Genomic DNA, 60,918 nt, shown 5'->3' with positions numbered 1-60,918 from the left:
TTTGCTTGAAAGGTAAGTCTAGGCAGTAGTGACCTTCTGTAATTTTTATTGAGTGATTCACAATATCCAAGAATTTTATCTCTTCTCTGGACATTTCCTCTGTTTCCTTACTGGTTACTTCATTGAAATCATGATTGTATTGTTTAACCAGTAGCTCCTCTAGATTCACAATAGACATTCGATTGACAGCAGCAACAGGGCAGCCATTCTCATCCCTGACGTCGTTGTGTCCTCTCAAGGGACCATAGATGACCCACCCCAGTAGGGTCCTCACAGAGTGTGGTCCATTCCCTTGGCTATTGACCACCTCCCAAGGTTCCAATACCTTAGAAGCATTTGTGCCGATGAGCAGGTCAATACCGGCGTCTATTTCATGAATCTTGACGTCCTTCAAGTAAGGCCATTGAGTCAGGTCTTCCTTTCTTGGAATGTTGAGCTTGGAAACAGGCATGGTCTTATGTGTAAATACATTGGACAGTTGTATGAAATCATTTTTGTCCAGACTTGATATCTCTAAACCTGAGATATGATGACAGGTCACAGGTTTCTCTTGGTTCATTGTACGCAGAAGAATACTAGCCTTTTGTCCTGTAACATTCAGTCTTCTCATCAAGCTTTCTGTGCAGAAGGTAGATGAGCTTCCATGATCCAAAAATGCATAAGTTTGCAACACTGTGTCTCCCTTGGGGGTCTTTACTTGTACTGGAACAATAGAGAAGAGACAGGCTTCTTCACCGGCCCCAATATGCCCACATGTATGAGGTGAGAGAACGACATTGCTCCCAATTGATTTTCTCATTCAGTTCTGTATTCTTTCCCATGTCCTTTTGTTCAATGTGAAGTATTTCAGGATGATTTTTATTGCACACGTCACAAGTCAAACGACTATTGCAGTCTTTGCTCATGTGTCCTACCTTCAAACATCCAAAACAGACTCCCCTTTTCTTTAGGAAGTCTATTTTTTCCCTGTGCATCCTTTTCCTGATTTGTGGACACCGCACCAATGTGTGACCACCTCTATCACAGAACAAACAGCAATTTTGAGAATTAGTGGCAGATACATTTTTCGTTCCATTTGTTGTAATTTTTCTTGTTTTTCTGTTTCTACAGGTGTTACAGTAGTTGCAAAACTGCTTCTCTCTTGCTTTGACAAAGGTGGAGCTTTTGACGGATGTAATTGTCTTAGCATCCTGGATGTTTCCAAAAAGTGGATCTGACAATATCTTCACTTGTCTCTCCATGAAGTCTACCAAGTCAGAGAAACTAGCTCGACGTACATGTTGTTCTTGGAGCTGACATGCCCTATTCCTCCACTTGTCTCTAAGCTTGTAAGGCAGTTTCAGAAGAATGGTCTTCATACTGGAAGCAACATTCAACTCCTCCATATAGGTGAGCTGTCGCATTGCATTTCAACAACCTCTCGGGAATTATGAAAACGCTTGCAATGCTTTCACATCCTCTGGCTTGATCGCTGGCCAGGCAAATGCTTTGTCCATGTATGCTGTGGCAATCTTATGTTCATTACCAAAATGTTCTTTAAGCAGATCTTTTGCTCTTTTATAGCCCTCAGCTGAAGGCAAGTGTTGGCAGCTGTGGACTAAATCTTTTGGATGCCCTCTGGTGTATTGCTCTAGGAAATGCAGACAGTCACTGTAGTCATCGGTCTTTCTTTCCACTCCTCTCTCAAATACCCTGATGAAAACTCCATATTGCAATGGATCACCATCATAAACAGGAATGTCTCTTGGTGGTAAAGTAGAAGAGAGATTTTGTTGAGTGAGAAGAGCTGTGATGTCACTTTGCCTTTGAATTATGTGATAGACATCACCTTGATTATCATCATTAAATACAGGTTGTTGTGTTAGATGAGTCATATCCTGAGCTCTAGCAGAGATGGTTCATCAGCTCTTTCCTTTGGTCGAACAACCTGTTGCTGGGAAGAAGATTCAGTTCCCATCCGCACATTCTGTCTTTGTTGCACTTGATCAGGTAAATAGGTCTTTGCATGTGGATTTAATTTGACTGACGTTTTCTTTTGAGCAGTTCCTTTTCTCAAATACGAGTTCATCCCATCAGATACTCTTGAGCTGTTTCTTGATCCCATTGATTCAAGTACATTCATTTTTTGCATTGGTTGCTGCCAGTTCAGTCTCTAATTCCAGTTGTTCTTTCTTCTTTTTCAGTTGTTCTTCCTGTGCCTCAAGGTCATGCCTTTTCTACAGAGCGGCAACCCGTTCCATGAGAGCAGCCTTTTCTGCCTGAGCTTTAATGCAAGCAGAGGATGTTGAAGATGCACGTGATGAAGACATCCGGTCCAATGTCATCTGTGATTACACTTTCAGCAATGGTGTGTTTTTTGTGCCATCCAACCTCTGAAAACCACACATTTACATCCTGTATAAAACCATCAAAAGTTTCCATTTTTTGTTGAAACCAGTGATTTTGCCTTTCAAGTTCATTTTCAGGTAGTGGTAACTTCACCAATGACTCATGATTTATTTTGGCTTCTTCACAGATGTTGATTAATTTAACCAAGTTAAATTGCACTTCATTTGCATTCTCCTTTGATTTCATGAGCTCTTTCAGCAATTCCATTAACTTTTTAGCTTGTTTACATTTCAAGTTTCTTATTGAACAGTTTTCAATGAACATTTCCAAACCTTTAGCAGTGTGTTTAATAACCCTTTTTTCTTTTTCAGAATCCAGTGCAACATCGCCATCTTGTGACCGAACGTCAGACATGACAATAGACATATTTGTTTAACTTTTAGCGTGATCCAGTAAACCACACGGCTATGACAGAATGTTTCAGACAGCTGATATTGTGGTGATAGTATATGCTTCAGTCAACGAAATCCATTAATGTAACTGTTTCTGGATTTTCCAATAAAGCTTAATGTTGAAACATACCCCTCTGCCTGCGCGTTGTCGTTCGGAGTTTCCAATCTCCGTCAATCAGCACCGCACAGGTGCACGTGGACATTGACCATTGTCCTGTATTATGTGTCCTTGTATATAGACCTCCTATAATGCAGATTTCTGCTAAACTTAAACCATTAACCCCCTGAGGTCGGCTATCACACCGGCGCGATAGGCTCGCTTTTTTTCTTATCAGTGCAAGAGAGACTCAAAATACTCTGTTGACTTTGATCTTACAAAGTTTCATACATCAATCGATCCTGTTAAGTGTGTATTATTTTTGTGTATACTCACAATAAAAACAAAGTGTTGTGCTTTTTGCCAAATAAATAAAAATAAACATGATGCGAGTTCTGCTTTCTCTCTGTCAGTGTAGTCCATTCTGAAACGCGTCCGAAAATGAACTGTAACTCAGCGAATACTCAGTCAAACAGGCATACAGACACACGGGCATGAAGCTTGAATTATCTTTTTTTAAATGAAGTAATTTTTATAAAAAAACAAATATTCTCAGTTTATGTAATATGTATGAAAAGAGAGAGATGTCAGTAGTTCAGATTATAAAGTTTTTACTGTAAAATACTGCCACATCAAATAAGCTTATAATGTTGCCAATTTCTGCTCACGTTAATGTATGTATATGTGAACTGTGAACCAATTATATATATATATATATATATATTTATTTATTTTGTCCTTGCATTATTTCTTGTGGCTCAGTGACACACCTGAATGAAAGGCTAATTATGGGTGTGAACTTCTCAGGTGTGAATCACTCAATATTCATGATGGTGTTGAATCGTTTACGCCCACCCGCATATTGCCTTTCCAAACAAAAAGTGTCTTACAAAATTTAAATCAATGTATTGTTTTATGTGAATGATTAGGCAGGATGATTTTCACATCATTTTGAAGAAAAAACTCTAGGCGACAAAATGCATTATTCAGAAGTATTGTGGACACATATTGTGTTTTGTGGCCTTATTTCAGAAACTTTAATTTTTATTTTTTTCAATAACCATGCATAAACATTATTCTCTCAAAAATACAAACATGTACATACATGTTGCTCACATATTATGGCAGCCATGTTTGTGCTAAATAGAGTGTAATTACACCTTTTCCATTAATATGTTTATAAGTAACTGAAAAAAGCTCAAATGTAAGGGCATGTCAGAACATCTCAAGGACCCCAAAAACACCTTAGACCTATTTATGGGAATGCTCGGGAGTCAAATCGGTTTGTGTGTGATGTGTTGATTTTGCCGTGTGGCTGCGCCACCACACACTGTATGACCACACTGTACGATTAAAAGATCACGGGTCTAACAGTTTTGGTCGTACAGTGTGTGGTGCGCAGCCACACGGCAAAATCAACACATCACACACGAACCGATTTGACTCCCGAGCATTCCCAGGTCAGACGGGAAATCTCGCAAAATCCCTCGAGATCAAACGTGACTTCAGAGTAAACAATCATTCTGATTGGCTACACGCCACAGTCCACAGGCTGCGTGCTCGTTTGTCCCCGGGGGACACCACACACGAGAAATCGGGCCAAAAAATCCAACATGTTGGATATCCCCGATTTGAGATCGGAGCGGTCCCGACGTCCTTCCGAGCAGACGAGAGCAGTCTTAACACACCACACACGGCAGGAATATCTGATCAGTTTATTTTACGATAATCGGAGCATCCTTAAGATTGTCGGAAGGGGTGAATCGGGGCTAAAATCGGAACCAGATGTCATACTCTCCAACCATTTTTCTGATCATTGCAAGATTTTTCCCTGAAATCATAACCGCACCCCCATTGGTCCTTATTGGTGGAGTGAATAGAATCTATTATAGATATACATTATCTATAATAGAATAGTTTCTTTCAAATGCGAAATATTGCTAAAATTAAATGTCTTGTCTTTCAGTGATCTGGAGAAAGTAATCCATGCTTTTATTTCTTCTTGATTACTGCAATGCTTTGTACCTGGGTGTAAGTCAGTCCTCAAGGGATAGTTAACCCAAAAATGAAAATTAGCCCATGATTTACTCACCCTCAAGCCATCCTAGGTCTATATGACATTCTTCGTTCAGACGAATACAATCAGAGTTATATTAAAAAAAGTCAAACAGCCCTTCACTCTCATTATTAAGCTTGGAAGAGCCAGGACATTTTTGTATTTGTCTGAAAGAAGAATGTCATATACAGCTAGGATCAGGCACGTGCACACATAGACATCAAAGGGAGCTTGAGCACCTGCCCTTTTTATTCCTGGAAAGAAAGTGCCCTTTTTTCTGGGGTGCTTTTTAAAAAAAATTTTTTTTAAATAATATATATTCCTGTTTGCGCACAGCTTCCCTGTCAAACAAATATATTTATTGAAGAATAGTATATCTAAATGTCAGGAGTTCTGAAGCGCTCTCTCTCTCTCTCTCGGCACTGGTCGAGGCTCGAATTTACTGCTGATTAGCCAAAGACAAATATAGTTAACCTGTGTTTTGCTAGCATGCATGCCTCATGAGCTACTAGACTAGCTAATGTGTAAGGGATAATCGCAATACATTATCCCGCTTATTACATGGCTACCTACCAAATAAATAATTAATTTGACACAAAATATTGATTTAAAAGGGAGTTTATTGATTTAAACCCGATTGTATTGCTTCCGCTAAAGAAAATAGTACGCTCCGTCTCTACGGTTAGAATCCTGTTCCAACCCTGTAAGACTTTCGTTCATCTTCGGAACACAAATTAAGATATTTTTGATGAAATCTGAGTGCTGGATCACTGCTCCATAGGCTTATGGACACTATAACTTGCTGGCCCAGAAAATGTATTAAAGACATTGTTAATATAGTCCAAGTGATTCCAGTGGCTCAATCTTAAGTTTATAAAGTGACGAGAATAGTTTTTGTGCGCAAAAACAAACAAAAATAACGACTTTATTCCACTTTTCATTTCCTTCTCTCTGGGCCTCGAGTCTTTTCACGTAGTTTAATAGCGTAGCGTGTCTGTGTTGCACGCCACTACGTATCACACACATGACTAGCGTCGCCCAATAGTGAGCCTACGTGGTGACGTGCAACACAATCACTTGGACTATATTAACAATGTCTTTAATACATTTTCTGGGCCAGCAAGTTATAGTGTCCATAAGCCTGTGGAGGAGTGAGACAGCTCTCAGATTTCATCAAAAATATCTTAATTTGTGTTCCGAAGATGAACGAAAGTCTTACGGGGTTGGAACAACATGAGGGTGAGTAATTTCTGACATCATTTTCATTTTTGGGTGAACTAACCCTTTAATTAGAAGCATCACAATTTTAAATTTGTGTTTTCGGTTAGTTACATAGTGACTACTGAACAGTAGGGATGGCTGACGCGAAACAGTCGTTCCGAAGCTTTGCGAGATCCCGAAGCGCAGATGTTTCGAAACACTGATCCGAAGCGTGATTCAAAACACCCATGTCACGTGACTATGGCCAAACGAAGCCTCGAAGTGTTTCAGTAAGTGTTTCATCAGGTGTGGTCCGCCGAATCAGCGTTTGATTGACACGGTCGGGAACAGACCACACAATCGCACATCTGTATAAAAGTGAAATCAGCGCATATTGACCTTGTGGGTTTTTGTGAGAGGAGTTTGATTTTGAGATAGCGGATTTTTGGTGATATAGTGACATAGTGCGATTTGATTAGTTATAGGCTATTTAGGCTTACATTTAAATTTACACAACACATTGACTGATAGGCTAGAGACAGTACAGAGTATACATATCGTGACACATTAATAGATACAAAGTAGAGGTCGACCGATATGGGTTTTTTCAGGCCGATGCCGATCTTTTGATTAATGCTGCCGATTTATTTTGGCCGATATTTGGCCGATTATGTGCTTGTTTTTAACCTCTATTTGAAAGATAAAATATAACACAAATAAAAGACAAGATTTCTCAACAAAAACATTTATTGAACACTTGACCAATCTGCACTTGTTGTGACCGTGAGATATGTTTGGTAATTGTACCTGAATGAATTGAAAATTAATTTGCTACATTTCAGATTAATATATTTGTTTTCCTTAAAATTTTAATTAACAGTAACTTAAACACTTTGCAGTTTGAATGATGTCTTGTAAACAAAATGACGGAGTATGTTTTTATGTTTCCACTGTTCGATCGCATCCGCGCCTCACACACACACACTCACACACACACAAATATAAGTAAACACTTTGCGACTTTAAACACACGCGACTTTTCGATCGCGCCCGCGCCCCTCTCCCTCTCCCGAGTCTCCCTCTCCCTCTCCCACACACACACACCATATTCCAGCATTGCAATCTTTACATCGCAGCCTGCTTCAGAGCTAAGGCGGGGCTACAGATTAGGTGTCCCCAAAGAACCCGCGTATCTAACAGTAGTTCCGCATTACATGAATTAATTTGCACGCAAGTTTTATTTATTATTATACCATGTATTCTCCGTGTAAATTTATACACCGAACCGTGACGCCCCGTTTCGGTTCAATACGAATACATGTTCCACCCCTAGTCTACAGTGAAATACAGTCACACATTACACTGTTTGGCCAGCATTTTAACCGTGTTTAATCCAGCTACTAGCTAACAGTATGCTAAAGTTAACTGCTGACTAGCGTCACGTTTCTAACGTCCGTTTTCAGAGCATCCAAGAGAAGCACAGGCATAACAGTAGCACCGAAATGAAGCACAGAAATCCGCATTGATATTCGGTCCGGTAAATAACGGTCGTTAAGGCACCAGTGCCGTATTAGCACCGGGTCTGTCTGTAGCTACCCAACCCTAGCGACGACGCTAGCAAAGCAAAGCCAGTCCTTCACTAACCTATGGCCACTTTTTTTATTACTTATTTCTCTGCATTGAGTGACAACCCTCTCAAATATAAGACACAAAACAGAACAAATAAAAGTATCAGATTCTCTGTCTGTAATTGCTAAATTCTTGCTTACTTATTGTGACATGATAGCAACCCTTCTGCTGTGCTAATGCAACCTCAACTACTCCAAAGTAGCCGAACGTCATGTCGCCTATTCATATTTTTTCTCGAAGTTGGCAGTAACATATCAAAAGGTTTTAATTAAATATAAAGGAGTTTTCTGCAAGGAACTTAGCTCCTTCCTTAGGCACTGGATGAGGTCTGCTCACTCTGCTGGAGAATGACTCTAGGCGCAGCGTGCGTCGAACTCGTGTTCCACAACAACAACAACACTAGGCTGCCCACAGATGCGCCCGCCTAATAATCGGCTTGATATACTGGATATTGGCCGATGCCGATTATGTTAAAAAATGCAAAAAATCGTCCGATTAATCGTCCGACTGATTAATCGGTCGACCCCTAATACAAAGATATAAATATATATAGACAGCTAGATTAATAGATAGATACATATAGATAGATTATAGATACATATAGATAGATTATAGATACATGTATAAATACATAGATAGATTATAGATAGATACATATATAGATACATAGATAGATTATATCTAGATATATAGATTATAGATATATATCTAGATACATAGATAGATTCATATAGATAGATACATAGATAGATTTGGATAGATAGATAAAATGGAGGCTCCCCAGAAGAGATGCCGTACATCTGTGGTGTTCAAGGTTCAAGGTAACTTTATTATCCCCGAGGGGCAATTTAGATTGCAGCCAGCAGTCACAGTAAAACAATCAAACAACAACAAAGAAACAACAACAATAAACATAACCACCAAAGACATACTTTAAATTTGAATTTACAGAGTATTGTTAACAATGGTGATGACAGTATTGGTGTGGGAGTATTTCCGTTTAGAAACCCCAAATAAAGTGAGATGTGTGTATTGTGAACGGCAGCTAGCCTACTGCAACAATACATCATCCATGATGCACCATTTGAGGAGAATTAGAAATTTGCGTATTTGCCCAGAACTCATGATCCACTAACTTACTGGAAAGAGAGAGCAGTAATCTTTCCTCATTTGTATGTCCTTGCTAAAAAATATCTTTGCATGCCAGCAACAAGTGTCCCTTGTGAGAGGATTTTTTCAAAGGCTGGAGAAATTATCTGTAAAAAAAGAAGTAGGCTAAGTCCTTCCACAGCAGAGAAATTACATTTACATTTACATTTATTCATTTAGCTGACGCTTTTATCCAAAGCGACTTACAATTGCTATATATGTCAGAGGTCACACGCCTCTGGAGCAACTAGGGGTTAAGTGTCTTGCTCAGGGACACATTGGTGTCTCACAGTGGATTCGAACCCGGGTCTCTCACACCAAAGGCATGTGTCTTATCCATTGTGCCACCACCACCAAATTAATATTTTTTAATAAAAATCTCAAAAAAAGTGAGACATTGTGGCTTGATTTCTTTTATTAATATTCATTTTGCAGGACCAAAATAACATTATGCACAGTGAGGAGCCTACAGGTTACAAGCTTCACATATTAGAAAAATACAATAATAAAAAAATATATAATAATTTTTAATGGCTTGTCAAGGTTGTTTCAGATCAACACCTGCAAGTGACCACTAGGTGTCACCGTTGAGACAGGTGTCGGATTGATTCGAAGCCTCGAAACAATATGGCCCATTTGGTTCAACTGTTTCATTGCTTCACGAAGCCTCGATCTGCCCACCACTACTGAACAGGGTTAGGTTTAGATTTTTTTTTTTTAAATGTAAAGCATTGAAAATAAGAAATAAAAGCTCTGTAAACACTTGCATTTTTTGCAAGATTATAAGTGTGTCCAATCGAGTAATCAAAAGTTCTACACTTGCAGTCTTTACGCCTACTTGAACACTTGGGCCAAATAGAAGAAATACGTCATGCAAGTAGACAAGTGGGTATTTGGCAAGTGTGGGTATTTGGACAAGGCATTGGTCATAATACTAATTACGGTTATTATTACGACATCTGGCGTGAACGCAGCGCTCCGTTCCTCCAAACCTAATCAAACACACCTGAACAAGCTAATCAAGGTCTTCAAGATGAGGCTACTAGAAAGCTACAGGCAGGTGTGTTTGATCAGGGTTGGAGTTACCCAGACCTCCTTGGATCTTTAAAAACGCGTTTTCAGAAACTTTTATACAGCGATTTATATTGCAGGATTCAGCAGCACATGTTTCCAGTGTAGTTCTGTGTGCCTTACTGTTCCTCCTGACTGACTAATTCAGCGTGTTTTGCAGCAGAGCTCGTTGTGAGATCACAGGTCGAGAGGATGACAGCTCGAGTGTACTGCTCGTTGAGAGTTGTTTTATTGTGCCTGTCTGCATGGTTGTGCACAACACTCGCTGGAGTCGCAGGTGAGAAGATCTTTTAGCTTCATTACACAGTCTGAAGAAATGCATAAATAAGTGCCTTACAAAATATTACTTCTTTTGAACGTGTAGCTACAGTACATTTAGTTGCAATAGTCAATCGATTGGAATACACATTAACTGTCTATAGCCCCGTTTACATGCGCACTTTTTTGCTATTCTGATTAAGATCGTTCTGATTGACGGATTCCGGTTGACTGTTTACATGGGATGTTATCTAAACCGATCTGGTGTTTACATGTGCAGACGCTTTCAATCGAAATCATTTTGTGACATGCGCACACTTGTCTGCCGGATCTGGAAGCTCATTATTTTCCACGTTTTCAATCCTGTCCAGATGGTGCATCACTTAATCGTTGCGTTAGTTTTAGGCATTAGCCGCGTTTCCACTGTCGGGCCAGTGCGAGCCAGGGCTTTAAACGGCCGTGCCAGGCTAATAGCCTCGGGCCAGTAGCACCGTGCCCAAAATCTGCTGCGTTTCCACTGTCAGGCAAAAGCTCCACAGCGCTTCACTTAAAACACGCCCGAAACACGCCTCTCTGGAACAACGTCACACTAACCCATCATTTCACCAACAAAATGGAAGTTTTATCAGAAAACTAATCAGAAAGAAATCACTGGAAACAGCGTGATCGCAAAACAAGAGCGACCGTTTGCTGGCATTTTTGTTGTTTAATTGAATATTTAAAACCCAAGCATCGATGTTTTACCACAGGTTTACAATAAAAAGCGACACATTGATCATAATGTAATTTGTGTCAAAATTGCACATAAGCACATTAGTCACACAGAAATAAAGTGGTTTACCGTTTATGACGTTTGTGAACGTCTATTTCACAAAAGAAAGAGGACACTTAACTTATTCAGTCGCTTCTGTTTATTTGGTAGCCTAGTTACAGCACATATTTACATCACATTTAGAAAGAATGATAATTTCTACAAATATGCCACCAAAAACATTACCTGAGGAGCTTTAGCACTCTCTCCCAGAAGGATACAGTTATATTTTCAGTCAGAAAGAGGATAGTCCGGTATAAAGAGACGAGACGTAGGCTACTGACAGATAAAATAAATCAGGATTATGATAACTATATGAGTTGTCTAATTTCTTGATTTGTCTGATTTCGCTGATTTCTAAGCGTTCATATTTACCATGTTTACTATGGTAATGGTTAGCGTGCATCGGGTCACAAACAGAAGGCATTATGTTAGCTGACAGAATTATCTGGCGCAAAACCAGGCATGCGCAGAAAGACGTACACTCAAAGTAATCGGATCAGATCGTTTACATGGTGTAATCTTTAATTTGATCGGTTCATGAAAAGGTTTATTCCACCCCCTTCAATCCGACTGAAATTTCAATCGGTTTGAGCATTTTTATTCCGATTGAGGTGTTGACATGGAGCATTTTAATTCTGATTGGACTTTTAAACTGGTTATAATCGGAATACAATGCTACATGTAAACGGGGCTTATGTCTATCTGCATTGTGCTTAGGCTTTATTACACACCCCGCTACTCTGTCTTTAAAACTGATTGACAGTTTATTGATGAATGGAATTTATTCTAGACTTTAAGCAGATAAATATGCATATTTTCAAGTTTTGAGACCTATATTTCAAAAGCCCTGACTTCTAAATACTGAAACCGTTACAACACTCCCTGGTCCCTTTTAACAATCCTCTTCTGTAGAGTCCGGTCAGTGTCCGGTGACGCTGACGGTCGTGCCGTCTAAACGAGGATGTACTTCTGATAGAGACTGCTCTGGAGGACATAAATGCTGTCAATTTCCCTGTGGGCCCGCGTGTGTGCCGCCTGTTTTCAGTGAGTTTCAATTAATGATGGATGCTAGAGGTCTCCCAAAAGAAACGCTGAGAATTTTCACTCAGACGTTGCTAGTAAACTTCACAAATAATTGCAAAGAAACTGCAAGTAACACATTGAACTAAACATGAAACTTTGAAGTAGAACGACTGAACTAAATATAATTATTTATATTCAAACAGTAAATGAGACCTTCAGCATTCAGTGATGTTTTCTGTCATGTGTCTTCATAACATAACAAGCCAGGAGAGTGTCCAAGCACCAAAACAGGAGGAGGAAATTGTGCTCCCCTTCCCAGTGTATCTTTTATAATTCTGTTGTCATATCCTGCTCCATGACAAAAGTACCTGAAATTTAGTACATATAGCACAGTTTCACAGAATAGCTCTACAAAATTAATAAAGATGATTATTTAAAATGCAATTCACTCTGTAACACTTGTTATTCATGATTTGATTTTTGTGCTGAATGCCACTGAAAGGACTAAAGACTAAAGATGATCTGTATCCCTGCAGTGAAGCCTGTGGCCAAACCGCCGAAGCCTGTAGTGAAGCCTGCGGCCGAACCGCCAAGTGGGCCAGAGTGGGCTGTACACCTTGGCCATGGCGGTCACGATCGCCGCGGTGGCCACGACGACCACGACAGCGGCCACGGCAGCAACGGCGGTCACGATCGCCAATACGGCCATGGTCGCCGCGATGGTCATGGCGGTCGCGACAACGACGGCGGCCACGGTCGCCACAACGGTCACTATCGCCAATACGGCCATGGTCGCCACGATGGTCATGGCAGTCGCGGCGGCGATCACGGTCGCCACGACGGTCACTATCGCCAATACGGCCATGGTCGCCACGATGGTCATGGCGGTCGCGGCCACGGTCGCCACAACGGCCACGATGGCCACGATGGCCACGGCGGTCACGGTCGCCGATGTGAATCGTGACATTGATTTTGCCGAACTCATGCTCAAGTTCTTTTGAAGATTATTTCAGTGCTTTATTCGTATTGAATGTTCCCTGTTTATCACCAAATAAATCTTGTTTAATGAAATGTTTTTGCTTGATTGGAGTTTTTGGTACAACAAAAATACTTCTCCATTTCTGTGGATACATGTGGTTATCCTCTGTGTCAACAGAAGTTTCATCCTCTGTGTTTTGGCAATCCTTATCTTTTTTTTTTAACCATATCTTTGCCATCATGCACAGGTAGGGGTGAAGTTTTTACGCAGACACACAGATTATTGCAGTTGAGGTTTGTGGTTTATTGTAATAAATTGTACAAACAGATGAACATGCCAGTTGATTTCATATATTGTTTGCGTGTAATCTGTGGTCTGGTGAGAACTGTGTGTGCTCCCCCTACCTGTGGCTATCACTTCCTGTCACCTATGCCCCATTATATACAACCATGTGCATCTAATCACTGTCACCCAGTGTCCCAAATACTAATATAAATCTATCCAAACAAAAAAATATTATGCAAACATAAATGGTTCCTACACACTGGCCCCTAATTGTCTTATGTAACAAATAACAATTACCAAATTTTTTTTTTTAAATAATGAAAGGAGCTATATACATTACACCCTTTTTTTTTTTTGTTTGGGCCAAAGGTGTCCAGAACATGGCACATGGTGGGATCTGGTCTTTACCATCAGTCCTTCTCAATCTCAGTCTCTTTAATCAGACATATCTTTGTTATTGGTCTTTCCAATATATTGTTTTTTGTCTGAAGCCGAACGGTACGCACAAGGCCTTGTGCATCTGCTCTCGTCTCCAGTATTCTGCCCATTAACCAGGAGCCTCGTGGTGCAGTGGAGCCAACCACCACAACTATGTCACCTGGAGCAAAGTTCCTTTTTACCTTTGACCACCGCTGACGTTCTTGGATTAAAGGTAAGTACTCCTGTGTCCACCTTTTCCAGAAGAGATCTGCCATGTATTGCACTTGTCTCCATCTGCGCCTTTGGTATAGGTCCTCTTTTACGAAGAGTCCAGCCGGTAGTATTGGCTTGGTTTTCAACAGAAGAAGGTGGTTTGGGGTGAGTGCTTCCAGGTCCATTGGGTCCTCAGAAAGCTTTGTAATGGGTCGATCATTTAAAATTGCTTCAACTTCACAAATTAAAGTTTGCAATCCTTCATCATCCAGAACTTGTTGGCTAAGAACAGAGTGCAGCACATTTCGAACCATGCGGATCAAACGCTCCCATACACCACCGTGATGCGATCCTGTTGGGGGGTTAAAGTACCATTCTATTCCCTTCTGAAGTATAGCAGTCTGGATTTTGTCCTGATTCAAGGCATTGAGTGCTTCTCTCAGTTCTCTTTCAGCTCCAATAAAATTTGTGCCATTGTCTGATCTTAAAGACAATACTTGACCTCGTCGACAAATAAATCTTCGCAATGCATGGATGCAGGAGTCTGTGTCAAGAGTATATGCAACTTCAAGATGTACTGCCCTGCTTGCCATGCAGGTGAAGATTACGCCATATCTTTTAACAAGACTTCGTCCTCTCTTGATCTCTATAGGACCGAAGTAGTCTACTCCAACATTTGTAAATGGAGGCTTGTCTGGTACAATCCTTTCCAGGGGTAAGTCTGACATTTTCTGTTCTCCAACTCGTCCCCGCTGTCGTTTGCACACAACACAGTCTGTTATGATCCTTCTTGCTGCCGAGTTAGCTTTGATTATCCAGTATTTTTTACGGAGTCGAGATAGCATGTGATTTCTTCCTCCGTGGCCAAGTTGTTCATGGATATGCCGTAGCAATAGTGTGGATATGTGCAGGTCTTTCGAGAGAATAACTGGATGCTTGGCCTCTTCAGGCATCGCTAGTCTACTCAGGCGACCACCTACTTTCAGAAGTCCATCATCCAACACCGGATCTTTAAAGTTACTCGCAGCAGTCTGAATCTCCTTTCTTTTTCTAGTCAGCAGTAAGATAGTTGTTTTTACTTTAAGTAGCCAAGCTACAGCTGTCATCAGACTTCTCCATGAAGATAAATAACTTATCAGAGAGCTGGTGGGGTTCAATGGACCTTTAACAATGAGGTTGCTTGTGATGTCTTGCTTGACTTCCGGATCATTGGCAGAGATTGCAGTTTCCAAATGAGGTTTCTGCCATTCTCTGTCTGGTTGACAGAGAAACTCTGGTCCCTTGATCCATCTTTTGCAGCTTAAGAAGCGATTTGCTGTTAGCCCCCTAGAGGCTTCATCTGCCGGATTTTCCTTTGTGCTAACATATCTCCATTGTGACACATCAGTAGTATCCCTTACAAAGGAGATCCTGTTTGCTACAAATGTTCGGAAACGTTTGGTTTCGTTGTTGATATATTTCAGCACTGTTGTGCTATCAGTCCAGAAGATGGATTTGTTCAGCAGAAGATGGATTTGTTCAGCTGAAGATGTAATTCCTTCCGAAGCATTCTGTCAACCTTGACAGCTAGAACTGCAGCTGTGAGCTCCAATCTGGGAATCGTTACTTGCTTTAATGGTGATACTCTTGCTTTCCCTATCATGAAAGCAACATGTACCTCCTTGTCGTTGTTTTCCAGTCTAAGATATGAAACCGTACCGTATCCACTCTCGCTTGCATCTGAAAAGTGGTGCAACTCTGCATTTCTGATTTGACCAAAGCTTGTGGGCTTCATGCAACGGTCCACTCTAAACTCTGTCATCTTGTTCAGATCTGCCAACCATCCTGTCCACTGCTGAGAAACAGTTTGGGGTATGTTTTCATCCCATCCGAGTTTTTTTTTTACAGAGTTCCTGCATAATCAGTTTGGCTGGCAGAATAAATGGTGCTAGGAATCCTAAAGGGTCGTATACAGAGCCAACCACGGACAAAATGCCGCGTCTGGTGTATGCTCGTGGCTGTGCAGTAATTCTGAACATGAACACATCTGTTTCAACGCACCAGTGCAATCCTAGTGCTCTTTCAATCGGCAGGTTGTCCCTGTCCAAGTCCAACTCTTTTGTCTCTTTGGTTCTGTTTTCTTGTGGAATGGATGCCTATACTTTATGGCTGTTGCTGATCCACTTTGACAGTACGAAACCTCCCTTCTGGCAGAGAGCAGTCAGGTCTTTCACCATAAGAACAGCGTCCTGTTCTGTGGACATGGATTTCAAGCAATCATGTACGTAAAAGTTGTTCTTTACGGTGTCTGTAACTTCTGCTGGAAAGTGAGCTTTGTTATCTTCAGCGGTCTTTCTTAGTGCAAAGTTTGCACAACTCGGTGATGTCACTGCTCCAAAGAGGTGTACTTTCATCCGGTATTCGACAATATCCTGCTGCACATCACCATCAGGCCACCATAGGAATCGCAGATAGTCAATATGTTTTTCTGACACTTTGACCTGGTGAAACATTGCTTTGATGTCAGCCATCAGGGCAACCGGCTCTTGTCTGAATCTGATGAGTACTCCGATGAGTGAGTTGGTAAGATCTGGACCCTGTAGCAATTGTTCATTGAGCGATGTTCCCTTAAAGCCAGCACCGCAGTCGAAGACCACTCTTAAGGTTCCTTTTCTTGAGTGATACACCCCGTGATGTGGGATATACCAGAGTTTCCCATCATTACGATTCAGTTGATCTACTGGTATCATTTCAGCATAGCCGTTGTCAATCATTTCTTTGAGAAAAGTTGTATATTCATTGTGAAACATCTCATTTTTACCAAACTTGCGTTTCAGGCTTTGGATGCGCTGCTCTGCTCTGCAACGGTTATTTGGCATGCGGGGATTTTTTTTGCTTGAAAGGTAAGTCTAGACAGTAGTGACCTTCTGTAATTTTTATTGAGTGATTCACAATATCCAAGAATTTTATCTCTTCTCTGGACATTTCCTCTGTTTCCTTACTGGTTACTTCATTGAAATCATGATTGTATTGTTTAACCAGTAGCTCCTCTAGATTCACAATAGACATTCGATTGACAGCAGCAACAGGGCAGCCATTCTCATCCCTGACGTCGTTGTGTCCTCTCAAGGGACCATAGATGACCCACCCCAGTAGGGTCCTCACAGCGTGTGGTCCATTCCCTTGGCTATTGACCACCTCCCAAGGTTCCAATACCTTAGAAGCATTTGTGCCGATGAGCAGGTCAATACCGGCGTCTATTTCATGAATCTTGACGTCCTTCAAGTAAGGCCATTGAGTCAGGTCTTCCTTTCTTGGAATGTTGAGCTTGGAAACAGGCATGGTCTTATGTGTAAATACATTGGACAGTTGTATGAAATCATTTTTGTCCAGACTTGATATCTCTAAACCTGAGATATGATGACAGGTCACAGGTTTCTCTTGGTTCATTGTACGCAGAAGAATACTAGCCTTTTGTCCTGTAACATTCAGTCTTCTCATCAAGCTTTCTGTGCAGAAGGTAGATGAGCTTCCATGATCCAAAAATGCATAAGTTTGCAACACTGTGTCTCCCTTGGGGGTCTTTACTTGTACTGGAACAATAGAGAAGAGACAGGCTTCTTCACCGGCCCCAATATGCCCACATGTATGAGGTGAGAGAACGACATTGCTCCCAATTGATTTTCTCATTCAGTTCTGTATTCTTTCCCATGTCCTTTTGTTCAATGTGAAGTATTTCAGGATGATTTTTATTGCACATGTCACAAGTCAAACGACTATTGCAGTCTTTGCTCATGTGTCCTACCTTCAAACATCCAAAACAGACTCCCCTTTTCTTTAGGAAGTCTATTTTTTCCCTGTGCATCCTTTTCCTGATTTGTGGACACCGCACCAATGTGTGACCACCTCTATCACAGAACAAACAGCAATTTTGAGAATTAGTGGCAGATACATTTTTCGTTCCATTTGTTGTATTTTTTCTTGTTTTTCTGTTTCTACAGGTGTTACAGTAGTTGCAAAACTGCTTCCTCTTGGTCTCGGCTTTTCTCTTGCTTTGACAAAGGTGGAGCTTTTGACGGATGTAATTGTCTTAGCATCCTGGATGTTTCCAAAAAGTGGATCTGACAATATCTTCACTTGTCTCTCCATGAAGTCTACCAAGTCAGAGAAACTAGCTCGACGTACATGTTGTTCTTGGAGCTGACATGCCCTATTCCTCCACTTGTCTCTAAGCTTGTAAGGCAGTTTCAGAAGAATGGTCTTCATACTGGAAGCAACATTCAACTCCTCCATATAGGTGAGCTGTCGCATTGCATTTCAACAACCTCTCGGGAATTATGAAAACGCTTGCAATGCTTTCACATCCTCTGGCTTGATCGCTGGCCAGGCAAATGCTTTGTCCATGTATGCTGTGGCAATCTTATGTTCATTACCAAAATGTTCTTTAAGCAGATCTTTTGCTCTTTTATAGCCCTCAGCTGAAGGCAAGTGTTGGCAGCTGTGGACTAAATCTTTTGGATGCCCTCTGGTGTATTGCTCTAGGAAATGCAGACAGTCACTGTAGTCATCGGTCTTTCTTTCCACTCCTCTCTCAAATGCCCTGATGAAAACTCCATATTGCAATGGATCACCATCATAAACAGGAATGTCTCTTGGTGGTAAAGTAGAAGAGAGATTTTGTTGAGTGAGAAGAGCTGTGATGTCACTTTGCCTTTGAATTATGTGATAGACATCACCTTGATTATCATCATTAAATACAGGTTGTTGTGTTAGATGAGTCATATCCTGAGCTCTAGCAGAGATGGTTCATCAGCTCTTTCCTTTGGTCGAACAACCTGTTGCTGGGAAGAAGATTCAGTTCCCATCCGCACATTCTGTCTTTGTTGCACTTGATCAGGTAAATAGGTCTTTGCATGTGGATTTAATTTGACTGACGTTTTCTTTTGAGCAGTTCCTTTTCTCAAATACGAGTTCATCCCATCAGATACTCTTGAGCTGTTTCTTGATCCCATTGATTCAAGTACATTCATTTTTTGCATTGGTTGCTGCCAGTTCAGTCTCCAATTCCAGTTGTTCTTTCTTCTTTTTCAGTTGTTCTTCCTGTGCCTCAAGGTCATGCCTTTTCTGCAGAGCGGCAACCCGTTCCATGAGAGCAGCCTTTTCTGCCTGAGCTTTAATGCGAGCAGAGGATGTTGAAGATGCACGTGATGAAGAACTTGATTTGTGGTTTGATTTATGTTTTGACACATTAGAAACACTGTCATCCGGTCCAATGTCATCTGTGATTACACTTTCAGCAATGGTGTGTTTTTTGTGCCATCCAACCTCTGAAAACCACACATTTACATCCTGTATAAAACCATCAAAAGTTTCCATTTTTTGTTGAAACCAGTGATTTTGCCTTTCAAGTTCATTTTCAGGTAGTGGTAACTTCACCAATGACTCATGATTTATTTTGGCTTCATCACAGATGTTGATTAATTTAACCAAGTTAAATTGCACTTCATTTGCATTCTCCTTTGATTTCATGAGCTCTTTCAGCAATTCCATTAACTTTTTAGCTTGTTTACATTTCAAGTTTCTTATTTTCTGACAGTTTTCAATGAACATTTCCAAACCTTTAGCAGTGTGTTTAATAACCCTTTTTTCTTTTTCAGAATCCAGTGCAACATCGCCATCTTGTGACCGAACGTCAGACATGACAATAGACATATTTGTTTAACTTTTAGCGTGATCCAGTAAACCACACGGCTATGACAGAATGTTTCAGACAGCTGATATTGTGGTGATAGTATATGCTTCTGTCAACGAAATCCATTAATGTAACTGTTTCTGGATTTTCCAATAAAGCTTAATGTTGAACATACCCCTCTGCCTGCGCGTTGTCGTTCGGAGTTTCCAATCTCCGTCAATCAGCACCGCACAGGTGCACGTGGACATTGACCATTGTCCTGTATTATGTGTCCTTGTATATAGACCTCCTATAATGCAGATTTCTGCTAAACTTAAACCATTAACCCCCTGAGGTCGGCTATCACGCCGGCGCGATAGGCTCGCTTTTTTTCTTATCAGTGCAAGAGAGACTCAAAATACTCTGTTGACTTTGATCTTACAAAGTTTCATACATCAATCGATCCTGTTAAGTGTGTATTATTTTTGTGTATACTCACAATAAAAACAAAGTGTTGTGCTTTTTGCCAAATAAATAAAAATAAACATGATGCGAGTTCTGCTTTCTCTCTGTCAGTGTAGTCCATTCTGAAACTCAGCGAATACTCAGTCAAACAGGCATACAGACACACGGGCATGAAGCTTGAATTATCTTCTTTTAAATGAAGTAATTTTTATAATTTTTGTAAAATACTGCCACATCAAATAAGCTTATAATGTTGCCAATTTCTGCTCACGTTAAATATGTATATATATATATATATATATATATATATATATATATATATATATATATATATATATATTATGTATATGTGAACTGTGAACCAATTATATATATATATTTATTTATTTATTTTGTCCTTGCATTATTTCTTGTGGCTCAGTGACACACCTGAATGAAAGGCTAATTATGGGTGTGAACTTCTCAGGTGTGAATCACTCAATATTCATGATGGTGTTGAATCGTTTACGCCCACCCGCATATTGCCTTTCCAAACAAAAAGTGTCTTACAAAATTTAAATCAATGTATTGTTTTATGTGAATGATTAGGCAGGATGATTTTCACATCATTTTGAAGAAAAAACTCTAGGCGACAAAATGCATTATTCAGAAGTATTGTGGACACATATTGTGTTTTGTGGCCTTATTTCAGAAACTTAAATTTTTAGTTTTTTCAATAACCATGCATAAACATTATTCTCTCAAAAATACAAACATGTACATACATGTTGCTCACATATTATGGCAGCCATGTTTGTGCTAAATAGAGTGTAATTACTCCTTTGCCATTAATATGTTTATAAGTAACTGAAAAAAGCTCAAATGTAAGGGCATGTCAGAACATCTCAAGGACCCCAAAAACACCTTAGACCTATTTATGGGAATGCTCGGGAGTCAAATCGGTTTGTGTGTGATGTGTTGATTTTGCCGTGTGGCTGCGCCACCACACACTGTATGACCACACTGTACGATTAAAAGATCACGGGTCTAACAGTTTTGGTCGTACAGTGTGTGGTGCGCAGCCACACGGCAAAATCAACACATCACACACGAACCGATTTGACTCCCGAGCATTCCCAGGTCAGACGGGAAATCTCGCAAAATCCCTCGAGATCAAACGTGACTTCAGAGTAAACAATCATTCTGATTGGCTACACGCCACAGTCCACAGGCTGCGTGCTCGTTTGTCCCCGGGGGACACCACACACGAGAAATCGGGCCAAAAAATCCAACATGTTGGATATCCCCGATTTGAGATCGGAGCGGTCCCGACGTCCTTCCGAGCAGACGAGAGCAGTCTTAACACACCACACACGGCAGGAATATCTGATCAGTTTATTTTACGATAATCGGAGCATCCTTAAGATTGTCGGAAGGGGTGAATCGGGGCTAAAATCGGAACCAGATGTCATACTCTCCAACCATTTTTCTGATCATTGCAAGATTTTTCCCTGAAATCATAACCGCACCCCCATTGGTCCTTATTGGTGGAGTGAATAGAATCTATTATAGATATATATTATCTATAATAGAATAGTTTCTTTCAAATGCGAAATATTGCTAAAATTAAATGTCTTGTCTTTCAGTGATCTGGAGAAAGTAATCCATGCTTTTATTTCTTCTTGATTACTGCAATGCTTTGTACCTGGGTGTAAGTCAGTCCTCAAGGGATAGTTAACCCAAAAATGAAAATTAGCCCATGATTTACTCACCCTCAAGCCATCCTAGGTCTATATGACATTCTTCGTTCAGACGAATACAATCAGAGTTATATTAAAAAAAGTCAAACAGCCCTTCACTCTCATTATTAAGCTTGGAAGAGCCAGGACATTTTTGTATTTGTCTGAAAGAAGAATGTCATATACAGCTAGGATCAGGCACGTGCACACATAGACATCAAAGGGGGCTTGAGCACCTGCCCTTTTTATTCCTGGAAAGAAAGTGCTCTTTTTTCTGGGGTGCTTTTTTTTTTTTGTTGAAAAATAATATATATTCCTGTTTGCGCACAGCTTCTCCGTCAAACAAATATATTTATTGAAGAATAGTATATCTAAATGTCAGGAGTTCTGAAGCTCTCTCTCTCTCTCTCTCTCTCTCTCTCTCTCTCTCTCGGCACTGGTCGAGGCTCGAATTTACTGCTGATTAGCCAAAGACAAATATAGTTAACCTGTGTTTTGCTAGCATGCATGCCTCATGAGCCACTAGACTAGCTAATGTGTAAGGGATAATCGCAATACATTATCCCGCTTATTACATGGCTACCTACCAAATAAATAATTAATTTGACACAAAATATTGATTTAAAAGGGAGTTTATTGATTTAAACCCGATTGTATTGCTTCCGCTAAAGAAAATAGTACGCTCCGTCTCTACGGTTAGAATCCTGTTCCAACCCTGTAAGACTTTCGTTCATCTTCGGAACACAAATTAAGATATTTTTGATGAAATCTGAGTGCTGGATCACTGCTCCATAAGCTTATGGACACTATAACTTGCTGGCCCAGAAAATGTATTAAAGACATTGTTAATATAGTCCAAGTGATTCCAGTGGCTCAATCTTAAGTTTATAAAGTGACGAGAATAGTTTTTGTGCGCAAAAACAAACAAAAATAACGACTTTATTCCACTTTTCATTTCCTTCTCTCTGGGCCTCGAGTCTTTTCACGTAGTTTAATAGCGTAGCGTGTCTGTGTTGCACGCCACTACGTATCACACACATGACTAGCGTCGCCCAATAGTGAGCCTACGTGGTGACGTGCAACACAATCACTTGGACTATATTAACAATGTCTTTAATACATTTTCTGGGCCAGCAAGTTATAGTGTCCATAAGCCTGTGGAGGAGTGAGACAGCTCTCAGATTTCATCAAAAATATCTTAATTTGTGTTCCGAAGATGAACGAAAGTCTTACGGGGTTGGAACAACATGAGGGTGAGTAATTTCTGACATCATTTTCATTTTTGGGTGAACTAACCCTTTAATTAGAAGCATCACAATTTTAAATTTGTGTTTTCGGTTAGTTACATAGTGACTACTGAACAGTAGGGATGGCTGACGCGAAACAGTCGTTCCGAAGCTTTGCGAGATCCCGAAGCGCAGATGTTTCGAAACACTGATCCGAAGCGTGATTCAAAACACCCATGTCACGTGACTATGGCCAAACGAAGCCTCGAAGTGTTTCACTAAGTGTTTCATCAGGTGTGGTCCGCCGAATCAGCGTTTGATTGACAGGGTCGGGAACAGACCACACAATCGCACATCTGTATAAAAGTGAAATCAGCGCATATTGACCTTGTGGGTTTTTGTGAGAGGAGTTTGATTTTGAGATAGCGGATTTTTGGTGATATAGTGACATAGTGCGATTTGATTAGTTATAGGCTATTTAGGCTTACATTTAAATTTACACAACACATTGACTGATAGGCTAGAGACAGTACAGAGTATACATATAGTGACACATTAATAGATACAAAGTAGAGGTCGACCGATATGGGTTTTTTCAGGCCGATGCCGATCTTTTGATTAATGCTGCCGATTTATTTTGGCCGATTATGTGCTTGTTTTTAACCTCTATTTGAAAGATAAAATATAACACAAATAAAATACAAGATTTCTCAACAAAAACATTTATTGAACACTTGACCAATCTGCACTTGTTGCGACCTTGAGATATGTTTGGTAATTGTACCTGAATGAATTGAAAATTAATTTGCTACATTTCAGATTAATATATTTGTTTTCCTTAAAATTTTAATTAACAGTAACTTAAACACTTTGCAGTTTGAATGATGTCTTGTAAACAAAATGACGGAGTATGTTTTTATGTTTCCACTGTTCGATCGCATCCGCGCCTCACACACACACACTCACACACACACACACACACACACACACACACACACAAATATAAGTAAACACTTTGCGACTTTAAACACACGCGACTTTTCGATCGCGCCCGCGCCCCTCTCCCTCTCCCGAGTCTCCCTCTCCCACACACACACACCATATTCCAGCATTGCAATCTTTACATCGCAGCCTGCTTCAGAGCTAAGGCGGGGCTACAGATTAGGTGTCCCCAAAGAACCCGCGTATCTAACAGTAGTTCCGCATTACATGAATTAATTTGCACGCAAGTTTTATTTATTATTATACCATGTATTCTCCGTGTAAATTTATACACCGAACCGTGACGCCCCGTTTCGGTTCAATACGAATACATGTTCCACCCCTAGTCTACAGTGAAATACAGTCACACATTACACTGTTTGGCCAGCATTTTAACCGTGTTTAATTCAGCTACTAGCTAACAGTATGCTAAAGTTAACTGCTGACTAGCGTCACGTTTCTAACGTCCGTTTTCAGAGCATCCAAGAGAAGCACAGGCATAACAGTAGCACCGAAATGAAGCACAGAAATCCGCATTGATATTCGGTCCGGTAAATAACGGTCGTTAAGGCACCAGTGCCGTATTAGCACCGGGTCTGTCTGTAGCTACCCAACCCTAGCGACGACGCTAGCAAAGCAAAGCCAGTTCTTCACTAACCTATGGCCACTTTTTTTATTACTTATTTCTCTGCATTGAGTGACAACCCTCTCAAATATAAGACACACAAAACAGAACAAATAAAAGTATCAGATTCTCTGTCTGTAATTGCAAAATTCTTGCTTACTTAAAATTCTTGCTTACGCCGAACGTCATGTCGCCTATTCATATTTTTTCTCGAAGTTGGCAGTAACATATCAAAAGGTTTTAATTAAATATAAAGGAGTTTTCTGCAAGGAACTTAGCTCCTTCCTTAGGCACTGGATGAGGTCTGCTCACTCTGCTGGAGAATGACTCTAGGCGCAGCGTGCGTCGAACTCGTGTTCCACAACAACAACAACACTAGGCTGCCCACAGATGCGCCCGCCTAATAATCGGCTTGATATACTGGATATTGGCCGATGCCGATTATGTTAAAAAATGCAAAAAATCGTCCGATTAATCGTCCGACTGATTAATCGGTCGACCCCTAATACAAAGATATAAATATATATAGACAGCTAGATTAATAGATAGATACATATAGATAGATTATAGATACATATAGATAGATTATAGATACATGTATAAATACATAGATAGATTATAGATAGATACATATATAGATACATAGATAAATTATATCTAGATACATAGATTATAGATACATATCTAGATACATAGATAGATTCATATAGATAGATACATAGATAGATTTGGATAGATAGATAAAATGGAGGCTCCCCAGAAGAGATGCCGTACATCTGTGGTGTTCAAGGTAACTTTATTATCCCCGAGGGGCAATTTAGATTGCAGCCAGCAGTCACAGTAAAACAATCAAACAACAACAAAGAAACAACAACAATAAACATAACCACCAAAGACATACTTTAAATTTGAATTTACAGAGTATTGTTAACAATGGTGATGACAGTATTGGTGTGGGAGTATTTCCGTTTAGAAACCCCAAATAAAGTGAGATGTGTGTATTGTGAACGGCAGCTAGCCTACTGCAACAATACATCATCCATGATGCACCATTTGAGGAGAATTAGAAATTTGCGTATTTGCCCAGAACTCATGATCCACTAACTTACTGGAAAGAGAGAGCTGTAATCTTTCCTCATTTGTATGTCCTTGCTAAAAAATATCTTTGCATGCCAGCAACAAGTGTCCCTTGTGAGAGGATTTTTTCAAAGGCTGGAGACATTATCTGTAAAAAAAGAAGTAGGCTAAGTCCTTCCACAGCAGAGAAATTCATATTTTTTAATAAAAATCTCAAAAAAAGTGAGACATTGTGGCTTGATTTCTTTTATTAATATTCATTTTGCAGGACCAAAATAACATTATGCACAGTGAGGAGCCTACAGGTTACAAGCTTCACATATTAGAAAAATACAATAATAAAAAATAAAAAATATTTTTTTTAATGGCTTGTCAAGGTTGTTTCAGATCAACACCTGCAAGTGACCACTAGGTGTCACCGTTGAGACAGGTGTCGGATTGATTCGAAGCCTCGAAACAATATGGCCCATTTGGTTCAACTGTTTCATTGCTTCACGAAGCCTCGATCTGCTCACCACTACTGAACAGGGTTAGGTTTAGATTTTTTTTTTTTAAATGTAAAGCATTGAAAATAAGAAATAAAAGCTCTGTAAACACTTGCATTTTTTGCAAGATTATAAGTGTGTCCAATCGAGTAATCAAAAGTTCTACACTTGCAGTCTTTACGCCTACTTGAACACTTGGGCCAAATAGAAGAAATACGTCATGCAAGTAGACAAGTGGGTATTTGGCAAGTGTGGGTATTTGGACAAGGCATTGGTCATAATACTAATTACGGTTATTATTACGACATCTGGCGTGAACGCAGCGCTCCGTTCCTCCAAACCTAATCAAACACACCTGAACAAGCTAATCAAGGTCTTCAAGATGAGGCTACTAGAAAGCTACAGGCAGGTGTGTTTGATCAGGGTTGGAGTTACCCAGACCTCCTTGGATCTTTAAAAACGCGTTTTCAGAAACTTTTATACAGCGATTTATATTGCAGGATTCAGCAGCACATGTTTCCAGTGTAGTTCTGTGTGCCTTACTGTTCCTCCTGACTGACTAATTCAGCGTGTTTTGCAGCAGAGCTCGTTGTGAGATCACAGGTCGAGAGGATGACAGCTCGAGTGTACTGCTCGTTGAGAGTTGTTTTATTGTGCCTGTCTGCATGGTTGTGCACAACACTCGCTGGAGTCGCAGGTGAGAAGATCTTTTAGCTTCATTACAGTCTGAAGAAATGCATAAATAAGTGCCTTACAAAATATGACTTCTTTTGAACGTGTAGCTACAGTACATTTAGTTGCAATAGTCAATCGATTGGAATACACATTAACTGTCTATGTCTATCTGCATTGTGCTTAGGCTTTATTACACACCCCGCTACTCTGTCTTTAAAACTGATTGACAGTTTATTGATGAATGGAATTTATTCTGGACTTTAAGCAGATAAATATGCATATTTTCAAGTTTTGAGACCTATATTTCAAAAGCCCTGACTTCTAAACACTGAAACTGTTACAACACTCCCTGGTCCCTTTTAACAATCCTCTTCTGTAGAGTCCGGTCAGTGTCCGGTGACGCTGACGGTCGTGCCGTCTAAACGAGGATGTACTTCTGATAGAGACTGCTCTGGAGGACATAAATGCTGTCAATTTCCCTGTGGGCCCGCGTGTGTGCCGCCTGTTTTCAGTGAGTTTCAATTAATGATGGATGCTAGAGGTCTCCCAAAAGAAACGCTGAGAATTTTCACTCAGACGTTGCTAGTAAACTTCACAAATAATTGCAAAGAAACTGCAAGTAACACGTTGAACTAAACATGAAACTTTGAAGTAGAACGACTGAACTATATATAATTATTTATATTCAAACAGTAAATGAGACCTTCAGCATTCAGTGATGTTATGAAGACACATGACAGAAAACATAACAAGCCAGGAGAGTGTCCAAGCACCAAAACAGGAGGAGGAAATTGTGCTCCCCTTCCCAGTGTATTTTTTTATAATTCTGTTGTCATATCCTGCTCCATGACAAAAGTACCTGAAATTTAGTACATATAGCACAGTTTCACAGAATAGCTTTACAAAATGAATAAAGATTATTTAAAATGCAATTCACTCTGTAACACTTGTTATTCATGATTTGAGTTTTGTGCTGAATGCCACTGAAAGGACTAAAGACTAAAGATGATCTGTATCCCTGCAGTGAAGCCTGTGGCCAAACCGCCGAAGCCTGTAGTGAAGCCTGCGGCCGAACCGCCAAGTGGGCCAGAGTGGGCTGTACACCTTGGCCATGGCGGTCACGATCGCCGCGGTGGCCACGACGACCACAACGGCGGTCACGATCGCCAATACGGCCATGGTCGCCGCGATGGTCACTATCGCCAATATGGCCATGGTCGCCACGGTGGTCACTATCGCCAATACGGCCATGGTCGCCACGATGGTCATGGCGGTCGCGCCAACGACGGCGGCCACGGTCGCCACAACGGCCACGGCGGTCACGGTCGCCGATGTGAATCGTGACATTGATTTTGCCGAACTCATGCTCAAGTTCTTTTGAAGATTATTTCAGTGCTTTATTCGTATTGAATGTTCCCTGTTTATCACCAAATAAATCTTGTTTAATGAAATGTTTTTGCTTGATTGGAGTTTTTGGTACAACAAAAATACTTCTCCATTTCTGTGGATACATGTGGTTATCCTCTGTGTCAACAGAAGTTTCATCCTCTGTGTTTTGGCAATCCTTATCTTTTTTTTTTTAACCATATCTTTGCCATCATGCACAGGTAGGGGTGAAGTTTTTACGCAGACACACAGAGATTATTGCAGTTGTGGTTTATTGTAATAAATTGTGCAAACAGATGAACATGCCAGTTGATTTCATATCTTGTTTCCAGTTGTTTGCGTGTAATCTGTGGTCTGGTGAGAACTGTGTGTGCTCCCCCTACCTGTGGCTATCACTTCCTGTCACCTATGCCCCATTATATACAACCATGTGCATCTAATCACTGTCACCCAGTGTCCCAAATACTAATATAAATCTATCCAAACAAAAAAATATTATGCAAACATAAATGGTTCCTACACACTGGCCCCTAATTGTCTTATGTAACATAACAATTACCCAAATTTTTTTAAAATAAATAATGAAAGGAGCTATATACATTACACCCTTTTTTTTTTGTTTGGGCCAAAGGTGTCCAGAACATGGCACATGGTGGGATCTGGTCTTTACCATCAGTCCTTCTCAATCTCAGTCTCTTTAATCAGACATATCTTTGTTATTGGTGCAGCACATTTCGAACCATGCGGATCAAACGCTCCCATACACCACCGTGATGCGATCCTGTTGGGGGGTTAAAGTACCATTCTATTCCCTTCTGAAGCATAGCAGTCTGGATTTTGTCCTGATTCAAGGCATTGAGTGCTTCTCTCAGTTCTCTTTCAGCTCCAATAAAATTTGTGCCATTGTCTGATCTTAAAGACAATACTTGACCTCGTCGACAAATAAATCTTCGTAATGCATGGATGCAGGAGTCTGTGTCAAGAGTATATGCAACTTCAAGATGTACTGCCCTGCTTGCCATGCAGGTGAAGATTACGCCATATCTTTTAACAAGACTTCGTCCTCTCTTGATCTCTATAGGACCGAAGTAGTCTACTCCAACATTTGTAAATGGAGGCTTGTCTGGTACAATCCTTTCCAGGGGTAAGTCTGACATTTTCTGTTCTCCAACTCGTCCCCGCTGCCGTTTGCACACAACACAGTCTGTTATGATCCTTCTTGCTGCCGAGTTAGCTTGGATTATCCAGTATTTTTTACGGAGTCGAGATAGCATATGATTTCTTCCTCCGTGGCCAAGTTGTTCATGGATATGTCGTAGCAATAGTGTGGATATGTGCAGGTCTTTCGAGAGAATAACTGGATGCTTGGCCTCTTCAGGCATCGCTAGTCTACTCAGGCGACCACCTACTTTCAGAAGTCCATCATCCAACACCGGATCTTTAAAGTTACTCGCAGCAGTCTGAATCAGAGTCCTGCACGGGTCCATTTTTGGAGACCCGCCCCCGCCCGTACCCGCAAAGTTCAGCGCCAGATCCGACCCGTCACCCGTGATAATATCAAAATTAAATCCGCACCCGCCCAGACCCGTTAATATTTGGCCCGTTACCCGACCCGTGCCCGCGATAAACCACACAGGTGACGCGTTCATGTAACAACATGTAAGGGTGCGCTGCCAATAACGCACCTAAAAGCTGTCACAAAGAACTTGGAAAAGTAATGATTATTAATAGGCCTATGTCAAATATATCAATGAGACATTTCAATTGTTTATTAATAAGCAAGTGTTTTCTGTGTCAAAGATGACGATGCTGACTCGCGATCTTCGCAGTAGTGAACGCGCCAGAGAGAAATGCACATTTCATACGGATTATAAGCAGAGAACAGTCTGTTTTCTTTCGTTTTGAATTGTTTTGTTTAAAAGTACACATTTCATGCTTTCTATTTCTCAGGTCTGTGAGGCAAGTAGCTTATACGATGAGTTTCGGTTCATTTAAGAGACGATCAGTTCACGCGCGGGCGCCTCCGGCCGTGTCCTGATTATATTGCCTGCCTGCTATTTTTACTGCTTATTTATTAAATCCCGGAATTTGGTAGATGAAACATTGATTAAAATTAAGATACAATTAATACAAAACGAAATTCACTTTAAAGAAAGGCTGAACAAACTTAATGAAGTGGTCAAAATCATGTCTGCCCACTCCATTTGTCTCACGATATTCAGGATCATCTTATCTTATTCATGCTTTTCACTTTTCATATAATCAACATGAAATATATAAAACAAATTATATTATTTTATTTAAACATGAATATGAAACTAAATCGTTTTTTAATGACTGGGCTACAACACATAGGCCTATTAGCCTACAGTACAGAGAAATTTAATGTCGCAACTTGGTCGGACTAAAAGGGGAGAAAAAAATGTAATTGGGTCGGTCCTAAATTGACAGGGTCGGTCGGGTTACGGCAAACAAGATTATTTTTAAGGATGGCCTGACTAAAACACATATTTGCGTATGTGTAATGCTGGTAATTTAGACATACAAATATTGCACATATTTTTCATCCGCTACCCGCCCGCAAGGAGTTCATTATCCGCCCGCGTCCCCGCCCGTGAATTTTAGGGATGTCACAATCCACCCGTTTCAGCCACTTTTATGCGGGTACCCGTTGCAGGACTCTGGTCTGAATCTCCTTTCTTTTTCTAGTCAGCAGTAAGATAGTTGTTTTTACTTTAAGTAGCCAAGCTACAGCTGTCATCAGACTTCTCCATGAAGATAAATAACTTATCAGAGAGCTGGTGGGGTTCAATGGACCTTTAACAATGAGGTTGCTTGTGATGTCTTGCTTGACTTCCGGATCATTGGCAGAGATTGCAGTTTCCAAATGAGGTTTCTGCCATTCTCTGTCTGGTTGACAGAGAAACTCTGGTCCCTTGATCCATCTTTTGCAGCTTAAGAAGCGATTTGCTGTTAGCCCCCTAGAGGCTTCATCTGCCGGATTTTCCTTTGTGCTAACATATCTCCATTGTGACACATCAGTAGTATCCCTTACAAAGGAGATCCTGTTTGCTACAAATGTTCGGAAACGTTTGGTTTCGTTGTTGATATATTTCAGCACTGTTGTGCTATCAGTCCAGAAGATGGATTTGTTCAGCAGAAGATGGATTTGTTCAGCTGAAGATGTAATTCCTTCCGAAGCATTCTGTCAACCTTGACAGCTAGAACTGCAGCTGTGAGCTCCAATCTGGGAATCGTTACTTGCTTTAATGGTGATACTCTTGCTTTCCCTATCATGAAAGCAACATGTACCTCCTTGTCGTTGTTTTCCAGTCTAAGATATGAAACCGTATCGTATCCACTCTCGCTTGCATCTGAAAAGTGGTGCAACTCTGCATTTCTGATTTGACCAAAGCTTGTGGGCTTCATGCAACGGTCCACTCTAAACTCTGTCATCTTGTTCAGATCTGCCAACCATCCTGTCCACTGCTGAGAAACAGTTTGGGGTATGTTTTCATCCCATCCGAGTTTTTTTTTTACAGAGTTCCTGCATAATCAGTTTGGCTGGCAGAATAAATGGTGCTAGGAATCCTAAAGGGTCGTATACAGAGCCAACCACGGACAAGATGCCGCGTCTGGTGTATGCTCGTGGCTGTGCAGTAATTCTGAACATGAACACATCTGTTTCAACGCACCAGTGCAATCCTAGTGCTCTTTCAATCGGCAGGTTGTCCCTGTCCAAGTCCAACTCTTTTGTCTCTTTGGTTCTGTTTTCTTGTGGAATGGATGCCAATACTTTATGGCTGTTGCTGATCCACTTTGACAGTACGAAACCTCCCTTCTGGCAGAGAGCAGTAAGGTCTTTCACCATAAGAACAGCGTCCTGTTCTGTGGACATGGATTTCAAGCAATCATGTACGTAAAAGTTGTTCTTTACGGTGTCTGTAACTTCTGCTGGAAAGTGAGCTTTGTTATCTTCAGCGGTCTTTCTTAGTGCAAAGTTTGCACAACTCGGTGATGTCACTGCTCCAAAGAGGTGTACTTTCATCCGGTACTCGACAATATCCTGCTGCACATCACCATCAGGCCACCACAGGAATCGCAGATAGTCAATATGTTTTTCTGACACTTTGACCTGGTGAAACATTGCTTTGATGTCAGCCATCAGGGCAACCGGCTCTTGTCTGAATCTGATGAGTACTCCGATGAGTGAGTTGGTAAGATCTGGACCCTGTAGCAATTGTTCATTGAGCGATGTTCCCTTAAAGCCAGCACCGCAGTCGAAGACCACTCTTAAGGTTCCTTTTCTTGAGTGATACACCCCGTGATGTGGGATATACCAGAGTTTCCCATCATTACGATTCAGTTGATCTACTGGTATCATTTCAGCATAGCCGTTGTCAATCATTTCTTTGAGAAAAGTTGTATATTCATTGTGAAACATCTCATTTTTACCAAACTTGCGTTTCAGGCTTTGGATGCGCTGCTCTGTTCTGCAACGGTTATTTGGCAAGCTGTGATTTTTTTTTTTTGCTTGAAAGGTAAGTCTAGGCAGTAGTGACCTTCTGTACTTTTTATTGAGTGATTCACAATATCCAAGAATTTTATCTCTTCTCTGGACATTTCCTCTGTTTCCTTACTGGTTACTTCATTGAAATCATGATTGTATTGTTTAACCAGTAGCTCCTCTAGATTCACAATAGACATTCGATTGACAGCAGCAACAGGGCAGCCATTCTCATCCCTGACGTTGTTGTGTCCTCTCAAGGGACCATAGATGACCCACCCCAGTAGGGTCCTCACAGCGTGTGGTCCATTCCCTTGGCTATTGACCACCTCCCAAGGTTCCAATACCTTGGAAGCATTTGTGCCGATGAGCAGGTCAATACCGGCGTCTATTTCATGAATCTTGACGTCCTTCAAGTAAGGCCATTGAGTCAGGTCTTCCTTTCTTGGAATGTTGAGCTTGGAAACAGGCATGGTCTTATGTGTAAATACATTGGACAGTTGTATGAAATCATTTTTGTCCAGACTTGATATCTCTAAACCTGAGATATGATGACAGGTCACAGGTTTCTCTTGGTTCATTGTACGCAGAAGAATACTAGCCTTTTGTCCTGTAACATTCAGTCTTCTCATCAAGCTTTCTGTGCAGAAGGTAGATGAGCTTCCATGATCCAAAAATGCATAAGTTTGCAACACTGTGTCTCCCTTGGGGGTCTTTACTTGTACTGGAACAATAGAGAAGAGACAGGCTTCTTCACCGGCCCCAATATGCCCACATGTATGAGGTGAGAGAACGACATTGCTCCCAATTGATTTCTCATTCAGTTCTGTATTCTTTCCCATGTCCTTTTGTTCAATGTGAAGTATTTCAGGATGATTTTTATTGCACACGTCACAAGTCAAACGACTATTGCAGTCTTTGCTCATGTGTCCTACCTTCAAACATCCAAAACAGACTCCCCTTTTCTTTAGGAAGTCTATTTTTTCCCTGTGCATCCTTTTCCTGATTTGTGGACACCGCACCAATGTGTGACAACCTCTATCACAGAACAAACAGCAATTTTGAGAATTAGTGGCAGATACATTTTTCGTTCCATTTGTTGTAATTTTTCTTGTTTTTCTGTTTCTACAGGTGTTACAGTAGTTGCAAAACTGCTTCCTCTTGGTCTCGGCTTTTCTCTTGCTTTGACAAAGGTGGAGCTTTTGACGGATGTAATTGTCTTAGCATCCTGGATGTTTCCAAAAAGTGGATCTGACAATATCTTCACTTGTCTCTCCATGAAGTCTACCAAGTCAGAGAAACTAGCTCGACGTACATGTTGTTCTTGGAGCTGACATGCCCTATTCCTCCACTTGTCTCTAAGCTTGTAAGGCAGTTTCACAAGAATGGTCTTCATACTGGAAGCAACATTCAACTCCTCCATATAGGTGAGCTGTCGCATTGCATTTCAACAACCTCTCGGGAATTATGAAAACGCTTGCAATGCTTTCACATCCTCTGGCTTGACCGCTGGCCAGGCAAATGCTTTGTCCATGTATGCTGTGGCAATCTTATGTTCATTACCAAAATGTTCTTTAAGCAGATCTTTTGCTCTTTTATAGCCCTCAGCTGAAGGCAAGTGTTGGCAGCTGTGGACTAAATCTTTTGGATGCCCTCTGGTGTATTGCTCTAGGAAATGCAGACAGTCACTGTAGTCATCAGTCTTTCTTTCCACTCCTCTCTCAAATGCCCTGATGAAAACTCCATATTGCAATGGATCACCATCATAAACAGGAATGTCTCTTGGTGGTAAAGTAGAAGAGAGATTTTGTTGAGTGAGAAGAGCTGTGATGTCACTTTGCCTTTGAATTATGTGATAGACATCACCTTGATTATCATCATTAAATACAGGTTGTTGTGTTAGATGAGTCATATCCTGAGCTCTAGCAGAGATGGTTCATCAGCTCTTTCCTTTGGTCGAACAACCTGTTGCTGGGAAGAAGATTCAGTTCCCATCCGCACATTCTGTCTTTGTTGCACTTGATCAGGTAAATAGGTCTTTGCATGTGGATTTAATTTGACTGACGTTTTCTTTTGAGCAGTTCCTTTTCTCAAATACGAGTTCATCCCATCAGATACTCTTGAGCTGTTTCTTGATCCCATTGATTCAAGTACATTCATTTTTTGCATTGGTTGCTGCCAGTTCAGTCTCTAATTCCAGTTGTTCTTTCTTCTTTTTCAGTTGTTCTTCCTGTGCCTCAAGGTCATGCCTTTTCTGCAGAGCGGCAACCCGTTCCATGAGAGCAGCCTTTTCTGCCTGAGCTTTAATGCGAGCAGAGGATGTTGAAGATGCACGTGATGAAGAACTTGATTTGTGGTTTGATTTATGTTTTGACACATTAGAAACACTGTCATCCGGTCCAATGTCATCTGTGATTACACTTTCAGCAATGGTGTGTTTTTTGTGCCATCCAACCTCTGAAAACCACACATTTACATCCTGTATAAAACCATCAAAAGTTTCCATTTTTTGTTGAAACCAGTGATTTTGCCTTTCAAGTTCATTTTCAGGTAGTGGTAACTTCACCAATGACTCATGATTTATTTTGGCTTCATCACAGATGTTGATTAATTTAACCAAGTTAAATTGCACTTCATTTGCATTCTCCTTTGATTTCATGAGCTCTTTCAGCAATTCCATTAACTTTTTAGCTTGTTTACATTTCAAGTTTCTTATTTTCTGACAGTTTTCAATGAACATTTCCAAACCTTTAGCAGTGTGTTTAATAACCCTTTTTTCTTTTTCAGAATCCAGTGCAACATCGCCATCTTGTGACCGAACGTCAGACATGACAATAGACATATTTGTTTAACTTTTAGCGTGATCCAGTAAACCACACGGCTATGACAGAATGTTTCAGACAGCTGATATTGTGGTGATAGTATATAGTTCTGTCAACGAAATCCATTAATGTAACTGTTTCTGGATTTTCCAATAAAGCTTAATGTTGAACATACCCCTCTGCCTGCGCGTTGTCGTTCGGAGTTTCCAATCTCCGTCAATCAGCACCGCACAGGTGCACGTGGACATTGACCATTGTCCTGTATTATGTGTCCTTGTATATAGACCTCCTATAATGCAGATTTCTGCTAAACTTAAACCATTAACCCCCTGAGGTCGGCTATCACGCCGGCGCGATAGGCTCGCTTTTTTTCTTATCAGTGCAAGAGAGACTCAAAATACTCTGTTGACTTTGATCTTACAAAGTTTCATACATCAATCGATCCTGTTAAGTGTGTATTATTTTTGTGTATACTCACAATAAAAACAAAGTGTTGTGCTTTTTGCCAAATAAATAAAAATAAACATGATGCGAGTTCTGCTTTCTCTCTGTCAGTGTAGTCCATTCTGAAACTCAGCGAATACTCAGTCAAACAGGCATACAGACACACGGGCATGAAGCTTGAATTATCTTCTTTTAAATGAAGTAATTTTTATAAAAAAACAAATATTCTCAGTTTATGTAATATGTATGAAAAGAGAGAGATGTCAGTCGTTCAGATTATAAAGTTTTTACTGTAAAATACTGCCACATCAAATAAGCTTATAATGTTGCCAATTTCTGCTCACGTTAAATATGTATATATATATATATATATATATATATATATATATATATATATATATATATATATATTATGTATATGTGAACTGTGAACCAATTATATATATATATTTATTTATTTATTTTGTCCTTGCATTATTTCTTGTGGCTCAGTGACACACCTGAATGAAAGGCTAATTATGGGTGTGAACTTCTCAGGTGTGAATCACTCAATATTCATGATGGTGTTGAATCGTTTACGCCCACCCGCATATTGCCTTTCCAAACAAAAAGTGTCTTACAAAATTTAAATCAATGTATTGTTTTATGTGAATGATTAGGCAGGATGATTTTCACATCATTTTGAAGAAAAAACTCTAGGCGACAAAATGCATTATTCAGAAGTATTGTGGACACATATTGTGTTTTGTGGCCTTATTTCAGAAACTTAAATTTTTAGTTTTTTCAATAACCATGCATAAACATTATTCTCTCAAAAATACAAACATGTACATACATGTTGCTCACATATTATGGCAGCCATGTTTGTGCTAAATAGAGTGTAATTACTCCTTTGCCATTAATATGTTTATAAGTAACTGAAAAAAGCTCAAATGTAAGGGCATGTCAGAACATCTCAAGGACCCCAAAAACACCTTAGACCTATTTATGGGAATGCTCGGGAGTCAAATCGGTTTGTGTGTGATGTGTTGATTTTGCCGTGTGGCTGCGCCACCACACACTGTATGACCACACTGTACGATTAAAAGATCACGGGTCTAACAGTTTTGGTCGTACAGTGTGTGGTGCGCAGCCACACGGCAAAATCAACACATCACACACGAACCGATTTGACTCCCGAGCATTCCCAGGTCAGACGGGAAATCTCGCAAAATCCCTCGAGATCAAACGTGACTTCAGAGTAAACAATCATTCTGATTGGCTACACGCCACAGTCCACAGGCTGCGTGCTCGTTTGTCCCCGGGGGACACCACACACGAGAAATCGGGCCAAAAAATCCAACATGTTGGATATCCCCGATTTGAGATCGGAGCGGTCCCGACGTCCTTCCGAGCAGACGAGAGCAGTCTTAACACACCACACACGGCAGGAATATCTGATCAGTTTATTTTACGATAATCGGAGCATCCTTAAGATTGTCGGAAGGGGTGAATCGGGGCTAAAATCGGAACCAGATGTCATACTCTCCAACCATTTTTCTGATCATTGCAAGATTTTTCCCTGAAATCATAACCGCACCCCCATTGGTCCTTATTGGTGGAGTGAATAGAATCTATTATAGATATATATTATCTATAATAGAATAGTTTCTTTCAAATGCGAAATATTGCTAAAATTAAATGTCTTGTCTTTCAGTGATCTGGAGAAAGTAATCCATGCTTTTATTTCTTCTTGATTACTGCAATGCTTTGTACCTGGGTGTAAGTCAGTCCTCAAGGGATAGTTAACCCAAAAATGAAAATTAGCCCATGATTTACTCACCCTCAAGCCATCCTAGGTCTATATGACATTCTTCGTTCAGACGAATACAATCAGAGTTATATTAAAAAAAGTCAAACAGCCCTTCACTCTCATTATTAAGCTTGGAAGAGCCAGGACATTTTTGTATTTGTCTGAAAGAAGAATGTCATATACAGCTAGGATCAGGCACGTGCACACATAGACATCAAAGGGGGCTTGAGCACCTGCCCTTTTTATTCCTGGAAAGAAAGTGCTCTTTTTTCTGGGGTGCTTTTTTTTTTTTGTTGAAAAATAATATATATTCCTGTTTGCGCACAGCTTCTCCGTCAAACAAATATATTTATTGAAGAATAGTATATCTAAATGTCAGGAGTTCTGAAGCTCTCTCTCTCTCTCTCTCTCTCTCTCTCTCTCTCGGCACTGGTCGAGGCTCGAATTTACTGCTGATTAGCCAAAGACAAATATAGTTAACCTGTGTTTTGCTAGCATGCATGCCTCATGAGCTACTAGACTAGCTAATGTGTAAGGGATAATCGCAATACATTATCCCGCTTATTACATGGCTACCTACCAAATAAATAATTAATTTGACACAAAATATTGATTTAAAAGGGAGTTTATTGATTTAAACCCGATTGTATTGCTTCCGCTAAAGAAAATAGTACGCTCCGTCTCTACGGTTAGAATCCTGTTCCAACCCTGTAAGACTTTCGTTCATCTTCGGAACACAAATTAAGATATTTTTGATGAAATCTGAGTGCTGGATCACTGCTCCATAAGCTTATGGACACTATAACTTGCTGGCCCAGAAAATGTATTAAAGACATTGTTAATATAGTCCAAGTGATTCCAGTGGCTCAATCTTAAGTTTATAAAGTGACGAGAATAGTTTTTGTGCGCAAAAACAAACAAAAATAACGACTTTATTCCACTTTTCATTTCCTTCTCTCTGGGCCTCGAGTCTTTTCACGTAGTTTAATAGCGTAGCGTGTCTGTGTTGCACGCCACTACGTATCACACACATGACTAGCGTCGCCCAATAGTGAGCCTACGTGGTGACGTGCAACACAATCACTTGGACTATATTAACAATGTCTTTAATACATTTTCTGGGCCAGCAAGTTATAGTGTCCATAAGCCTGTGGAGGAGTGAGACAGCTCTCAGATTTCATCAAAAATATCTTAATTTGTGTTCCGAAGATGAACGAAAGTCTTACGGGGTTGGAACAACATGAGGGTGAGTAATTTCTGACATCATTTTCATTTTTGGGTGAACTAACCCTTTAATTAGAAGCATCACAATTTTAAATTTGTGTTTTCGGTTAGTTACATAGTGACTACTGAACAGTAGGGATGGCTGACGCGAAACAGTCGTTCCGAAGCTTTGCGAGATCCCGAAGCGCAGATGTTTCGAAACACTGATCCGAAGCGTGATTCAAAACACCCATGTCACGTGACTATGGCCAAACGAAGCCTCGAAGCGTTTCACTAAGTGTTTCATCAGGTGTGGTCCGCCGAATCAGCGTTTGATTGACAGGGTCGGGAACAGACCACACAATCGCACATCTGTATAAAAGTGAAATCAGCGCATATTGACCTTGTGGGTTTTTGTGAGAGGAGTTTGATTTTGAGATAGCGGATTTTTGGTGATATAGTGACATAGTGCGATTTGATTAGTTATAGGCTATTTAGGCTTACATTTAAATTTACACAACACATTGACTGATAGGCTAGAGACAGTACAGAGTATACATATAGTGACACATTAATAGATACAAAGTAGAGGTCGACCGATATGGGTTTTTTCAGGCCGATGCCGATCTTTTGATTAATGCTGCCGATTTATTTTGGCCGATTATGTGCTTGTTTTTAACCTCTATTTGAAAGATAAAATATAACACAAATAAAATACAAGATTTCTCAACAAAAACATTTATTGAACACTTGACCAATCTGCACTTGTTGCGACCTTGAGATATGTTTGGTAATTGTACCTGAATGAATTGAAAATTAATTTGCTACATTTCAGATTAATATATTTGTTTTCCTTAAAATTTTAATTAACAGTAACTTAAACACTTTGCAGTTTGAATGATGTCTTGTAAACAAAATGACGGAGTATGTTTTTATGTTTCCACTGTTCGATCGCATCCGCGCCTCACACACACACACTCACACACACACACACACACACACACACACACACACAAATATAAGTAAACACTTTGCGACTTTAAACACACGCGACTTTTCGATCGCGCCCGCGCCCCTCTCCCTCTCCCGAGTCTCCCTCTCCCACACACACACACCATATTCCAGCATTACAATCTTTACATCGCAGCCTGCTTCAGAGCTAAGGCGGGGCTACAGATTAGGTGTCCCCAAAGAACCCGCGTATCTAACAGTAGTTCCGCATTACATGAATTAATTTGCACGCAAGTTTTATTTATTATTATACCATGTATTCTCCGTGTAAATTTATACACCGAACCGTGACGCCCCGTTTCGGTTCAATACGAATACATGTTCCACCCCTAGTCTACAGTGAAATACAGTCACACATTACACTGTTTGGCCAGCATTTTAACCGTGTTTAATTCAGCTACTAGCTAACAGTATGCTAAAGTTAACTGCTGACTAGCGTCACGTTTCTAACGTCCGTTTTCAGAGCATCCAAGAGAAGCACAGGCATAACAGTAGCACCGAAATGAAGCACAGAAATCCGCATTGATATTCGGTCCGGTAAATAACGGTCGTTAAGGCACCAGTGCCGTATTAGCACCGGGTCTGTCTGTAGCTACCCAACCCTAGCGACGACGCTAGCAAAGCAAAGCCAGTTCTTCACTAACCTATGGCCACTTTTTTTATTACTTATTTCTCTGCATTGAGTGACAACCCTCTCAAATATAAGACACACAAAACAGAACAAATAAAAGTATCAGATTCTCTGTCTGTAATTGCAAAATTCTTGCTTACTTAAAATTCTTGCTTACGCCGAACGTCATGTCGCCTATTCATATTTTTTCTCGAAGTTGGCAGTAACATATCAAAAGGTTTTAATTAAATATAAAGGAGTTTTCTGCAAGGAACTTAGCTCCTTCCTTAGGCACTGGATGAGGTCTGCTCACTCTGCTGGAGAATGACTCTAGGCGCAGCGTGCGTCGAACTCGTGTTCCACAACAACAACAACACTAGGCTGCCCACAGATGCGCCCGCCTAATAATCGGCTTGATATACTGGATATTGGCCGATGCCGATTATGTTAAAAAATGCAAAAAATCGTCCGATTAATCGTCCGACTGATTAATCGGTCGACCCCTAATACAAAGATATAAATATATATAGACAGCTAGATTAATAGATAGATACATATAGATAGATTATAGATACATATAGATAGATTATAGATACATGTATAAATACATAGATAGATTATAGATAGATACATATATAGATACATAGATAAATTATATCTAGATACATAGATTATAGATACATATCTAGATACATAGATAGATTCATATAGATAGATACATAGATAGATTTGGATAGATAGATAAAATGGAGGCTCCCCAGAAGAGATGCCGTACATCTGTGGTGTTCAAGGTAACTTTATTATCCCCGAGGGGCAATTTAGATTGCAGCCAGCAGTCACAGTAAAACAATCAAACAACAACAAAGAAACAACAACAATAAACATAACCACCAAAGACATACTTTAAATTTGAATTTACAGAGTATTGTTAACAATGGTGATGACAGTATTGGTGTGGGAGTATTTCCGTTTAGAAACCCCAAATAAAGTGAGATGTGTGTATTGTGAACGGCAGCTAGCCTACTGCAACAATACATCATCCATGATGCACCATTTGAGGAGAATTAGAAATTTGCGTATTTGCCCAGAACTCATGATCCACTAACTTACTGGAAAGAGAGAGCTGTAATCTTTCCTCATTTGTATGTCCTTGCTAAAAAATATCTTTGCATGCCAGCAACAAGTGTCCCTTGTGAGAGGATTTTTTCAAAGGCTGGAGACATTATCTGTAAAAAAAGAAGTAGGCTAAGTCCTTCCACAGCAGAGAAATTCATATTTTTTAATAAAAATCTCAAAAAAAGTGAGACATTGTGGCTTGATTTCTTTTATTAATATTCATTTTGCAGGACCAAAATAACATTATGCACAGTGAGGAGCCTACAGGTTACAAGCTTCACATATTAGAAAAATACAATAATAAAAAATAAAAAATATTTTTTTTAATGGCTTGTCAAGGTTGTTTCAGATCAACACCTGCAAGTGACCACTAAGTGTCACCGTTGAGACAGGTGTCGGATTGATTCGAAGCCTCGAAACAATATGGCCCATTTGGTTCAACTGTTTCATTGCTTCACGAAGCCTCGATCTGCTCACCACTACTGAACAGGGTTAGGTTTAGATTTTTTTTTTTTAAATGTAAAGCATTGAAAATAAGAAATAAAAGCTCTGTAAACACTTGCATTTTTTGCAAGATTATAAGTGTGTCCAATCGAGTAATCAAAAGTTCTACACTTGCAGTCTTTACGCCTACTTGAACACTTGGGCCAAATAGAAGAAATACGTCATGCAAGTAGACAAGTGGGTATTTGGCAAGTGTGGGTATTTGGACAAGGCATTGGTCATAATACTAATTACGGTTATTATTACGACATCTGGCGTGAACGCAGCGCTCCGTTCCTCCAAACCTAATCAAACACACCTGAACAAGCTAATCAAGGTCTTCAAGATGAGGCTACTAGAAAGCTACAGGCAGGTGTGTTTGATCAGGGTTGGAGTTACCCAGACCTCCTTGGATCTTTAAAAACGCGTTTTCAGAAACTTTTATACAGCGATTTATATTGCAGGATTCAGCAGCACATGTTTCCAGTGTAGTTCTGTGTGCCTTACTGTTCCTCCTGACTGACTAATTCAGCGTGTTTTGCAGCAGAGCTCGTTGTGAGATCACAGGTCGAGAGGATGACAGCTCGAGTGTACTGCTCGTTGAGAGTTGTTTTATTGTGCCTGTCTGCATGGTTGTGCACAACACTCGCTGGAGTCGCAGGTGAGAAGATCTTTTAGCTTCATTACAGTCTGAAGAAATGCATAAATAAGTGCCTTACAAAATATGACTTCTTTTGAACGTGTAGCTACAGTACATTTAGTTGCAATAGTCAATCGATTGGAATACACATTAACTGTCTATGTCTATCTGCATTGTGCTTAGGCTTTATTACACACCCCGCTACTCTGTCTTTAAAACTGATTGACAGTTTATTGATGAATGGAATTTATTCTGGACTTTAAGCAGATAAATATGCATATTTTCAAGTTTTGAGACCTATATTTCAAAAGCCCTGACTTCTAAACACTGAAACTGTTACAACACTCCCTGGTCCCTTTTAACAATCCTCTTCTGTAGAGTCCGGTCAGTGTCCGGTGACGCTGACGGTCGTGCCGTCTAAACGAGGATGTACTTCTGATAGAGACTGCTCTGGAGGACATAAATGCTGTCAATTTCCCTGTGGGCCCGCGTGTGTGCCGCCTGTTTTCAGTGAGTTTCAATTAATGATGGATGCTAGAGGTCTCCCAAAAGAAACGCTGAGAATTTTCACTCAGACGTTGCTAGTAAACTTCACAAATAATTGCAAAGAAACTGCAAGTAACACGTTGAACTAAACATGAAACTTTGAAGTAGAACGACTGAACTATATATAATTATTTATATTCAAACAGTAAATGAGACCTTCAGCATTCAGTGATGTTATGAAGACACATGACAGAAAACATAACAAGCCAGGAGAGTGTCCAAGCACCAAAACAGGAGGAGGAAATTGTGCTCCCCTTCCCAGTGTATTTTTTTATAATTCTGTTGTCATATCCTGCTCCATGACAAAAGTACCTGAAATTTAGTACATATAGCACAGTTTCACAGAATAGCTTTACAAAATGAATAAAGATTATTTAAAATGCAATTCACTCTGTAACACTTGTTATTCATGATTTGAGTTTTGTGCTGAATGCCACTGAAAGGACTAAAGACTAAAGATGATCTGTATCCCTGCAGTGAAGCCTGTGGCCAAACCGCCGAAGCCTGTAGTGAAGCCTGCGGCCGAACCGCCAAGTGGGCCAGAGTGGGCTGTACACCTTGGCCATGGCGGTCACGATCGCCGCGGTGGCCACGACGACCACGACAGCGGCCACGGCAGCAACGGCGGTCACGATCGCCAATACGGCCATGGTCGCCGCGATGGTCACTATCGCCAATATGGCCATGGTCGCCACGGTGGTCACTATCGCCAATACGGCCATGGTCGCCACGATGGTCATGGCGGTCGCGCCAACGACGGCGGCCACGGTCGCCACAACGGCCACGGCGGTCACGGTCGCCGATGTGAATCGTGACATTGATTTTGCCGAACTCATGCTCAAGTTCTTTTGAAGATTATTTCAGTGCTTTATTCGTATTGAATGTTCCCTGTTTATCACCAAATAAATCTTGTTTAATGAAATGTTTTTGCTTGATTGGAGTTTTTGGTACAACAAAAATACTTCTCCATTTCTGTGGATACATGTGGTTATCCTCTGTGTCAACAGAAGTTTCATCCTCTGTGTTTTGGCAATCCTTATCTTTTTTTTTTTAACCATATCTTTGCCATCATGCACAGGTAGGGGTGAAGTTTTTACGCAGACACACAGATTATTGCAGTTGTGGTTTATTGTAATAAATTGTGCAAACAGATGAACATGCCAGTTGATTTCATATCTTGTTTCCAGTTGTTTGCGTGTAATCTGTGGTCTGGTGAGAACTGTGTGTGCTCCCCCTACCTGTGGCTATCACTTCCTGTCACCTATGCCCCATTATATACAACCATGTGCATCTAATCACTGTCACCCAGTGTCCCAAATACTAATATAAATCTATCCAAACAAAAAAATATTATGCAAACATAAATGGTTCCTACACACTGGCCCCTAATTGTCTTATGTAACAACAATTACCCAAATTTTTTTTAAATAAATAATGAAAGGAGCTATATACATTACACCCTTTTTTTTTTGTTTGGGCCAAAGGTGTCCAGAACATGGCACATGGTGGGATCTGGTCTTTACCATCAGTCCTTCTCAATCTCAGTCTCTTTAATCAGACATATCTTTGTTATTGGTGCAGCACATTTCGAACCATGCGGATCAAACGCTCCCATACACCACCGTGATGCGATCCTGTTGGGGGGTTAAAGTACCATTCTATTCCCTTCTGAAGCATAGCAGTCTGGATTTTGTCCTGATTCAAGGCATTGAGTGCTTCTCTCAGTTCTCTTTCAGCTCCAATAAAATTTGTGCCATTGTCTGATCTTAAAGACAATACTTGACCTCGTCGACAAATAAATCTTCGTAATGCATGGATGCAGGAGTCTGTGTCAAGAGTATATGCAACTTCAAGATGTACTGCCCTGCTTGCCATGCAGGTGAAGATTACGCCATATCTTTTAACAAGACTTCGTCCTCTCTTGATCTCTATAGGACCGAAGTAGTCTACTCCAACATTTGTAAATGGAGGCTTGTCTGGTACAATCCTTTCCAGGGGTAAGTCTGACATTTTCTGTTCTCCAACTCGTCCCCGCTGCCGTTTGCACACAACACAGTCTGTTATGATCCTTCTTGCTGCCGAGTTAGCTTTGATTATCCAGTATTTTTTACGGAGTCGAGATAGCATATGATTTCTTCCTCCGTGGCCAAGTTGTTCATGGATATGTCGTAGCAATAGTGTGGATATGTGCAGGTCTTTCGAGAGAATAACTGGATGCTTGGCCTCTTCAGGCATCGCTAGTCTACTCAGGCGACCACCTACTTTCAGAAGTCCATCATCCAACACCGGATCTTTAAAGTTACTCGCAGCAGTCTGAATCAGAGTCCTGCACGGGTCCATTTTTGGAGACCCGCCCCCGCCCGTACCCGCAAAGTTCAGCGCCAGATCCGACCCGTCACCCGTGATAATATCAAAATTAAATCCGCACCCGCCCAGACCCGTTAACATTTGGCCCGTTACCCGACCCGTGCCCGCGATAAACCACACAGGTGACGCGTTCATGTAACAACATGTAAGGGTGCGCTGCCAATAACGCACCTAAAAGCTGTCACAAAGAACTTGGAAAAGTAATGATTATTAATAGGCCTATGTCAAATATATCAATGAGACATTTCAATTGTTTATTAATAAGCAAGTGTTTTCTGTGTCAAAGATGACGATGCTGACTCGCGATCTTCGCAGTAGTGAACGCGCCAGAGAGAAATGCACATTTCATACGGATTATAAGCAGAGAACAGTCTGTTTTCTTTCGTTTTGAATTGTTTTGTTTAAAAGTACACATTTCATGCTTTCTATTTCTCAGGTCTGTGAGGCAAGTAGCTTATACGATGAGTTTCGGTTCATTTAAGAGACGATCAGTTCACGCGCGGGCGCCTCCGGCCGTGTCCTGATTATATTGCCTGCCTGCTATTTTTACTGCTTATTTATTAAATCCCGGAATTTGGTAGATGAAACATTGATTAAAATTAAGATACAATTAATACAAAACGAAATTCACTTTAAAGAAAGGCTGAACAAACTTAATGAAGTGGTCAAAATCATGTCTGCCCACTCCATTTGTCTCACGATATTCAGGATCATCTTATCTTATTCATGCTTTTCACTTTTCATATAATCAACATGAAATATATAAAACAAATTATATTATTTTATTTAAACATGAATATGAAACTAAATCGTTTTTTAATGACTGGGCTACAACACATAGGCCTATTAGCCTACAGTACAGAGAAATTTAATGTCGCAACTTGGTCGGACTAAAAGGGGAGAAAAAAATTTAATTGGGTCGGTCCTAAATTGACAGGGTCGGTCGGGTTACGGCAAACAAGATTATTTTTAAGGATGGCCTGACTAAAACACATATTTGCGTATGTGTAATGCTGGTAATTTAGACATACAAATATTGCACATATTTTTCATCCGCTACCCGCCCGCAAGGAGTTCATTATCCGCCCGCGTCCCCGCCCGTGAATTTTAGGAATGTCACAATCCACCCGTTTCAGCCACTTTTATGCGGGTACCCGTTGCAGGACTCTGGTCTGAATCTCCTTTCTTTTTCTAGTCAGCAGTAAGATAGTTGTTTTTACTTTAAGTAGCCAAGCTACAGCTGTCATCAGACTTCTCCATGAAGATAAATAACTTATCAGAGAGCTGGTGGGGTTCAATGGACCTTTAACAATGAGGTTGCTTGTGATGTCTTGCTTGACTTCCGGATCATTGGCAGAGATTGCAGTTTCCAAATGAGGTTTCTGCCATTCTCTGTCTGGTTGACAGAGAAACTCTGGTCCCTTGATCCATCTTTTGCAGCTTAAGAAGCGATTTGCTGTTAGCCCCCTAGAGGCTTCATCTGCCGGATTTTCCTTTGTGCTAACATATCTCCATTGTGACACATCAGTAGTATCCCTTACAAAGGAGATCCTGTTTGCTACAAATGTTCGGAAACGTTTGGTTTCGTTGTTGATATATTTCAGCACTGTTGTGCTATCAGTCCAGAAGATGGATTTGTTCAGCAGAAGATGGATTTGTTCAGCTGAAGATGTAATTCCTTCCGAAGCATTCTGTCAACCTTGACAGCTAGAACTGCAGCTGTGAGCTCCAATCTGGGAATCGTTACTTGCTTTAATGGTGATACTCTTGCTTTCCCTATCATGAAAGCAACATGTACCTCCTTGTCGTTGTTTTCCAGTCTAAGATATGAAACCGTATCGTATCCACTCTCGCTTGCATCTGAAAAGTGGTGCAACTCTGCATTTCTGATTTGACCAAAGCTTGTGGGCTTCATGCAACGGTCCACTCTAAACTCTGTCATCTTGTTCAGATCTGCCAACCATCCTGTCCACTGCTGAGAAACAGTTTGGGGTATGTTTTCATCCCATCCGAGTTTTTTTTTTACAGAGTTCCTGCATAATCAGTTTGGCTGGCAGAATAAATGGTGCTAGGAATCCTAAAGGGTCGTATACAGAGCCAACCACGGACAAGATGCCGCGTCTGGTGTATGCTCGTGGCTGTGCAGTAATTCTGAACATGAACACATCTGTTTCAACGCACCAGTGCAATCCTAGTGCTCTTTCAATCGGCAGGTTGTCCCTGTCCAAGTCCAACTCTTTTGTCTCTTTGGTTCTGTTTTCTTGTGGAATGGATGCCAATACTTTATGGCTGTTGCTGATCCACTTTGACAGTACGAAACCTCCCTTCTGGCAGAGAGCAGTAAGGTCTTTCACCATAAGAACAGCGTCCTGTTCTGTGGACATGGATTTCAAGCAATCATGTACGTAAAAGTTGTTCTTTACGGTGTCTGTAACTTCTGCTGGAAAGTGAGCTTTGTTATCTTCAGCGGTCTTTCTTAGTGCAAAGTTTGCACAACTCGGTGATGTCACTGCTCCAAAGAGGTGTACTTTCATCCGGTACTCGACAATATCCTGCTGCACATCACCATCAGGCCACCACAGGAATCGCAGATAGTCAATATGTTTTTCTGTCACTTTGACCTGGTGAAACATTGCTTTGATGTCAGCCATCAGGGCAACCGGCTCTTGTCTGAATCTGATGAGTACTCCGATGAGTGAGTTGGTAAGATCTGGACCCTGTAGCAATTGTTCATTGAGCGATGTTCCCTTAAAGCCAGCACCGCAGTCGAAGACCACTCTTAAGGTTCCTTTTCTTGAGTGATACACCCCGTGATGTGGGATATACCAGAGTTTCCCATCATTACGATTCAGTTGATCTACTGGTATCATTTCAGCATAGCCGTTGTCAATCATTTCTTTGAGAAAAGTTGTATATTCATTGTGAAACATCTCATTTTTACCAAACTTGCGTTTCAGGCTTTGGATGCGCTGCTCTGTTCTGCAACGGTTATTTGGCAAGCTGTGATTTTTTTTTTTTGCTTGAAAGGTAAGTCTAGGCAGTAGTGACCTTCTGTACTTTTTATTGAGTGATTCACAATATCCAAGAATTTTATCTCTTCTCTGGACATTTCCTCTGTTTCCTTACTGGTTACTTCATTGAAATCATGATTGTATTGTTTAACCAGTAGCTCCTCTAGATTCACAATAGACATTCGATTGACAGCAGCAACAGGGCAGCCATTCTCATCCCTGACGTTGTTGTGTCCTCTCAAGGGACCATAGATGACCCACCCCAGTAGGGTCCTCACAGCGTGTGGTCCATTCCCTTGGCTATTGACCACCTCCCAAGGTTCCAATACCTTGGAAGCATTTGTGCCGATGAGCAGGTCAATACCGGCGTCTATTTCATGAATCTTGACGTCCTTCAAGTAAGGCCATTGAGTCAGGTCTTCCTTTCTTGGAATGTTGAGCTTGGAAACAGGCATGGTCTTATGTGTAAATACATTGGACAGTTGTATGAAATCATTTTTGTCCAGACTTGATATCTCTAAACCTGAGATATGATGACAGGTCACAGGTTTCTCTTGGTTCATTGTACGCAGAAGAATACTAGCCTTTTGTCCTGTAACATTCAGTCTTCTCATCAAGCTTTCTGTGCAGAAGGTAGATGAGCTTCCATGATCCAAAAATGCATAAGTTTGCAACACTGTGTCTCCCTTGGGGGTCTTTACTTGTACTGGAACAATAGAGAAGAGACAGGCTTCTTCACCGGCCCCAATATGCCCACATGTATGAGGTGAGAGAACGACATTGCTCCCAATTGATTTCTCATTCAGTTCTGTATTCTTTCCCATGTCCTTTTGTTCAATGTGAAGTATTTCAGGATGATTTTTATTGCACACGTCACAAGTCAAACGACTATTGCAGTCTTTGCTCATGTGTCCTACCTTCAAACATCCAAAACAGACTCCCCTTTTCTTTAGGAAGTCTATTTTTTCCCTGTGCATCCTTTTCCTGATTTGTGGACACCGCACCAATGTGTGACAACCTCTATCACAGAACAAACAGCAATTTTGAGAATTAGTGGCAGATACATTTTTCGTTCCATTTGTTGTAATTTTTCTTGTTTTTCTGTTTCTACAGGTGTTACAGTAGTTGCAAAACTGCTTCCTCTTGGTCTCGGCTTTTCTCTTGCTTTGACAAAGGTGGAGCTTTTGACGGATGTAATTGTCTTAGCATCCTGGATGTTTCCAAAAAGTGGATCTGACAATATCTTCACTTGTCTCTCCATGAAGTCTACCAAGTCAGAGAAACTAGCTCGACGTACATGTTGTTCTTGGAGCTGACATGCCCTATTCCTCCACTTGTCTCTAAGCTTGTAAGGCAGTTTCAGAAGAATGGTCTTCATACTGGAAGCAACATTCAACTCCTCCATATAGGTGAGCTGTCGCATTGCATTTCAACAACCTCTCGGGAATTATGAAAACGCTTGCAATGCTTTCACATCCTCTGGCTTGACCGCTGGCCAGGCAAATGCTTTGTCCATGTATGCTGTGGCAATCTTATGTTCATTACCAAAATGTTCTTTAAGCAGATCTTTTGCTCTTTTATAGCCCTCAGCTGAAGGCAAGTGTTGGCAGCTGTGGACTAAATCTTTTGGATGCCCTCTGGTGTATTGCTCTAGGAAATGCAGACAGTCACTGTAGTCATCAGTCTTTCTTTCCACTCCTCTCTCAAATGCCCTGATGAAAACTCCATATTGCAATGGATCACCATCATAAACAGGAATGTCTCTTGGTGGTAAAGTAGAAGAGAGATTTTGTTGAGTGAGAAGAGCTGTGATGTCACTTTGCCTTTGAATTATGTGATAGACATCACCTTGATTATCATCATTAAATACAGGTTGTTGTGTTAGATGAGTCATATCCTGAGCTCTAGCAGAGATGGTTCATCAGCTCTTTCCTTTGGTCGAACAACCTGTTGCTGGGAAGAAGATTCAGTTCCCATCCGCACATTCTGTCTTTGTTGCACTTGATCAGGTAAATAGGTCTTTGCATGTGGATTTAATTTGACTGACGTTTTCTTTTGAGCAGTTCCTTTTCTCAAATACGAGTTCATCCCATCAGATACTCTTGAGCTGTTTCTTGATCCCATTGATTCAAGTACATTCATTTTTTGCATTGGTTGCTGCCAGTTCAGTCTCTAATTCCAGTTGTTCTTTCTTCTTTTTCAGTTGTTCTTCCTGTGCCTCAAGGTCATGCCTTTTCTGCAGAGCGGCAACCCGTTCCATGAGAGCAGCCTTTTCTGCCTGAGCTTTAATGCGAGCAGAGGATGTTGAAGATGCACGTGATGAAGAACCAATTTGTGGTTTGATTTATGTTTTGACACATTAGAAACACTGTCATCCGGTCCAATGTCATCTGTGATTACACTTTCAGCAATGGTGTGTTTTTTGTGCCATCCAACCTCTGAAAACCACACATTTACATCCTGTATAAAACCATCAAAAGTTTCCATTTTTTGTTGAAACCAGTGATTTTGCCTTTCAAGTTCATTTTCAGGTAGTGGTAACTTCACCAATGACTCATGATTTATTTTGGCTTCATCACAGATGTTGATTAATTTAACCAAGTTAAATTGCACTTCATTTGCATTCTCCTTTGATTTCATGAGCTCTTTCAGCAATTCCATTAACTTTTTAGCTTGTTTACATTTCAAGTTTCTTATTTTCTGACAGTTTTCAATGAACATTTCCAAACCTTTAGCAGTGTGTTTAATAACCCTTTTTTCTTTTTCAGAATCCAGTGCAACATCGCCATCTTGTGACCGAACGTCAGACATGACAATAGACATATTTGTTTAACTTTTAGCGTGATCCAGTAAACCACACGGCTATGACAGAATGTTTCAGACAGCTGATATTGTGGTGATAGTATATGCTTCTGTCAACGAAATCCATTAATGTAACTGTTTCTGGATTTTCCAATAAAGCTTAATGTTGAACATACCCCTCTGCCTGCGCGTTGTCGTTCGGAGTTTCCAATCTCCGTCAATCAGCACCGCACAGGTGCACGTGGACATTGACCATTGTCCTGTATTATGTGTCCTTGTATATAGACCTCCTATAATGCAGATTTCTGCTAAACTTAAACCATTAACCCCCTGAGGTCGGCTATCACGCCGGCGCGATAGGCTCGCTTTTTTTCTTATCAGTGCAAGAGAGACTCAAAATACTCTGTTGACTTTGATCTTACAAAGTTTCATACATCAATCGATCCTGTTAAGTGTGTATTATTTTTGTGTATACTCACAATAAAAACAAAGTGTTGTGCTTTTTGCCAAATAAATAAAAATAAACATGATGCGAGTTCTGCTTTCTCTCTGTCAATGTAGTCCATTCTGAAACTCAGCGAATACTCAGTCAAACAGGCATACAGACACACGGGCATGAAGCTTGAATTATCTTCTTTTAAATGAAGTAATTTTTATAAAAAAACAAATATTCTCAGTTTATGTAATATGTATGAAAAGAGAGAGATGTCAGTCGTTCAGATTATAAAGTTTTTACTGTAAAATACTGCCACATCAAATAAGCTTATAATGTTGCCAATTTCTGCTCACGTTAAATATGTATATATATATATATATATATATATATATATATATATATATATATATATATATATATATATATTATGTATATGTGAACTGTGAACCAATTATATATATATATTTATTTATTTATTTTGTCCTTGCATTATTTCTTGTGGCTCAGTGACACACCTGAATGAAAGGCTAATTATGGGTGTGAACTTCTCAGGTGTGAATCACTCAATATTCATGATGGTGTTGAATCGTTTACGCCCACCCGCATATTGCCTTTCCAAACAAAAAGTGTCTTACAAAATTTAAATCAATGTATTGTTTTATGTGAATGATTAGGCAGGATGATTTTCACATCATTTTGAAGAAAAAACTCTAGGCGACAAAATGCATTATTCAGAAGTATTGTGGACACATATTGTGTTTTGTGGCCTTATTTCAGAAACTTAAATTTTTAGTTTTTTCAATAACCATGCATAAACATTATTCTCTCAAAAATACAAACATGTACATACATGTTGCTCACATATTATGGCAGCCATGTTTGTGCTAAATAGAGTGTAATTACTCCTTTGCCATTAATATGTTTATAAGTAACTGAAAAAAGCTCAAATGTAAGGGCATGTCAGAACATCTCAAGGACCCCAAAAACACCTTAGACCTATTTATGGGAATGCTCGGGAGTCAAATCGGTTTGTGTGTGATGTGTTGATTTTGCCGTGTGGCTGCGCCACCACACACTGTATGACCACACTGTACGATTAAAAGATCACGGGTCTAACAGTTTTGGTCGTACAGTGTGTGGTGCGCAGCCACACGGCAAAATCAACACATCACACACGAACCGATTTGACTCCCGAGCATTCCCAGGTCAGACGGGAAATCTCGCAAAATCCCTCGAGATCAAACGTGACTTCAGAGTAAACAATCATTCTGATTGGCTACACGCCACAGTCCACAGGCTGCGTGCTCGTTTGTCCCCGGGGGACACCACACACGAGAAATCGGGCCAAAAAATCCAACATGTTGGATATCCCCGATTTGAGATCGGAGCGGTCCCGACGTCCTTCCGAGCAGACGAGAGCAGTCTTAACACACCACACACGGCAGGAATATCTGATCAGTTTATTTTACGATAATCGGAGCATCCTTAAGATTGTCGGAAGGGGTGAATCGGGGCTAAAATCGGAACCAGATGTCATACTCTCCAACCATTTTTCTGATCATTGCAAGATTTTTCCCTGAAATCATAACCGCACCCCCATTGGTCCTTATTGGTGGAGTGAATAGAATCTATTATAGATATATATTATCTATAATAGAATAGTTTCTTTCAAATGCGAAATATTGCTCAAATTAAATGTCTTGTCTTTCAGTGATCTGGAGAAAGTAATCCATGCTTTTATTTCTTCTTGATTACTGCAATGCTTTGTACCTGGGTGTAAGTCAGTCCTCAAGGGATAGTTAACCCAAAAATGAAAATTAGCCCATGATTTACTCACCCTCAAGCCATCCTAGGTCTATATGACATTCTTCGTTCAGACGAATACAATCAGAGTTATATTAAAAAAAGTCAAACAGCCCTTCACTCTCATTATTAAGCTTGGAAGAGCCAGGACATTTTTGTATTTGTCTGAAAGAAGAATGTCATATACAGCTAGGATCAGGCACGTGCACACATAGACATCAAAGGGGGCTTGAGCACCTGCCCTTTTTATTCCTGGAAAGAAAGTGCTCTTTTTTCTGGGGTGCTTTTTTTTTTTTGTTGAAAAATAATATATATTCCTGTTTGCGCACAGCTTCTCCGTCAAACAAATATATTTATTGAAGAATAGTATATCTAAATGTCAGGAGTTCTGAAGCTCTCTCTCTCTCTCTCTCTCTCTCTCTCTCTCTCTCTCTCGGCACTGGTCGAGGCTCGAATTTACTGCTGATTAGCCAAAGACAAATATAGTTAACCTGTGTTTTGCTAGCATGCATGCCTCATGAGCTACTAGACTAGCTAATGTGTAAGGGATAATCGCAATACATTATCCCGCTTATTACATGGCTACCTACCAAATAAATAATTAATTTGACACAAAATATTGATTTAAAAGGGAGTTTATTGATTTAAACCCGATTGTATTGCTTCCGCTAAAGAAAATAGTACGCTCCGTCTCTACGGTTAGAATCCTGTTCCAACCCTGTAAGACTTTCGTTCATCTTCGGAACACAAATTAAGATATTTTTGATGAAATCTGAGTGCTGGATCACTGCTCCATAAGCTTATGGACACTATAACTTGCTGGCCCAGAAAATGTATTAAAGACATTGTTAATATAGTCCAAGTGATTCCAGTGGCTCAATCTTAAGTTTATAAAGTGACGAGAATAGTTTTTGTGCGCAAAAACAAACAAAAATAACGACTTTATTCCACTTTTCATTTCCTTCTCTCTGGGCCTCGAGTCTTTTCACGTAGTTTAATAGCGTAGCGTGTCTGTGTTGCACGCCACTACGTATCACACACATGACTAGCGTCGCCCAATAGTGAGCCTACGTGGTGACGTGCAACACAATCACTTGGACTATATTAACAATGTCTTTAATACATTTTCTGGGCCAGCAAGTTATAGTGTCCATAAGCCTGTGGAGGAGTGAGACAGCTCTCAGATTTCATCAAAAATATCTTAATTTGTGTTCCGAAGATGAACGAAAGTCTTACGGGGTTGGAACAACATGAGGGTGAGTAATTTCTGACATCATTTTCATTTTTGGGTGAACTAACCCTTTAATTAGAAGCATCACAATTTTAAATTTGTGTTTTCGGTTAGTTACATAGTGACTACTGAACAGTAGGGATGGCTGACGCGAAACAGTCGTTCCGAAGCTTTGCGAGATCCCGAAGCGCAGATGTTTCGAAACACTGATCCGAAGCGTGATTCAAAACACCCATGTCACGTGACTATGGCCAAACGAAGCCTCGAAGTGTTTCACTAAGTGTTTCATCAGGTGTGGTCCGCCGAATCAGCGTTTGATTGACAGGGTCGGGAACAGACCACACAATCGCACATCTGTATAAAAGTGAAATCAGCGCATATTGACCTTGTGGGTTTTTGTGAGAGGAGTTTGATTTTGAGATAGCGGATTTTTGGTGATATAGTGACATAGTGCGATTTGATTAGTTATAGGCTATTTAGGCTTACATTTAAATTTACACAACACATTGACTGATAGGCTAGAGACAGTACAGAGTATACATATAGTGACACATTAATAGATACAAAGTAGAGGTCGACCGATATGGGTTTTTTCAGGCCGATGCCGATCTTTTGATTAATGCTGCCGATTTATTTTGGCCGATTATGTGCTTGTTTTTAACCTCTATTTGAAAGATAAAATATAACACAAATAAAATACAAGATTTCTCAACAAAAACATTTATTGAACACTTGACCAATCTGCACTTGTTGCGACCTTGAGATATGTTTGGTAATTGTACCTGAATGAATTGAAAATTAATTTGCTACATTTCAGATTAATATATTTGTTTTCCTTAAAATTTTAATTAACAGTAACTTAAACACTTTGCAGTTTGAATGATGTCTTGTAAACAAAATGACGGAGTATGTTTTTATGTTTCCACTGTTCGATCGCATCCGCGCCTCACACACACACACTCACACACACACACACACACACACACACACACACACACAAATATAAGTAAACACTTTGCGACTTTAAACACACGCGACTTTTCGATCGCGCCCGCGCCCCTCTCCCTCTCCCGAGTCTCCCTCTCCCACACACACACACCATATTCCAGCATTACAATCTTTACATCGCAGCCTGCTTCAGAGCTAAGGCGGGGCTACAGATTAGGTGTCCCCAAAGAACCCGCGTATCTAACAGTAGTTCCGCATTACATGAATTAATTTGCACGCAAGTTTTATTTATTATTATACCATGTATTCTCCGTGTAAATTTATACACCGAACCGTGACGCCCCGTTTCGGTTCAATACGAATACATGTTCCACCCCTAGTCTACAGTGAAATACAGTCACACATTACACTGTTTGGCCAGCATTTTAACCGTGTTTAATTCAGCTACTAGCTAACAGTATGCTAAAGTTAACTGCTGACTAGCGTCACGTTTCTAACGTCCGTTTTCAGAGCATCCAAGAGAAGCACAGGCATAACAGTAGCACCGAAATGAAGCACAGAAATCCGCATTGATATTCGGTCCGGTAAATAACGGTCGTTAAGGCACCAGTGCCGTATTAGCACCGGGTCTGTCTGTAGCTACCCAACCCTAGCGACGACGCTAGCAAAGCAAAGCCAGTTCTTCACTAACCTATGGCCACTTTTTTTATTACTTATTTCTCTGCATTGAGTGACAACCCTCTCAAATATAAGACACACAAAACAGAACAAATAAAAGTATCAGATTCTCTGTCTGTAATTGCAAAATTCTTGCTTACTTAAAATTCTTGCTTACGCCGAACGTCATGTCGCCTATTCATATTTTTTCTCGAAGTTGGCAGTAACATATCAAAAGGTTTTAATTAAATATAAAGGAGTTTTCTGCAAGGAACTTAGCTCCTTCCTTAGGCACTGGATGAGGTCTGCTCACTCTGCTGGAGAATGACTCTAGGCGCAGCGTGCGTCGAACTCGTGTTCCACAACAACAACAACACTAGGCTGCCCACAGATGCGCCCGCCTAATAATCGGCTTGATATACTGGATATTGGCCGATGCCGATTATGTTAAAAAATGCAAAAAATCGTCCGATTAATCGTCCGACTGATTAATCGGTCGACCCCTAATACAAAGATATAAATATATATAGACAGCTAGATTAATAGATAGATACATATAGATAGATTATAGATACATATAGATAGATTATAGATACATGTATAAATACATAGATAGATTATAGATAGATACATATATAGATACATAGATAAATTATATCTAGATACATAGATTATAGATACATATCTAGATACATAGATAGATTCATATAGATAGATACATAGATAGATTTGGATAGATAGATAAAATGGAGGCTCCCCAGAAGAGATGCCGTACATCTGTGGTGTTCAAGGTAACTTTATTATCCCCGAGGGGCAATTTAGATTGCAGCCAGCAGTCACAGTAAAACAATCAAACAACAACAAAGAAACAACAACAATAAACATAACCACCAAAGACATACTTTAAATTTGAATTTACAGAGTATTGTTAACAATGGTGATGACAGTATTGGTGTGGGAGTATTTCCGTTTAGAAACCCCAAATAAAGTGAGATGTGTGTATTGTGAACGGCAGCTAGCCTACTGCAACAATACATCATCCATGATGCACCATTTGAGGAGAATTAGAAATTTGCGTATTTGCCCAGAACTCATGATCCACTAACTTACTGGAAAGAGAGAGCTGTAATCTTTCCTCATTTGTATGTCCTTGCTAAAAAATATCTTTGCATGCCAGCAACAAGTGTCCCTTGTGAGAGGATTTTTTCAAAGGCTGGAGACATTATCTGTAAAAAAAGAAGTAGGCTAAGTCCTTCCACAGCAGAGAAATTCATATTTTTTAATAAAAATCTCAAAAAAAGTGAGACATTGTGGCTTGATTTCTTTTATTAATATTCATTTTGCAGGACCAAAATAACATTATGCACAGTGAGGAGCCTACAGGTTACAAGCTTCACATATTAGAAAAATACAATAATAAAAAATAAAAAATATTTTTTTTAATGGCTTGTCAAGGTTGTTTCAGATCAACACCTGCAAGTGACCACTAGGTGTCACCGTTGAGACAGGTGTCGGATTGATTCGAAGCCTCGAAACAATATGGCCCATTTGGTTCAACTGTTTCATTGCTTCACGAAGCCTCGATCTGCTCACCACTACTGAACAGGGTTAGGTTTAGATTTTTTTTTTTTAAATGTAAAGCATTGAAAATAAGAAATAAAAGCTCTGTAAACACTTGCATTTTTTGCAAGATTATAAGTGTGTCCAATCGAGTAATCAAAAGTTCTACACTTGCAGTCTTTACGCCTACTTGAACACTTGGGCCAAATAGAAGAAATACGTCATGCAAGTAGACAAGTGGGTATTTGGCAAGTGTGGGTATTTGGACAAGGCATTGGTCATAATACTAATTACGGTTATTATTACGACATCTGGCGTGAACGCAGCGCTCCGTTCCTCCAAACCTAATCAAACACACCTGAACAAGCTAATCAAGGTCTTCAAGATGAGGCTACTAGAAAGCTACAGGCAGGTGTGTTTGATCAGGGTTGGAGTTACCCAGACCTCCTTGGATCTTTAAAAACGCGTTTTCAGAAACTTTTATACAGCGATTTATATTGCAGGATTCAGCAGCACATGTTTCCAGTGTAGTTCTGTGTGCCTTACTGTTCCTCCTGACTGACTAATTCAGCGTGTTTTGCAGCAGAGCTCGTTGTGAGATCACAGGTCGAGAGGATGACAGCTCGAGTGTACTGCTCGTTGAGAGTTGTTTTATTGTGCCTGTCTGCATGGTTGTGCACAACACTCGCTGGAGTCGCAGGTGAGAAGATCTTTTAGCTTCATTACAGTCTGAAGAAATGCATAAATAAGTGCCTTACAAAATATGACTTCTTTTGAACGTGTAGCTACAGTACATTTAGTTGCAATAGTCAATCGATTGGAATACACATTAACTGTCTATGTCTATCTGCATTGTGCTTAGGCTTTATTACACACCCCGCTACTCTGTCTTTAAAACTGATTGACAGTTTATTGATGAATGGAATTTATTCTGGACTTTAAGCAGATAAATATGCATATTTTCAAGTTTTGAGACCTATATTTCAAAAGCCCTGACTTCTAAACACTGAAACTGTTACAACACTCCCTGGTCCCTTTTAACAATCCTCTTCTGTAGAGTCCGGTCAGTGTCCGGTGACGCTGACGGTCGTGCCGTCTAAACGAGGATGTACTTCTGATAGAGACTGCTCTGGAGGACATAAATGCTGTCAATTTCCCTGTGGGCCCGCGTGTGTGCCGCCTGTTTTCAGTGAGTTTCAATTAATGATGGATGCTAGAGGTCTCCCAAAAGAAACGCTGAGAATTTTCACTCAGACGTTGCTAGTAAACTTCACAAATAATTGCAAAGAAACTGCAAGTAACACGTTGAACTAAACATGAAACTTTGAAGTAGAACGACTGAACTATATATAATTATTTATATTCAAACAGTAAATGAGACCTTCAGCATTCAGTGATGTTATGAAGACACATGACAGAAAACATAACAAGCCAGGAGAGTGTCCAAGCACCAAAACAGGAGGAGGAAATTGTGCTCCCCTTCCCAGTGTATTTTTTTATAATTCTGTTGTCATATCCTGCTCCATGACAAAAGTACCTGAAATTTAGTACATATAGCACAGTTTCACAGAATAGCTTTACAAAATGAATAAAGATTATTTAAAATGCAATTCACTCTGTAACACTTGTTATTCATGATTTGAGTTTTGTGCTGAATGCCACTGAAAGGACTAAAGACTAAAGATGATCTGTATCCCTGCAGTGAAGCCTGTGGCCAAACCGCCGAAGCCTGTAGTGAAGCCTGCGGCCGAACCGCCAAGTGGGCCAGAGTGGGCTGTACACCTTGGCCATGGCGGTCACGATCGCCGCGGTGGCCACGACGACCACGACAGCGGCCACGGCAGCAACGGCGGTCACGATCGCCAATACGGCCATGGTCGCCGCGATGGTCACTATCGCCAATATGGCCATGGTCGCCACGGTGGTCACTATCGCCAATACGGCCATGGTCGCCACGATGGTCATGGCGGTCGCGCCAACGACGGCGGCCACGGTCGCCACAACGGCCACGGCGGTCACGGTCGCCGATGTGAATCGTGACATTGATTTTGCCGAACTCATGCTCAAGTTCTTTTGAAGATTATTTCAGTGCTTTATTCGTATTGAATGTTCCCTGTTTATCACCAAATAAATCTTGTTTAATGAAATGTTTTTGCTTGATTGGAGTTTTTGGTACAACAAAAATACTTCTCCATTTCTGTGGATACATGTGGTTATCCTCTGTGTCAACAGAAGTTTCATCCTCTGTGTTTTGGCAATCCTTATCTTTTTTTTTTTAACCATATCTTTGCCATCATGCACAGGTAGGGGTGAAGTTTTTACGCAGACACACAGAGATTATTGCAGTTGTGGTTTATTGTAATAAATTGTGCAAACAGATGAACATGCCAGTTGATTTCATATCTTGTTTCCAGTTGTTTGCGTGTAATCTGTGGTCTGGTGAGAACTGTGTGTGCTCCCCCTACCTGTGGCTATCACTTCCTGTCACCTATGCCCCATTATATACAACCATGTGCATCTAATCACTGTCACCCAGTGTCCCAAATACTAATATAAATCTATCCAAACAAAAAAATATTATGCAAACATAAATGGTTCCTACACACTGGCCCCTAATTGTCTTATGTAACATAACAATTACCCAAATTTTTTTTAAATAAATAATGA

At 40.4% G+C, this 60,918-nt stretch overlaps 4 long non-coding RNA genes across 6 annotated transcripts; 3 read left to right on the top strand and 1 right to left on the bottom strand.

The window, feature by feature from the left end:
• Positions 1-23,605: 23,605 nt before the first annotated feature.
• Positions 23,606-56,158, bottom strand: LOC309497320. Of its 3 annotated transcripts, none has more exons than XR_014205492.1 (3): positions 56,065-56,158; positions 40,025-40,122; positions 23,606-24,109 (listed from the first exon to the last, which is right to left on the bottom strand). It is a non-coding gene; the product is annotated as an uncharacterized lncRNA (long non-coding RNA). The 3 variants fall into 3 exon arrangements; XR_014205493.1 differs by having other exon boundaries at positions 56,047-56,142; XR_014205494.1 differs by having other exon boundaries at positions 56,083-56,115.
• LOC309497293 lies at positions 26,632-28,055 on the top strand. Its single transcript, XR_014205470.1, has 3 exons — positions 26,632-26,898; positions 27,256-27,387; positions 27,901-28,055. It is a non-coding gene; the product is annotated as an uncharacterized lncRNA (long non-coding RNA).
• Positions 42,645-44,043, top strand: LOC309474796. The gene is made up of 3 exons (XR_014197421.1): positions 42,645-42,911; positions 43,269-43,400; positions 43,914-44,043. It is a non-coding gene; the product is annotated as an uncharacterized lncRNA (long non-coding RNA).
• Positions 56,159-58,684: 2,526 nt separating the features above from the next.
• On the top strand, positions 58,685-60,083 carry LOC309478469. The gene is made up of 3 exons (XR_014198998.1): positions 58,685-58,951; positions 59,309-59,440; positions 59,954-60,083. It is a non-coding gene; the product is annotated as an uncharacterized lncRNA (long non-coding RNA).
• The last annotated feature ends 835 nt before the right edge of the window (positions 60,084-60,918 follow it).

This window comes from Leuciscus leuciscus, assembly GCF_965113295.1.
Source record: "Leuciscus leuciscus genome assembly, chromosome: 1".
In the NCBI taxonomy this organism is placed as follows: Eukaryota; Metazoa; Chordata; class Actinopteri; order Cypriniformes; family Leuciscidae; genus Leuciscus; species Leuciscus leuciscus.
This window is presented reverse-complemented; position numbering and strand designations above follow the sequence as displayed.